General features: G+C 33.4%; 4 protein-coding genes across 5 annotated transcripts; 1 reads left to right on the top strand and 3 right to left on the bottom strand.

Moving 5' to 3' along the window:
* Positions 1-4229: 4229 nt before the first annotated feature.
* Positions 4230-8431, top strand: LOC115697888 (aspartate aminotransferase, cytoplasmic). The gene is made up of 12 exons (XM_030625060.2): positions 4230-4711; positions 5350-5421; positions 5673-5734; positions 5816-5899; positions 6027-6126; positions 6220-6340; positions 6643-6806; positions 6919-7056; positions 7174-7295; positions 7486-7580; positions 7913-8033; positions 8128-8431. The coding sequence occupies exons 1-12, from the start codon at positions 4496-4498 to the stop codon at positions 8210-8212; spliced, it is 1380 nt and encodes a 459-aa protein (XP_030480920.1). The 5' UTR covers positions 4230-4495; the 3' UTR covers positions 8213-8431.
* A 22706-nt stretch (positions 8432-31137) lies between these two features.
* LOC115697908 (transcription factor MYB3R-1) lies at positions 31138-37852 on the bottom strand. Of its 2 annotated transcripts, none has more exons than XM_061106588.1 (11): positions 37582-37852; positions 36694-36952; positions 36185-36239; positions 35687-35744; positions 35136-35230; positions 34874-34977; positions 34400-34528; positions 32105-34219; positions 31899-32013; positions 31583-31798; positions 31138-31424 (listed from the first exon to the last, which is right to left on the bottom strand). In XM_061106588.1, the coding sequence occupies exons 2-11, from the start codon at positions 36756-36758 to the stop codon at positions 31296-31298; spliced, it is 3081 nt and encodes a 1026-aa protein (XP_060962571.1). In that variant the 5' UTR covers positions 36759-36952; positions 37582-37852; the 3' UTR covers positions 31138-31295. The 2 variants fall into 2 exon arrangements, with proteins under 2 accessions (XP_060962571.1, XP_030480939.1); XM_030625079.2 differs by having other exon boundaries at positions 36694-36777; positions 37582-37850.
* Positions 37853-39161: 1309 nt separating this feature from the next.
* LOC115695301 (uncharacterized) lies at positions 39162-40156 on the bottom strand. The gene is made up of 2 exons (XM_030622378.2): positions 39885-40156; positions 39162-39723 (listed from the first exon to the last, which is right to left on the bottom strand). Exons 1-2 carry the CDS (start codon positions 40154-40156, stop codon positions 39162-39164), a joined length of 834 nt encoding a protein of 277 aa, XP_030478238.1.
* Positions 40157-51880: 11724 nt separating this feature from the next.
* On the bottom strand, positions 51881-55903 carry LOC115695309 (la protein 1). The gene is made up of 10 exons (XM_030622386.2): positions 55721-55903; positions 55531-55609; positions 55182-55331; positions 54825-54967; positions 54000-54148; positions 53568-53663; positions 53096-53468; positions 52549-52696; positions 52351-52429; positions 51881-52225 (listed from the first exon to the last, which is right to left on the bottom strand). The coding sequence occupies exons 1-10, from the start codon at positions 55763-55765 to the stop codon at positions 52132-52134; spliced, it is 1356 nt and encodes a 451-aa protein (XP_030478246.2). The 5' UTR covers positions 55766-55903; the 3' UTR covers positions 51881-52131.
* Between the last annotated feature and the right edge of the window lie 16186 nt (positions 55904-72089).

The following is a 72089-nucleotide window of genomic DNA, read 5'->3' as shown; positions in this document are numbered from 1 at the left end:
TTTTTTAACAAAATTAATATAAATATACCATAATCTTTATGTAATTTGCTTTAATTTAAAATATATCTATATATATATATGAAAAAAATTATTAATTTTTTTATGTGACAAAAGACAATATAAATAAATAATAGTATAAAATAGTCATTTTTCTATAAATTTTAAAATAAAGACATTTACTTACATATGCTATGATTTGCGATCATTTGTTATAATTTACTTAAATGGATAATTATATAAGACACTATTTTTAATAAAAAAAAAATTATATTTTTACGTTTAAAGAATTTTTTGTTTTTACAATTTTACTGTTTTTCATAGAAATAACACAAAAATAATAAAAAAACTACATAAAAGTAACATGAAAATAACATCTAAATAACATCAAAATATCAACAAAAAATAACAAAAAATCAACAGCAAATTAACAAGAATACAACATAAAAAGAACCGTATTTTCTGTAAATGAAATAAAAAAAATCGTAAAAATATTTAAAATTCCATAAAACCATATTTTTATAATTTTTCTGTTGCTTTTATGTATTTGTGAAATAATCCCTTTCTTAAATTAAAATATAATTAAAATCATGTAGATATTACACAATATAAGAGAAAATTATAAGACTTTACTTTTTTATGGCATAAATAAATAAGGAATTATTACATAGAAAATATAAATTGACATTTTATTTACAAAAATACCTCCCTAAGGCAAAGACAACATTTATACCTTTTATGTGATTTTAATTACTAAAATACCACTTACACTATCATCACTTACACAATCAGACGATGGTTGCAGGGTGGCTGCTACGTGGTTGCACGGTGGTTGCATCAGACGACTCAGACGATGGTTGCAGGGTGGTTGCTAGGTGGTTGGCCGAAGGTTGCATCAGACGAAGGTTTCAATCAGATGAAAGTTTCTAGGTGGTTGTTGGGTGGTTGGCTGAAGGTTGCATCAGACGAAGGTTTCAATTAGACGAAATAATTGTTAACAAAATATTTAGGCAACTCTAATGCAACTGTTGTGAAACATTAAAAATCAAAACAGTGTTTCCACGTACGTAACTCTATCTACATGTCTCTTAATGATTTAATATGAATAAATTCACCATTAGAAATTTGGAAAACAGCAAAAATACACCAGGATAAATATTTTAATATAGTATTGATGTAATTTTTTTTTTGGATTATACTTGAGTTGGATTGTTTGGGAACTCCAACTCAACTTTTTGAGATCTTCCTTTCATGGATCTAAACATTGAAGTCAGGACATTAGTTTTATGCAAATTAAATTGGATTTTCAGTTGAATTTTAGTTTCGTAGTAGTTTTTCTACACTTTTCTTATGAATTCGAAGCAGCCCCTGTTTTGATTGATTCTGGTCGTCTTCTCAGGTGAAGTCGCCGGAATTAATGGTGGTTCTCTTTCTCATTGAATTTTCGTTTCGGTTGTTTTGGGTTGCTGCGTAGTTGCACGATAGTTGCCCAGGAAGCATGGATCCTGAGTTGAAGGTGTGTGTAAGTGGTATTTGTGTAATTTTTTTTATTGGAGCTGCATATTTGTTTATTTGGCTAGCTGAAAGTATTTTTGTAATATTGTTACTTTTTTTTTTTTGGTTAAAACTGAAAAGCCCAACAAATAATACTATAGGGTTATTGGTTTTTTTTTTTTTTTTTGTTTTTTTTAATTTTTCATATTTATATGGGCTTTTTTATGTCATATTTTTGTAAAAAAAGATGAAAATTCCATATTTGTAAAATAATAATAAGTTTGGTCGAAAAAGTCGTCGAAAAAGTTATCAGTGTCGGAAAAGTCACTGAAAAAGTTATTGCCGCCAGAAAATTTGCCAGAAAAGTCATAGTCGCTGGAAAAGTCACAGTCAGGGAAAAGTTATTGGAAAAGTCACCAGAAGTAGATGTCTCAGATATAAATAAAAATATAACTTGTTCTATAACATAATGAATAATAATAAATAACATAAAATAACTCAAAGTCGTTATAATTAAAATATAACTGGTTCTATAACATAATGAATAAAAACAAATAACTTAAACCAATTATAATTAAAATAGAACCGGTTCTATAATAGTGTTACAATACATAAAAATAAATAACATGAAATAACTCAAACCGGTTATAACTAAAATAGAACTGATTATATAACATAGTGAATGAGTATTTTTGGAGTAGGTATAATATGTGTGTAATTCTTTTGGTAGGTTAGAGCATGTTGAATGGATGTTTTCATTTGAGTTATTTTATTGAACTGATTTTTGTGTATGAAATTTTATCTTAGTTGATTGTCAGGTGGGGAGTTTGGTTGGGGCGACACATCTATTAAAAGATAATGCAAGTGTCGTAAGATGAGCTCAACGAGAACAGAAATCCCGTGTGGAACAAAAGAGTAAAAGCTAGTTTGATTCTGATTTTCAGTACGAATACGAACCGTGGCCTATCGATCCTTTAGACCTTCGAAATTTGAAGCTAGATGTGTCAGAAAAGTTAACACGGGGATAACTGGCTTGTGGCAGCCAAGCGTTCATAGCGACGTTGCTTTTTGATCCTTCGATGTCGGCTCTTCCTATCATTGTGAAGCAGAATTCACCAAGTGTTGGATTATTCACCCACCAATAAGGAACGTGAGCTGGGTTTAGACCGTCGTGAGACAGGTTAGTTTTACCCTACTGATGATAGTGTCGCAATAGTAATTCAACCTAGTACGAGAAGAACCGTTGATTCGCATAATTTTATCTCAAATTTTTAACTAGTTGATAAATATAATCGATTTCTTTATATTGTATTTGAGTTATTGTGTGTTATTATTTGTGCTTATTTATTTTGCTATGGAACTAGTTCTTTTCATATTTATGCCTCAATATTTTTTGGAATTGATCTCAACTTTTTTTATAATAAAAAATTATAACCGGTTTTATGAGGTATTTTGTTGTAGAACTAGTTTTGTTTTTAATTTATGTTTCATTGTTTTAGGAACTGATTTCCTCTTGTTTTTTTAATTGTAATTGGTTTGAGTTATTGCGTGCTATTTGTTTGTATTCATTATGTTATTTAACCGGTTCTATTTTAGTTATAACCGGTTTGAGTTATTTCGTGTTATTTGTTTTTATTCATTATAACACTGTCATGAAACCGATTCTATTTTAATTATAACTGGTTTACGTTATGTTGTGGTTTTTATTTTTATTCATTATGTTACAGAACCGGTTATATTTCAATTATAACCAATTTGAGTTATTTGTTTTTTTTTTTCATTATGTTATAAAATCGGTTCTATTTTTATTTATATCTGAGATATCTTCTTCTGGTGACTTTTCCAGTGACTTTTTCAGTGACTATAACTTTTCTGATAACTTTTACGATGACGTGACTTTTCCGGCGACTTTTTCGGCGACTTTTTCAACAATTTTTTCGGCGACAATAACTTTCTGGAAACTTTTTCAACACAAGCGACTTTTCTAGTGAAACTTATTATTACAAATTTTATTAAATTTATTTATTATTTTTGTTTCCATATTTTAAACTTTAATTATTCTTTAATCTCATAATTTTTTTAATTATTTATTTATGACATCTAAAAGTAAATTATACCCCTTTTTGCATATTTATGAAAAAACCCCTAAAATCATTGGGTTAAGTGCCGTTAGGTAGCCCATGAAGCCAAAATGGTGAACCCATAAAGTGTCTCAATCTGAAACAGACGGCGGCTCATCACAAAAACAGCTTGCGTAACTCCACCACCTTAATCCTCGTGCCTATCCTTCCACCTCTACACTAACCACCTTATTTGGCTACGTATTACGTAACGTAACTACACCAATATTATCCATTTCCCTCTTCTTCTTTTTTTCTTTTTTTTTTTTAATTAATTGACTTTTCTTTTCTTTTAACAAAAAAGAAAATACTTTTCTTTTCTTATATATAAGAAAAAGGAAAATTCAAAGGCATTGTTTAGATAGTCAAATAAAACACGTCTTTTCATTATTATTATTATTAATGACACCATTGAATTTTGTTTTCAATATCAATTTAATACATCAATTAATACTAGTATCATTTAAAAGATTTCAAAATTATTTACATATTCAAATCAAGTGTTACAAAATGAGTAAATACTATTAACAATAATAATATACATAAAAAATAAAATACTTGATATTATTTATTTATTTACATTTTATTTATCTAAACAGAAAAATAAAATTAGAAAGAAAGAAAAGAAAGGAAAAGGATAAGGACGTATTGAGTTGAGCAAAAAAAAAGCGGCACGCCATGGCATCTCCAGCTTGGAGACCAAACAAACCGTCCTATGTTATAAACATAACAGGCATGGTTCATTCATGTTCCAAAAGTGGAATATCTCACCTCCTTTATACTTATTTACCATTTTTTTTTATTTTCTTCAAAATAAAAAAAAAATTAAAAATTAAGGAAAAAATAAACGTTGGGAAAAGGAAGGGAGAAAGAAACGGAATAAAATGCGCCCAAGGTTTTCATCATTTGTCGCCCACAGTTCTTCTTCTTCTTCACCCACTGATCGGAGACTAAACGCTTTAGCTCGACACTTGATTGCTGAGAACTCCGATCCTTCTTCTGCCATGGCTCCTGTCTCTGCTTCTCCTACTTCTGCTTCCAATGGCCTCGATTCAGTCTTCGCTCACATTGTTCAAGCACCTGAAGATCCTATTCTCGGGGTATTCTATTCTATTCTATTCTTTTTCGCCTTTATGCATTGCGTACGTTGATATACACTTATGTTATGTAATTATTATTTTGTTGTAGAAGATTAAGTTACTGAGTTGTTTAGAATGGTTATGATTGTGATCGTTTTCATTTTCGTTTTATTTGTAAAACTATGAATTCAAGATCTGATTCCATGCGATTCCTCTCTAAAATTTAGGATCTGATTCCCTGGAAAATTTCGTACTTTTCTTTCATGACAAAATATACAAGTTGCTGTGGATAGCGATCGTTGATACTAGTACTGAATATTAACACAATAATTTGTTTATGGAGTTTTTTTTTTGTCGCTGCTTTGTTTTGGTATATTCTTTCAAAGTAAAAACAAAAAAAATGAATGATGGTGATTTTGAATTTTGGATCCCTAAAATGAAGAAAGTAACTCTTTGATTTCAGATTTAAAGACTGAATTTTATATTAGTCATTCTAGGGGCGTTTGAAATTATCATATAGTGGACTAAACAAAGCTATGCGTATTTGAATCTCATGACTACTAATTGTTACATATGTTTCTTTGTATTTTTGGATTGATCCTCTTCTTGCCTCGGTATCTATCTATTTTAACACCTTTCGTTTTGCAATATTTGAACAGGTGACTGTTGCCTACAACAAAGACCCAAGCCCGATTAAAATGAATTTGGGAGTTGGAGCTTATAGAACCGAGGTTAGTGTTTCGTACCAAAATCTTGTACAGATAATCTCCATTGCGTCCTCTTAAATCTCATTTTAAACCGTTTAGCTTGGTTACAAATTCCTTGTCGTTTTGTTAATATTAAAATTTATTTATTTAATCATTATCATTTCTTTTCAATTAGATAACTTTAGAAAGTAGTTGAACTGTGATCATTTTTTTTCTTTACTTGTTATATCTTTTGCCGTGTTACAATTATTAATGTTCTGCTTGTGGCATGTTAGGAAGGGAAACCTGTTGTACTGAATGCCGTGAGGAAAGCAGAACAGCTGCTTGTTAACGACGTGTAAGTTTTCTTTTTTCTTTTTTCCTTCTTTTCCCAGAATCATTTTTGAAGCAGTTGATTAACTTTCATTCTTGACATCAGTTCACGTGTGAAGGAGTATCTTCCTATTGTTGGACTTGCGGAATTCAATAAATTAAGTGCTAAGCTCATTCTTGGTGCTGATAGGTACAAAAGGCCTTGCTGTTGATTTCCAGTAACACATTGTTGCTGAATCTTTAGTTTATTTCTACTTGCCTTTTTGTGTTTTTGTAAAAAATAAATTTAAGATACCTTCCTACTTTCTTGGATGTAGCCCTGCAATTCAGCAGAACAGGGTGACTACTGTTCAGTGTTTATCCGGAACTGGCTCGCTGAGAGTTGGTGGTGAATTTTTGGCTAAGCACTACCATGAAGTATGTGCTTGTCGAATTTCTGTGTTTTTAGGATTTGAAAGTATTGGCGATTGCTGAATAAAATAACTTAATCGTATCTACCTTTTCCTGCAGCGGACTATTCTCATACCCCAGCCAACATGGGGAAACCACATAAAAGTTTTCAATTTGTCAGGATTAAATGTGAAATTCTACCGATATTATGATCCAGAAACACGTGGACTCAATTTCCAAGGTTCAGAGATATATGATTGTTACTTTTTTTCATAAATATTGCAACCCCATCTACTATTGCCCACATATTTTTCGTCAATGTTTTTTTACAATTTGAACATTTGTCCTTGATTTCTCTAGCTGTTAGTGTAATTTAATCCATACTCCTTCCTTGTCTTCGAGTTGCCTTGTTTGTCTTTTATTTGTATCGCAACCATATATTACATTACAAATTATTAATACTAATTCTTGTTGGTAAGTGACACATAATTTCATTAAAATCTTCTGGTTTTCTGTTCTGTTTTAATATTATGTTACTAACAGGTCTGTTAGAGGACTTTGAATCTGCGCCTTCTGGATCTATTGTACTGCTTCATGCATGTGCTCATAACCCTACTGGTGTTGATCCAACCCCTGATCAGTGGGATCAGATCAAGCAACTGATTAGGTCAAAATCATTATTGCCTTTCTTTGACAGTGCTTATCAGGTACATCACATGCATGCAACTCAGGAGCTTCCAGTTTCATTTTACCAAATAATGCTCTTACGTTGTAAATATACAATTAGTTTGAGAGGTACTCTTTTTCTTGGTTCTGTAGGGTTTCGCTAGTGGGAGTCTGGATGCAGATGCACAGCCAATTCGTATGTTTGCCGCTGATGGTGGTGAATTACTTGTAGCTCAGAGTTATGCCAAGAACATGGGTCTCTATGGGGAACGTGTTGGCGCGCTTACTATTGTATGAGTCATAGATTACCATGCCCATAATGAACTATATCCTTTTTTTTAGTTGTATATTATATTTATATCTTTGTCTCTTGTCTTGACTATACTGTATGGTTACCATTTTTGATAGGTCTGTAAGGCAGCAGATGTAGCAAGCAGGGTTGAAAGCCAGCTGAAACTTGTGATTAGACCCATGTATTCCAACCCACCCATTCATGGTGCATCTATTGTGGCTACCATCCTCAGAGATAGGTAATGTTATTCACTATCTTTTAGGCTGGAAATTATTTTTCTTGGTCTAGAAATTGTATGCTGAGACATATACATATATTAAGCAGACTCTTATTCGCAAAAGTAATTCAAGTGTGATAACTTCTCTTACAAATTTGGTTGAAAGTAGTAGTCATCTCATCTCAACCTTGAATTTGTGTCATATCCACAGGAACTTATACGATGAATGGACTGTTGAGCTGAAGGCTATGGCTGACAGGATCATTAGCATGCGCCAGCAGCTTTTTGATGCCATACAATCTAGAGGTAACAGTCTTAGTGCATGAATTCTGTACATGCTTTAGTGTTAGTCATGAACATTTCGCAGTGTTGGGTATGGATCTTGTTCGCAGCACTTCTACTTTGCAATTTGGATGCTTATGCTACCTTTTTCTTTCTTGATTTTCGCTATGTGCGAGCGTGTTTGGTTTGGGGATCCATTGCTCATGAGCTATGGCTGTCCTGTCAGTCTAAGCATGCGTTTTATTCGTGAAAATAAAAACACCCTATGCTTACCTCTTAACCGGAGATTTTGGACTTCTCTGATGTGTTGAAATTATGAATCACAATCAGCTGCTGATTTCCTTTCTGTTTTTCAGGCACACCTGGTGACTGGAGTCACATCATCAAACAGATTGGAATGTTTACTTTCACTGGATTGAATTCTCAACAAGTTGCCTTCATGACTAAAGAATATCACATATACATGACATCCGATGGGTCAGTAGCCCAATTTCTTATACGTAAACATAACATATTATAATAATAATAATAATAATAATTAGACAGCACTGAATTTGTGTTAATTTTTCAGGCGAATTAGCATGGCTGGTCTGAGCTCCAGAACAGTTCCTCATCTTGCAGATGCCATACATGCTGCCGTCACTGGTGGCGTTTAGACCTGTGTGGAACGGCACCATATGGACTCATCTATGTTTTAATATTTCTGTTAAAATAAACATATCCTTACATTTTGAGGGTCAAATGGATGTGGTGTATAATTTAGAGTGGGGAAAACTTGAAGCTTTTCTGTCTGAAATTTTTTGGAGGACTGTTTAAGTTGATTGTATGATCTATTATTATATCATAGTATGAATTTCATATTATTGTTCTTACTAGTTCTCAGACTCGTACAGTTTGCTTTGAATCCCGAGTGAAATATCTCAAGAAGTCACCCTACTCATTTTTCACTTCTTGATGAATAAAGTTTCTTACAATTCTGATTGAAATAATGTTTAAAACGATCTTGTTTTTTTTTTTTTTTGAGAAAAAAAAGGGTTAAATAACGAAGATTTTTTTATGTGAAACTCTTAGTAATAAGTTGAAGATTGATTCTGTTTGTAGAAGTTTGCAATTTGAGGGGTCTTTTACTGTTGAGGCCCATGGACATAGTTAGGGGAGTTGCTTTGATGTGGAAAAATAAAAATGATGTGGTTATTGATTCTTTTTCTAAGAATCATATTGATGGCTTCGTTACTTTTGAAGGACAACAATCGTTTCGGTTCACGGGATTATATGGTGAGCCTAATCGAAGCTTACGTCAACAAACTTGGGCGCTCATTCTAACTCTTCATGCTCGGTTGACTGCTCCTTGGTGTATAATGGGAGACTTTAACAATGTTCTGCACCAAAATGAAAAAATCGGTGGCAATCCTTATCCAACATGGTTAATAGATGGCTTCCAAGGGGTCGTTCAACAATGCGGATTATGTGATTAAGATATGTTTGGACATCCTTTTACGTGGGAAAAAGGCAGGGATACTCTGAATTGGATTGAGGCTAGACTTGACCGTGCGATGTGTACTCAAAGTTGGCTGGAAAATTTTCCTTTGCAAGATTATTTAATTTAGAAATCTCTCCATCTGACCACTGTCTGCTTCTCCTTGAAGTCCATTACCATGATGCTAGGGAGCAGCTAGAATGCAGCAAGTGAAACTCGAATTGATCAAAAAATTTCTCAATGCGGTCAGGCCCTTCATGCTTGGGGGAAAGGAGTTTCGAGTAATTTCTCTTCTCAGATTAAGGAGTGTAATAAGACATTAAAGCAATTCAAAAAAAGAAGGGACGTGGAAGGGAAAGAATTGTTTAAACAAGCAAAGCAACAACTCTTTCAAGTGCTTAATCAAAGAGAATTTTTTGGCAGCAACGATCAAAGCAACTATGGTTGAAAGAGGGTGATCAAAACAACAAGTTTTTTCATGCTAAAGCATCGGCTCGAAAACGTAATAATCAAATCACTCAGTTGAAAGATGCTTCGGGTACGTTGAGAAATTGGGAAGACGGGTTGGGGGATGTTATGGTGGAGTATTTTAATGGTATTTTTAAGGCTGAAAATGCCATTTGGGGTGAGGTTATTGACTGCGTGAGACCTATGGTAAGGGAGGAGCACAACAACAGCTTACTTCGGCCAATTGTTGATCAAGAAGTTAAGGATGTGGTGTTCCAAATGCATCCCGATAAATCTTCGGGACCAGATGGTATGAATCCTAATTTTTTTTTTCAAAAATACTGGAGTATTGTTGGCAATGATGTGATAAAGTCTATTAATGATTTTTTTTCAAACTGAGGAAATGCCAGTAGGAATGCAAAATACTAATATTGTGTTGATCCCAAAGAAGAAAAAACCTGATCAGATGAGCGAATTGCGTCCCATATCTCTGTGTAATGTTATTGCTAAAGTTATCACCAAAGTCCTCGCAAATAGGATGAAAGGTTTGCTTTTAGAGGTCATTTACATTAATCAAAGTGCATTCATCCCTGGTAGGTTAATTACGGATAATATAATGATTTCTTTTGAAATATTGCATTATCTCAAAAGGAAACAAGTGGGGAAAGAAGGATATATGGCTTTGAAGTTGGACATGAGTAAAGCGTATGATAGAGTGGATTAGAAATTTCTTTGTGCAATGCTTACTCGGTTGGGGTTCGCAGAAAAATGGGTTCGGCTTATCTATGGTTGCTTATCTACGATGTAATATAATATTGTCAGTAGTGGTTACACCCTCGGTCCTATCATTCCTAGTAGGGGGCTTCGGCAAGGAGATCCTATTTCACCTTATTTATTCTTGATTTGCGCTGAAGGTTTCTCAGCCCTTATTAGAAGATATAAAGAGAGGAGATGATTCATGGGTGTTGTAATACCCTAGAATTAAGGAATGGATTAGCAAAACCTTAATTAGATAATTATAAATATTGAGGAATTACATTATTATATAGTTCGATATATGTGAGTTAATATGATTTATTACATGTTAAGACCCCGTTGGTGAGCCAGGGGCATTTTAATAATTATGACCCGAGAAGGGTAAAATGAAAAAATTAATTTAATAACGTGCTTAATAGAACTATATTATTATATTGTACGCCTGTGTTGTCTTTTCAGGTGTGTTCTGACAGGTTAGCGCGGTATAGTCACAACCGGGAATTTCGGGGCGAACCGGGTTCGGGCCCGAAATACAAATTGGATTGATTTACTTGGCATTTTATTTGATAAGTGATAATCTGAATTGAGGGTTTATTATTGGATTTTAATGCATGTTTAGGTTTTTAAACTCCCCAATGTTTGCTAGCAATTGAATATTATAAATTAGAAGTTTTGTTGATGATTTGGGGATGAAAAGATTGGATTTTCAAGCTGAAATTCGTGATGAGGCTTGCTGGTTTCTGGGTTCTGCACCCAAATGCCGCGGCATGCTCTGGAGCATGCCGCGGCCCGCCCCTGTTGGTGGAACCTGGGTTTTGTCCCAGATGTCGCGGCATGGTTTGGGGATGCCGTGGCCCGCCCTCGTGATTTTTGGGCAGTTTTGTGTCGAACTTTGAAAATGCATAACTTTTGATTCCGAACTCCGATTTGGGAGTTCTTTATATCGTTGGAAATCTCGTTCCGAGCTCTGTATGATTATTTGAATTTGTAATGCCATGATTGAATTATATGAGTATGGAATCAGGGGTTAACCCTAAGTGTAAAAAATCCCGGATTTGTGTGACTAGGATTACCGGCACCTGATCAGGGGCACCAAGGGATTCGAAATCTCTGACTTTGCTGGATAATAGGTAAGACAGTGATTAGCACGTAGAGTATGTGCAGTGGCGCTTATATTGAGAATGTTATGTATGAATGTTTAGTAACCGAGATTAGGGTTATTACCCTAATATGAACGGTTTAATAGCCTAGGGTTATTACCCTAGTGATATATGTGTATAATGCCATGCCATGTTAATTGAAATAAGATTTAAGGGTTATGCGCTCAAGGCATAATCAGGTTAGACTCGGTAACCATAACCGAGATGAACCAATTCTAAGGCCTTAATGTATTTAGACGTGTGAGAGCAACATGTGGGTCTACGTCACGTAGATTTAAATAGATGTGTGAGCGCAACACATAGGTCTACACCACGTAGACATAAATGGGCATGTCAGTGTGATATGCATGTCTGTGTCATACAGACATATGTGAATGGCATATTTGTTTAAATAGTATGATGAGCATATTATATTTGTTATGATTTATACTGTCTTGCTGGGCTTGGCTCACGGGTGCTCTACTGTGCAGGAAAGGGTAAAGCAGTAGTTGATCAGCCATGAGTTTCAGGAGCTGAGCGAGGAATGTACAACCATATCAGACCAAGCGGGTTAAGGGTCTACCAGTGTTGAACTTTTGAAATTCTATTTTGCCGCTTAGGTCGGCTAGAAAGAAAGGACTTGTAATAACGTTTGTAAATATTTTTGGGATCCCAACTGTTTTAAAGTTTAAATGTATTGCAAGTTTATTTTCATTCTGTTTTATATAAAAGTTTAAATTCTGCGGTATTTTGATTAGTAATCCCGATTAGGGGATTAGGGTTTCATAAGTATTTTGGGTAACGTCCCTAATTATTTAGGGTGTTACAATTTGGTATCATAGCGCCAAGGTTTTTAAACTTCCTGTAAACCGGCCGAACATGTACATTCGTCGTCAGAGATAAGCTCGACTCGTGGTGCAGTAAGTATTGAGAATAAATACTTTACAGTTTGTGTAATCATCTGTTTACTGCTTTCCATTTTAGGCAGTATGTAAGCATCTAGAGTATGTATGTGTTATGTGATGCCATGCTTTAAATGCTATCTATTTATGTGAATATTTTATGAGGTAAATAGATGAGTTAGGGTTTAACGCATTAAGTGCGTAAGTGTGGTATTGGTGCTTAACTCGCTGGGGTTGTTGATTACAGGGGTACTAGTAATGGACCCTCCGCAATCATCTAGACCACAGGGCGAGCAAGTAGAGCCCGGGGCTACCCAAACCGATCCACCAGCACCACCTCCACCTCCGCAGAATCCGGGGGATAATGCAGGCGCTGTTAATGCTAATCCTCCTACTGACTGGCAGCAAATGTTCCATGAAATGCGAAGTGTCATACTTCGTCAAGAGGAAGAGTTGCAACGTTTAAGGCAACAGGCTGCCCAGTTGATCAAGGGTTACCACCAGCTCCTGTGCCAGTGGTGGGTAACCAAGGGTATATGATGTCGCACCGGGACTCTGTGTTCGAGCGGTTTGTGAAGCTGCAACCTCTGACTTTTCTGGGAGGTATTGATATTATTAAGGCCGATCAGCGGATGAGCACGGTTACCCGTATCCTCGATAATATGGGGGTGATGGGAACTGAGAGGGTGAATTGTGCGACCTTCATGTTTCAAGACCATGCCCGCGTCTGGTGGGATATAGTGAGTCAGACCCGTGATGTCAGTGTAATGACATGGGAAGAATTCAAGAAACTTTTTGAAGAAAAGTTTTATAATGTTGCTGTGAGAACTTCACACCAGGAAGATTTTGTGAAGTTGACTTAGGGAATCTGTGGCCGAGTATACTCTGGAGTTTGATCGGTTGTCAAAATTTGCTGGTGATCTGGTGCCTACAGATTTCACCAGAAAACAGAAGTATGTTCGAGGACTGAATGCTACAATCAGTCGGGACTTGAAAATTACCACATCACATGACACTCTGTATAAGAGAGTGGTATACTTGGCCATAATTGCTGAGGAGGCCGAGCAACAAGTAATGAAAGAGCAGGCTACAAAGGATGTCGTCATGGCATCAAATCCTCCTGCTAGTGGTAGTATCAGTAAGGGGACCAACAGTGGCAACCCTGAGCACAAACGGAAGGCTGAGGCTTCTAGAGCATCAGGGGGAAATAGAAAGTTTCGGGGAAACAGAGGTGGCCGTCAGGGTCGCGGATCCTCATTCCAATCATATCCCGAGTGTCCTAAATGCAAGAAGCATCATCCTGGGGAGTGTCGAGCCAAGGCATGTTTCCAGTGTGGCATAGTGGGCCACTTTATCAGAGATTGTCCCCAGGCCAAGAAAGAGGAGCCTAAGAAGAATACTGCTCAGAATCCAGGGCGACTTTTCACTATAACTCAGGCTGACACTGATGCTAGTCCGTCAGTTGTGACAGGTCAGTTGTCTATTAATGGTTGTTCTTATACTATGTTGATTGATTCGGGAGCTACTCATTCTTATGTGTCGAGTAGAGTGATAGAAAGTTTTCATAAGCCATGTGATAATTATGCTTTGGGGTTTGGAACCCTGTTACCCTCGGGAGACCTGATAGTATCCACAAGGTGGATTCGGTCCTTGTCTTTTTGGATTGACGGTTGTGAGTTGACCGCCAATCTAATTGAGTTACAATTATCTGATTTTGACATAATACTGGGAATGGATTTTCTGTCTAAGTATGGAGCGACGATTGACTGTAAACGGAAGATGGTAGTGTTTGAGCCCGATAGTGCTAACCCAACAGTGTTCGTGGGTAAAGTTCAGGGGGCACGCATATTGAGAATATCACTGTTCAAAGCTAAGGACCTGATGGGGTTCATAGTCACTGCAGTGGATATTATAAATTAGAAGTTTTGTTGATGATTTGGGGATGAAAAGATTGGATTTTCAAGCTGAAATTCGTGATGAGGCTTGCTGGTTTCTGGGTTCTGCACCCAGATGTCGCGGCATGCTCTGGAGCATGACGCGGCCCGTCCCTATTGGTGGAACCTGGGTTTTGTCACAGGTGTCGCGGCATGGTTTGGGCATGCCGCGGCCCGCCCTCATGATTTTTGGGCAATTTTGTGTCGAACTTTGAAAATGCATAACTTTTGATTCCGAACTCCGATTTGGGAGTTCTTTATATCGTTGGAAAGCTCATTCCGAGCTCTGTATGATTATCTGAATTTTTAATACCATGATGGAATTATATGAGTATGGAATCAGGGGTTAACCCTAAGTGTAAAAAAAATCTCGGATTTGTGGGACTAAGATTACTAGCACCTGATCAGGAGCACCCGGGGATTCGGAATCTCTGACTTTGCTGGAAAACAGGTAAGACAGTGATTAGCACATAGAGTATGCGCAGTGGCGCTTATATTGAGAATATTATGTATGAATGTTTAGTAACCGAGATTAGGGTGATTACGCTAATATGAACGGTTTAATAGCCTAGGGTTATTACCCTAGTGATATATGTGTATAAATGCCATGCCATGTTAATTGAAATGAGATTTAAGGGTTATGCGCTCAAGGCATAATCAGGTTGGACTCGGTAACCATAACCGAGATGAACCAATTCTAAGGCCTTAATGTATTTAGACGTGTGAGAGCAACACGTGGGTCTACGTCACGTAGATTTAAATAGATGTGTGAGCGCAACACATAGGTCTACACCACGTAGACATAAATGGGCATGTCAGTGTGATATGCAGGTCTGTGTCATACAGACATATGTGAATGGCATATTTGTTTAAATAGTATAATGAGCATATTATATTTGTTATGATTTATACTGTCTTGCTGGGCTTGGCTCACGGGTGCTCTACTGTGCAGGAAAGGGTAAAGCATTAGCTGATCAACCATGAGTTTAAGGAGCTGAGCGAGGAATGTACATGTTTGAGCCATATCAGACCAAGCGGGTTAAGGGTCTACCAGTGTTGAACATTTGAAATTCTATTTTGCTGCTTAGGTCGGCTAGAAAGAAAAGACTTGTAATAACGTTTGTAAATATTTTTGGGGTCCCAACTGTTTAAAAGTTTAAATGTATTGCAAGTTTATTTTCATTCTGTTTTATATAAAAGTTTAAATTCTGCGCTATTTTGATTAGTAATCCCGATTAGGGGATTAGGGTTTCATAAGTATTTTGGGTAACGTGCCTAATTATTTAGGGCGTTACAGGTGTAAAGTGGCGAATGGAGCTCCTACGGTCTCTCATATGCTGTTTGCGGATGATAGCTTTTTGTATTGCAAAGCTACGAATGATGAAGTGTCCCACATTGTGCGTCTTTTGAATTGCTTTGCTAATGCTTTGGGGCAGCGTGTTAATTTTGAGAAGTCTACTGTTTTTTATAGTAGTAATACTACTCATACTATGAGACATGATATTTGTCAAAGATTGGGAATTCTTGAGGTTGATGAGCGTAGTAAGTATTTGGGTCTACCAAGTACCATTGGAAGAAATAAAAAGGCAATTTTTAGCTATTTGACTGATAAAGTTCATAAGAGAATTCAGAGTTGGGACAACAAATTTCTTTCAAAAGCAGGTAAAGAAGTCCTCATCAAATCGGTAGTTCAAGCGTTACTTGCTTACTCTATGAATGTCTTTCTCATACCAGTTGGTATCTGTCAGGAGATTGAGCGATCAATTAGCAAGTTTTAGTGGCGATCAAATAACAACAAAGGTATTCATTGGTTGAGTTGGGATAAGCTCTCGAAACACAAGACTACGGGTGGGATGGGTTTTCGTGATTTTCGTGACTTTAACCTTGCTTTATTAGCTAAGCAAGGGTGGAGATTACTTACTTGTGAGACTAGTTTGGTGGGGAAAATTTTCAAAGCAAGATATTTTGCAAATGGTAATTTCCTTTCTGCATCTCTAGGAAATAACCCAAGTTACATTTGGAGGAGCGTCTTGGAATCCCAAGCTTTGGTTCGGGCAAGAGCTAGAAGATTGGTGGGTAGTGGATCACAAGTTAATATCCTAACTGACCCTTGGCTATTTGATGATGTTAATCCTTTTGTTGAATCTCAGCAAGAATGTCTTGTGGGAAGAATGGTGAATGCTCTCATGAAAGTGGATGTGCGTGAATGGGATGAAGAGGTGCTAAAGGATGTTCATACTGTGAGGGATCAAGAGAAGGTGTGGAAAATTCCTTTGCTTGATGAAGCTGAGAGTGATGAATGGTATTGGAGGAAGGAGTCTTCTGGTTTGTTTACCGTCCGAAGTGCCTATGCTATATTGCAACAGGAAAAAACCAGCAACTTGCAACCCAATAATTCTGGTGTTTGGATGAAGTTATGGCAACTTAAACTCCCTCCGAAAGTCAAGGATTTCCTATGGCGTGTGTGTACTAATAGTCTTCCTACTCGGTTTCAGCTAACAAATAAACATGTTCCCATTAATTCTAGCTGCTTGATGTGTATGGCTGCTCCTGAAACGGCACTTCATGTTCTTGTTCGCTGCGATTTTGCTCAAGGATGTTGGAGGCAGGTTCGGGTTCCCAATGTTGGCACTGCTGCTATGACATTTTGCAGCTGGTGGGAAGAAGGTTTTGGTGTGTAGAACATGGTTGAATGTTTAGAGGTTGGGATGATCTTATGGTCAATTTAAAGGGTTAGAAATGAGGTGGTTTGGAATGCTAAACAGCCTATGTATGATGAAGTGTTACTATTGGCAAAACTAAACTTTGTTGATTGGTATAATGCTCAAAACCAAGAATTAAGAACTCCTAATGAATCCAATCAGATTTGAATTGAGCATTGGACCCCTCCTAATTTTCCTTTAATCAAAGTTAATGTTGATGGTGCACTTTTTGCGGATGTTGGAAGTTTTGGTATTGGTTTGGTGGCTCGAAGCGCGGCTGGTGCGGTCATACAAGCAAAATCTTTCAAGAAGGCTGGTGCTTTACAACCTCATGAAGTGGAGGCCATTGGAATAAAAGAGGCTCTAAGTTGGATTAAAAATAATGATTGGTCAGGTGTGATTGTAGAGTCTGATAGTCGGAGAGTTGTTTTGGATCTTCAAAGTAATAAAAATATGACCTCTCCTTATGGTCATATAATTTTAGATTGTAAGGCTTTGTTGGCCACTCTTGATAATGTTTCTTTTAATTTTGTTAAGCGGTATGCTAATAAGGTTGTGCATGCTTTGGCGCGATCTTCTCTTATGGAGGCTGACCGTACTTTTAGTAGTGTTAAGTTATCTACTATAATTGCTTTCTTGATTTTGGGAGATTTGAGTTAATGAAGTTTCTATCATTATTCAAAAAAATAATGAAGGTTAGTTTTTATCATAAGTTTTGTCGGGCTTGTCTTGGCTTTATCGATGATTTTGGATTAGCCCAGTTAATTAATGAGAGGGGTGTTCACTAAGTATCCGATTCAATTTAATTTGCACGATCCAATCCAATCCGTAAAATGTAGATATTCGCACTTGCGCGGACTGGGTTGGATTGAAAATTTAAAATCCGCACTTGTGCGGATTGGATGTTGTTTGACCTCAAAACTTAACCGATCAAATCCAATCCGCACTTAATTATATATATTTTTAAAAAATTATAATATATAATATATATTAATTTTCTAGTAATATTAAAAAAAATACAAACTTCTAATTTTTTAATTTTTTTTAATAATATATTGAGTTGGTGTATTTTATTTATTTTATAATAAAAAATACCAGAAAAATTATTCTTATTCACAGAGACACATACACATAAATTTAAATATATATATATATTAAATTATTTATTTTAATAACGAATACATATATATTTTAGTGCAAATCTAAAGATGAATACATATATATATTGACATATATGTATATGAAGGAGGTTTCAATGGTTACATTTTTTTAGCTATTAGATTATCATTGAATGGTTGTAATTAATTTAGAATTAAATTAGAAATAAATAATAATTAACTTATAACCTAATAGTCACCTAATAATTTATTTACTTATAAAACTTTAATGAAGATTAATGATATTTTAAAATTAAATTAATTATAATTATTAATTAATTTTTCATAATTTCTTATTAAATAAGGATCTTTTAGCAATTTTTTTGCTCTTAAATCATTAAAAAATTTATAGTGAAATTCTTTATAATTTAAAATTATACACATATAATTTCATAATTAATATTTTATTATACTTATAATTTTAATTTAAAATTATTACACTTAATTATTTAGTTTTTTTTATTTTAATATTTAAAAAGTAAAAAAGTAAAATAGGTCGAATGTATTTTTCAAAAAAAAAAATGGCTAAACTCCATTTGTTTTGATAAAGAGTCATTTACTCAAAAAACCAAACCAGATATAAAAAACAAAATCAAGCTCTCCCAAAAAACGAAGCAACCTCAAACTCGAATAGAAAAACTCATACTTAGTTCTTCTAGTTATAAAAAATAATTTAATATCATTTAAAAATAATTAATTATTTAAAAATTTATTATACAAGAAGAGAATTCTAATTTGTCTAAAAAGAAGTCTAATTTTTGTAAGAAAAAAATAAAGTTTCATAGTAAATATTATAATTAAATGGCTTAACTGTTAAAATAATTATAGTAGGGATTTATGTAAAAAAATTATTTATAATTATTAATTGCTAAAAGATGTCTTATTAAATATTTAATTAATTATTTAAAAAATAATTAATTATAATTAATTGATTCTAAAAGATGAAGTTTTACCTATTGGTAACCTGCTATTATAGGTAAAAGAAAAATACAACCATGATAGTTACAATAAAAATGTAACTATTGAGTAGTCACCCATATGTATATTGGTTTGATTTATATATAAACGGAGATGGAAATAGATTATTATTGGAGATTAAGAAACAATAGTCTTTTTTTTAAAAAAAAAATTATGAAATATTAAATAATTTATCATTAAAAAAACAACCGATCTAAAATAACTGATCAAATCCGTGTTGGGTTTTATGCCCTAAATAAAACTTCATTTCAATGTAATCCATATTATTCAATATCAATAAAGAAACAGAAGTATTTTTCATTCATTTGTGTATGTTTTGGTTCACCTTATCAATTATTTGTCTATTTGATTTATAAATTCATCCAAACCCTTTTCACATACTTGATCCTGTTTATTGTGTTGTCAGCACAGTGGAAAGTAAACATGACTATGTGATTAAAGATTCCTAGATTTATCAGAACACTGGGGTTTTACTGATATGACAATCTACAACAGAGTTTACTTGCATTTGGAGAAATGCTATGTTCTTTCCAGAACATTGGTTAAAGTAAAGCTTGGGTTAGATGTATGGAGTATGCATCGGAAGGGACCGATATTGAACTTTGACATAGATTTATTAAACTTGCTGTAATATCTATTCAATTCAATATCACCTAGTTGATCCTAGATCAAATGATCTTAATCCTGATATGATTAGGTTCAATCTCAAGAGTGTTACTCGTGTTCTTTGATTTGTTAGTTAAGCCTACTTTTGGGTCAGGGTGATACGTACATTTTGAGAACACGGTAGTGCAATTGAGTGGGAGCGCTAACATAAATATGGAATCTATAGCTTCTATCTGGCGAATAGAAAGTAAAAGATGATTTCCTTCGAGCTTAACCAAACGAAAATAAATGGTGGAGTACTCATTTCACTTAGCTGAATTATCATTTATACGGGGTTAAGTGTTTTAAGGATAAAATACATTATAAGGTGTTACGGTAATTTGATTCCTTTTACAGTGTAGATCATCTATATAGAGGATCATTGATCAAATTAGGATTATAACAATGGATAATTAATAGCGTGTCTACATGTTGGAACATATAGAGCATTCTATATAGCTGAGAGTGCAATTCTAAGTTCTATGCGTAGATTCAATGAAGAATTAATAAGTCAGTGAATTTAAGAGGTAAATTCTTGATCTGCTTATTGGAAGCTCGGATGTATAGGCCCATGGTCACCACACTAGTTGAGACAATACTACTTGTAAGACTCATTTAATTGGTTTTGATTAATCAATTATAATTCTCAAATTAGACTATGTCTATTTGTGAATTTATCACTAAGCAAGGGCGAAAACTGTAAAGAAAGAGTTTCTAGGGTATATTTGTTAATTAAGATACTTTGATTGGTCTAATTAATAAATATAATAAATGATAATATTATTTAATAATTAATTATAGTTATTAAATTGTTGAAATTGACATTTAAATGGTTGAATTTGAAAATTGGTATTTTTGAGAAAATGGGATGCAGAAATGATAAAACAGCAAATTGCAAAAGTGGGGCCCATATCCACAAGCCATGGCCGGCCACTTATGTAGGGATTATCATTTAATATTTTCATTATTTTAATGCCAAATAATTCAAACCTAACCCTATGTGGCATACTATAAATAGATAGTGATGGCTTCAGGAAAAGAAACAATGCATCTTATTCCTTTTAGAGAAAAACCTGAGCCATCTCACTAAACCTAGCCGCCACTCTCTTTCCTTCTTCTTCTTTGATTGTTTCGAAACCTCTTAGTGATAGAGTAGTGCCCACACACAGCAAGTAGTACCTTAATCATAGTGTGGAAGATCGTGAAGAATCCAATTCAACAAGAAGGACATTCGGGCTCAGATCTTGATAATACTCTGCGACGGAAAGGATACAAGGGTTAGAGATCTGAGTGGAAGAAGACATATTATTCCGCTGCACCCAATGTAAGGTTTCTTATACTTTATATGTGTTTACTTATAATCGTTTTAGAAGTTCATATTTAGGATGTTAATCAACATACTTGTGAGTAGATCTAAGATCCTGGTAAAATATTTCTAACAGTCCGCACTATTACAGATTGGATTGGATTAGATTTAAACTGTTATGCGGATCGGATTGGATCAAAAATATGAAATCCGCACTTAGTGCGGATTAAATGTTGTTTGACCAAAAAAGTGCAGATTGGATTGGATGAACACCCTTGAATGAGACAATTATCACGTTAATTCTTAAGGTAAAATCGTTCACTTTAAGTAGTGATTTCATGTCTATCAATTTATGTAATGTGTTGTACAAGATTATTGCTAAGATGATTATGAATAGGTTTTGGGAAAAGGTCTTAAATGTTGTTATTTCTGAGGAGCAAAGTGCCTTTATATCTGGGAGACTTATCTCTGATAGTGTCATGATTGGTCTTGAGTGGCTGTAAAGGATTTCTTGCTTATAAGGAATATATGGCTAAGGTCTATGATCAAGTTGATTGGACTTTTCTTTGAGTTATGATGGAAAAGTTGGGTTTTCACCTTTGGTGGATTGATTTGATTATGAGATATGTTTCAATTGTGACATATGATTAATGTTAGTGGGGATGTTATTGGTAGCATTGCGCCGTCTAGGGGGCTTAGGCAAGTAGATCCCTTATCTCATTTCATGTTTCTTATCTTTGCTAAGGGGATGTCGTCAATCATCAAATGGGAAATTAATTTACAACATATTTCAAATTTGACTTGTGGAGATTTGTTGATGATAGCTTATTTTTCTTAAAAGCTAATGTGGAGAGTTGTTACTGTTTCAAGCTCATTCTCTAATATTTCTGTTGCCACCAATTTTTACCAATACATGTGGCTTCCCAGCATAGAGCCACATGTCATGTGGGACCCAATCTAACAAAAATTACAATTGACTCTAAATCTTAATTATGCATGGCTTCGGGAAGAGTAAAGGTATTTGGTAGGGTGATGTGCTACTCAATAACCTCAAAGAATTAATATTATGAAATATCAACCTCTGGGGGGTCAAGACCTCTCAGACCTCCCAGTGCATACCTATTTTTAACACTTGTTACATTTCTCAAGGAAAAATACTATTGTTAACTCTTTCCATATGAGCAAAAAAATGAGTTAGTATCAAAAAAGGAGATATCTTTGGGGATTTCTACTATGTTTTTTTTACATGCATTCTCCTATGACACCTAGTAATAACTTATTTCTCTGAGGTCCCATTAGTCGGAGATATGTCCCGTTTTGTATCACCAACAAGCTCACTACATGCATAATTATCCTATTTAGAAATGTAGTCGCCTAGGCTACACTTGGCAAGGGGAATGCACTGAGACCCTCTTTGTGCTCCTCCATTGCACCTATAAATAGAGTGAAAAATAACTGTAAAAAGGACGAGGAAAATGGAGGATTTTGATACTTAGATAATCCCTATAAACACCATTGTAACAACTCAATTCTCAACATCAATACAAGTGACTCGTGGACAAAAGGTTCATTAATGCCCCAACCACGTTAAAATCATTCTCTAAAATTAAGTAGTTGTAAAAAATTTCGGTCAACATTTTAGTGCTTTCACTGAGAATTGTATAGAGCTTTCACTAGTTAATTTCCTCATCACCATGGTGATGACCCAGAACAACCAAAGACATCCTCAACCACCAAACCTTTAGGGACGCCCTAAAGAAGACATAGACTCCTGAGTCGAAGGGGAAGAAGATGACACTACGATCCAGATTATGGGAAAGAGAGCTATCCAGAGGATTGTGAGGAGGATGAGTATGTAAAACTCGTTTCTTTACGATGATGGGTCGCAAAAGACGATGATGAGTTGGCAAAACAACGAGAGGCCAACAAAAGAATGCAAGAGGCCCTGGTCACTATTAGACAAGCCATGGCCATTGCTGGCCTGAATGTAGACTTTGCTGCTATACCACACCCACCTAATGACGCGGGGGAAGGCTTTTCCAGGCTGCAAGAGAACCAAAAGCAAAAAGAGCGGGTGCCAAGTCCTATAAAGTATCTCACAGAGGAACCTACTCACTAGAAGGCTAACCCTATTGTAGTATCTAGGGGAGACATAATGAACATTGATCCTAGAAAGGTACGTTTTGACCTCCAACAAGGGAATAGGCTCCCTTGGAGAAAGCCTAGAACCCAGGATGGCAGGGAACGTCAAAGTGTGTCTGTACATTAGGGAGTGTACAAAATGGTGAATGAATTGTATATTTTATTCAATAGAATAATATGTATCTATATACAAAATTAGAGAGAATAAATAGGAAACTAACTAAATTAAAGTGAGTAAATATGAAACTAATGAAATATACTTGATATATATATGTATATACTAACACTCCTTCTCAAGTTGGAGCATAAATGTTAATCATGCCCAACTTGTTACAAATATAATCAACTTGCATCCCATTCAAAGCCTTTGTAGAAATATCTTCTAATTGTTCTCCAGTCTTTACATATCATGTGGAGATCAGGCCTTGTTGAATTTATTCATGAACAAAATGACAATCAATCTCAATGTGCCTAGTTTGTTCGTAGAACACATGATTTGAGACAATAAGAAAAGCAGCTTAATTATCACACCATAATTTTGTTAGAACTAAAGTTTTATACCCAAATTCAGTCAAAAGTTGATTAATCCATAATATCTCACACACAAATTGTAGCATTTGTAACTAAAGCACTCATCTCTTCTATCATTACAGGAAGCCAATAAGGATGAGACATGGCTTCACAAATAGTTTTAAGAATAGTAATAGAAGTAAGAGAAGCAATAAAAGAGCAAGAAGAAGAGGACAAATGATTATAAAAACAAAAGAAGAAATAGAATAGGTACATTTGTGTTTACCTTTACAAAGTGCAATGGAAAGATCATCGTCGGGATCTAGATACAATGACGAAGAAGAATGTGCAAGACATGAAATAGGAGGCAAAGGAGGCAGAGGGGCGGATTCTTAGAGCACACTACAATAGGAGGTGAAGGAGGTGGAGGTGGAGGAGGCAGAGGTGTAGGCATGTTAGGAGTTGTGACCAAGTCATGTGGAGGAATAAGAGACTCGTCCGAACATGTGTCAGGCCCAGAAGATGTGATAAAAATATACCAACAAATCATCAACATTCCCCTGACGAGTAGGAGTAGGTGAAGACGAAAAAATAAGGTTTATTTTCTACAAAAATAACATCTATAGAAATAATATTTTTGTTAAGATCGAAACAATAAGACCTATAACCTTTTTTAAGACGAGAATAACCAAAGAATACACACTTCGATGACTTGTGATCTAATTTAGTTACATGTGGACAAACATCACAAACAAAGCAAGTGATACCGAAAATTCTTGGCTCAATAAGAAATAGTGGCTTATTAGGAAAAAGAATTTCGTAAGGAATTTCACCATGAAGAACAGAAGATGGCATGAGATTAATTAAAAAATATGAGTAGAAATAGCATCGGCCCAAATTGGTTTAGGAACATGTGTTTGAAATAAGAGAGCTCTAGCTATTTCAAGGAGATGTCTATTTTCTTGTTCTGCTACACCATTTTCAGATGGAGTATTTTTGTCTCATAAAATCATTAAAATATTATAGATATGAACATTTTCGAGTAATTGAAAATAATACACTTTTAATGCAAAATTAGAAACGATAGCACAAGCTGGAGCATTTCATATGTTTTCCAATCTCCTTTATGATATTTTGACTTTATCACATGAAGAAGATTTGCCGAGTGGGAGCCATGTGTGCGTGAAATGGAGTATTAATGTCTTTGATTCAATCCAATTTATAAGGAAACAAAGTAAGCACATGTTGGTCTAAGCCAAATGAATTGAGCTTCATTTTTGGGCTTCCTTCTCTTTTGCCATTTCATTTATTTCTTCTACAATTTTGGCACTTTTTCTACAAAAATGACATAAATTAAATTCAAATCAAATATTTCCAATATATAAATATAACACAATAATTTTATGAAAATATTAATTTTAACTCAATTCCTTTTGCACTTTAAGATCAATAAAATGACATTTTTGAACACGAATCACAACCCCCAACTAGCTTATTGCTAGTCTCTAGCAATTCAAGCGGAGAAGAAAATTATCAAGCTAAATAATCAAGTCAAACCAATCAAAACTAGCCAAGCATAAAAAAAATATCATCAAGAAATCCAAAATTGTTATGCAAACTACTCAGTTGTAACCCCAGAGTTGTGGGTGTGTGCACCAAACCATATCCATTTCTTACCACAAGCCATAACACAAATAGTATCGAAAAACTTCAAAAGCTTAAAGGTCTCAACTCCAATTTCCTCACAGGCATTGAAAGTATTTTTTTTATTGGGAGAGGTGACACTCTTGGAGTTGGAATTGTAACAATTAACGCTCAAATGAAAGTTTTTTTTTTATTTTTTTTGAACAAAATGCCTCTTTATATAGAGTTTGGTGACCCCTTTTGTCTCATAAAATCATTAAAAGATTATAGATATGAACATTTTCGAGTAATTAAAAATAATACACTTTTAATGCAAAATTAGAAACGATAGCACAAGCTGGAGCATTTCATATGTTTTCCAATCTCCTTTATGATATTTTGACTTTATCACATGAAGAAGATTTGCCGAGTGGGAGCCATGTGTGCTTGAAATGGAGCATTAATGTCTTTGATTCAATCCAATTTACAAGGAAACAAAGTAAGCACATGTTGGTCTAAGCCAAATGAATTGAGCTTCATTTTTGGGATTCCTTCTCTTTTGCCATTTCATTTATTTCTTCTACAATTTTGGCACTTTTTCTACAAGAATGACATAAATTAAATTCAAATCAAATATTTTTAAATATAACACGATAATTTTATGAAAATATTAATTTAAACTCAATTCATTTAGCACTTTAAGATCAATAAAATGACATTTTTGAACACGAGTCAAGTATCAACACAAGAAATTTATGAAGCATGCTATTTTGAACCATATAAGATTGAAATAAACCAAGTTTGTACTGTAATATCCCGAAAATTTAATTATGAATAATTAAGATTTATTATGTATTATGAATTAATTAGGTGATGATATGTAGAATTATAATCTTATTAACCTAATTTAGCATAAATTATAAATTTTTCTATAAGTGGATAAATAAGCGTAATTTATTAATTACAGAAATTTATTTGGAATATGTGGATATAATGTAAGTTATTTGTGAAATAAAAATATTTTCATGTTTGACGACCCTAGAGACCCGATTAGAGGCCAAAAATATCACAACGATTTTAGTTAGTAATATTGGTGGACTTAATAAGATAAGTTGATTTTAAAAATACTAGAGTATTTTAGAGTACTCGGAGTTGACCAAATACTCTAGAATTAAAGATTTCTTAGTGGCTAAAAAATGGTAAGACAACTGTTAATAATAAGATTATTATTATTATTATTATCAGTTTAATATATATTATATTTGGAAAATAAAAACATAAACAGAAACATTCTCCCCCTTTAATTTATTTTCTTTAATTTTCAACCTGAAACCTAATAATTCAAGCTCCGATGGTAGTGGGACAGTAAATCATCGAAGAGGGAAAGCTTAAGATAAGGATTGGATTTGTTTTAAGTTAAAAATGATTGGGTTTATATAGTGGCTTTGTGATTTAGAGTGGTTATGAAAATTCTAACTTCATAGAATTGTTCTTGGGTAGCTATGGAACTAGTTTTGATGTTAACTTGTTGAATTTGAGGTAATTTTGAGTTAAAAATTGAGTTTGGAACTTTTTAAAGCTTAAGTCTGAGCTTTAATGGCATTTTTCGTTTATGGGCTCGATTTTAATTTCTGTTACGTAAGAATTGTTGTATATATGGTATATATGTGTCATGTGAAGTTTGGAGTGATTTGGATAGGTTTCGAAGTATTTCAGTGAGTATGAAATTTGAGATTTTCGTGCTAAAAAACGGTCAGCCGTTTTTACCAAAACGGTCTACCGTTTTTGGAAATTTATCATAACTTTTTACTCGGGTGTCTATTTTGGACGTTCTATATACCATTTAGAAGCTTGCGATGAGCTCTACAATATGGTGTATGTTTCTTGTCTCTATAATTATTTTGATTTTTTAGCAGGGCGAGTTATCAAAGGGTTCTATTTTTCTACTAGTTTTATTATTGATGTAGTGGAGACTAAACGTACTTCATTTCTTTGGAAGAGCATCCTATGGAGGCGTGACCTCTAGAAGGAAGGGTTTCTTGGTTGGTGGAGAGTGGTGATACAATTCATATACAAGAGGAATCTTGGATCCTTAAAGACCACGTGGGTCGATTTTATTCGTTTGGGGGTTGATGTGGATAGGATATGTGATCTTATACTTGATATAGGTGGGTGGAATGCTCCTCTTACTCATGATCTTTTGAATGATACAGAGGCTTCTTCAAATTTGTTTATTCTGTCTTCCAACTTCGATAAAAATGATATATTAATTTGGAATTTTTTCGACAATGACTGGTTTACAATAAAGAGTTGTTATTGGAGCTCAGTAGCTCGAACTGGGTGGGGTCAAACCTCCCCCTCTTCTAGGCCTTCTAAGTGGTGGAAGATTCTTTGGAAGCTCTCTCTTCCTCCGAAGATAAAATTTTTTGTATGGAAAGCTAGCTTAAATCTTATCCCAACTTATGCTAATCTAACTACACATAGAATGAACGCTTCTAATGCATTAATGCATGCCTTATTTGTTTACTGAACAATGAAACAACTTTCCATGCCTTGTGGTTATGTCCTTCCCTTAAATCTATTCAGTATGGGTGGAGTTTGAGGGGCTTGGATAGTTTAAAGATGGTGTCCAGTTTCTATGAACTTTTGGTTGGAGTTATGGCTCTCTTATCTAATTAAGAAATTGAGAAACTTCTTGTTCTTTTGTTAAGAATTTGGTATCGTCGCAACACATTTGTGCATGATAATAAGTTGATTTCTGATGATATGGTTAGTAGTTGGGCTCTTAGCTATCTCGGGCAGTTCAAGATGCCCAAAACCATTTTGAAATGCTGGTCCCTGTGAGTTCACAACGGTCTTCTTCTTCTCATATAGCAAGGGTGGGTCCTAAGTTGATTTTGGGAGAGTATAATTTATTTATGGATGCTAGTATTTGCTCTGAAAAGAGGTGGTTTGGCTGTTGGAAATTATTTTACCAGGATCTTAGATCTACTCACAAGTATGTTGATTAACACCCCAAATATGAACTTTCTAAAACAATGAAATAAACACATATAAAGTTTAGGAAACCTTACATTGGGTGCAGCGGAATTAAATGACTCCTTCCGTTCAGATCTCTAACCCTTGTATCCTTTCTGTAGCAGAGTATTATCAAGATCTGAACCTGGATCTCTTTCTCTGAATCTTTGATGCTGAAACTCCTTTGCTGATGATCTTTCTTCACGATCTTCCTCACTATGATTGAGGTATTGCTTGCTGTGTGTGGGCACTACTCTAATCACTAAGGGGTTTCGAAATTATCAAGGAAGAAGAGAGAGAGAGGGTGGCGGCCAAGGTAGAGAGAGAGGCTCAGGTTTTCTGAATCAGAAGTGTAATTTTCCTGAAGCCTTCACTACCTATTTATAGCATTCCACTAGGGTTAGGTTTGAATTATTTGACATTAAAATAATGAAAATATCAGTTTAAATTGCCTACAAAAGTGGCCGGCCATGGCTTATTGGGTTTGGGCCTTGCTTTTTGTAATTTTGCAGTTTTAACACTTTTGTATCTGATTTTCTCAAAAACGCCAATTTTCTAATTCAACCATTTAAATGTCAATTCTAACTATTTAATAACTATAAATAATTATTAAATAATATTGTCATTTATCATATTTATTAATTGAACCATACAAAGTATCATAATTAACAAATATGCCCCTAACAACTCTTTCTTTACAATTTCGCCCTTACTTAGTGAAAATTTCACAAATAGACATAGTCTAATTTGAGAATTATAATTGATTAATCAAAACCAATTACATGAGTCTTACAAACAATATTATCTCAACTAGTGTGGGGACCATGGGTCTATATAACCGAGCTTCCAATAAGTAGATCAAGAATTTAGCACTAAAATTCACTAACTTATTAATTCTTCGTTGAATCCACGCATAGAACTTAGAATTGCACTCTCAGTATATAGAATGCTCTATATGTTCCACCATATAGACGCATCATTAGTTATCCATTGTTATAATCCTAATGTGATTAATGATCCTCTATATGAATGATCTACACTGTAAAGGGATTAGATTACCGTAACACCCTACTATGTATTTTATCCTTAAAACACTTGACCCCGTATAAATGATATTTCAGCTTATGTGAAATGAGTACTCCACCATTTATGTTCGTTTGGTCAAGCTCGAAGGAGATCATCCTTTGCTTACTATTCGCCAGATAGAAGCTATAGATTCCATGTTTATGTTAGCGCTCCCACTCAATTGCACTACCGTGTTCCCAAAATGTACGTATCACCCTGACCTAAAAGTAGGCTTAACTAACAAATCAAAGAACACGAATAGCCTTTCAAGATTGAGCTTAATCATAATAGGATTAAGAACATTTGATCTAGGATCAACTTGGCGATATTGACTTCAATAGATTTTACGGTAAGTTTAATTAAATCTAAGTCAAAGTTCAATATCGGTCGCTTCCGATGCATACTCCATGCATCCAACCTGAGCTTTACTTTAACCAATGTTCTGGAAAGAACATAGCATTTCTCCAAATGCAAGTAAACTCTTGTTGTAGATTATCATATCAGTAAAACCATGTGTCTGATAAATCTAGGAAACTTTATTCACATAGTCATGTTTACTTTCCAATGTGAGGACAACACAATTAACAGGATCAAGTATGTGAAAGGGGTTTAAGATGAATTTATAAATCAAATAGACAAGCAATTGATAAAGTGAACCAAAACATACACAAATGAATAAAAATACTTCTGTTTCTTTATTGATGTTGAATAAAATAGATTACATTGAAATGGAGTTTTATTTAAGGCATAAAACCCAACATTGGCATGGGGCGATTGTATCTTGTCCCAATAGTGATGTGCTTTGTGTTGCTACTACTCCAGTCGATGGCACACTTGAACTGCATGTGGCGGAGGGTGCCATTGGCTTCGGCCCTGTTACAAGGTTTTCTTCTTTGTAGGTGGTTGGAGTGTACTTGCATTAGTGTGTTTTTTGATTGTTTGTGTCTGGTTAATTCAATCTCTAATAAGATACAAGTTTGCAATAAGTATGGTATTGTTATTAATGATATTTTTTTATGTTTGGAAGTCTTTCTCTCTTATTTTTACCTCTCATTGTAAGTGAACTAATAATGCTCTTGCACATTCTTTAGTTAAATTGGTTCTAACTTTAGATGATTCTCGAATATGGCAGTCAGGTCTTCTGCCTAACTTATTTTAATTTCTCATGCTTGTAATGATTGCCAGATCCCTTTAGCTTTATGCCTTTTTTAATGGAATTATTCATCTTTCTCAACAAAAAAAAATGATAGTATTATCTTCACTTGCACATATTTGAGTTGATTTAGCACATATCTTTAATTTCATAAACTCTTGGATTTTATTTATTTTTCAATAATATATTTTTTTATTACTTTAGAAATGGTAAGTTAAATTAATGTGGGGATTTGGGTGTTTACCGGTTGGAATCTAATAATTTTAGTCATAATTAGAGAAGCAAATAACTCAATTAGTAATTAAATTATCCAATAATTTGTCATAATTAAAGAAGAAAAAAAATGATCCATTGAGTAATTAAAATGTTACTTGAAAAAACACAATTTAAACCAATCCAAATCAAATACATTCTTTAACCTGTGTACAATACAAGTCATATTTACATTATTTTGCACAGCCCCAACTAAGAGTTTTGGAAACTTGAAGATACCATTGAAAAGCGCCCTGTAAAGAAAAAAAAAATGTTTTATAAATTTTAACGTAGTTTGTCAAGAATATCTAACAAAAGACGAAAAGGAAGTTTAATAGACGCGTGAGTCCTTCTATTGACTTAATAAAAATTACATTCATAAAAAATCGGCGTAAAATTATGAAATATATATAAATATAGGTTACAATGTAGTTTTTACAAGAAAAAAAATGAGCTCACTTCTACAGTTTTTATATATGTATGGGTATGAAGGGGGGGATATTATATAGCATGTTGAGGCTTCGAGGAAATTGTCATCTGCAATTTTTCAGCAGATAAGAAGAGGGGCTCGAGAAGTTGGCAATACCAGTCGAGGACTTCCCAGGATCTGCTTTCTTCCCAGGAGTTCCACATTCACTAAAGTCGAGAACACGACACTCGGCCTACAAAAACACAAAAGAAAGAAAGAAAATAAAAATTAGTTTGAATATAAAAGCTAGCAGCACCTTCAATGATTATTATGTTCTAACCAGAAAGAATAGCTACAAACTCTGAACTTTTCAAGTACAATGTATGTGTATGTTTGACTAATCAATCTTACCAAAATATTTTGTGGCAATGTGGAACGAATTCCTAGTTGACTGCTCTTTCCCCAAGTGTCACGGTTGAGTTTTCCTTTCATTAATGATTCAGGAGTGTCATTTCCTAAAACCTCCTGAGCATTGGCGTAAGCAGTTGCGGTATGCTCACTTACTTGTTTCATCAATCCAATCGCATCATAGCTCCTCTCTACAGGGCTCACGTAATACCCCATATCCTGTAGAAGAAGTTTCCACAGAATTAGCGAAAAAATTATTTCCCATCAAAGCCAGAAAGTTTAGGTGATTAATTACCAAGAAATTTTCTGATAATAATACCTCGATAGAGATGTCAGTATCAACTCTGGGCCCAGCTATAAAAGAATTTATAAACCAGGGCGACTTCCATGCCGAAGGGGATTCGATACTTCTTTTAAATGGGGTATCACCAAATCTGAAAAAAAAAATAAAAGATAAATCATATGAACCCATTCAACAACCAAAGAAATCTCATCTTAATCACAAAATTAGGGCCTGAATCTTACATGCTGAAAGTTTCAACTGTGACATTGCTCCCAGCAGTAGAAACATTCATCTCAGGGAGGGTTGACGAAGAATCATGTTGCCCACATGTCCCTGCTATAGCCTGAATTTTGAGTTTCTTCCCACTTAATGAAGGAGAGCAAAACGGTGCAGAAACAATTCCAGAAGATATCGAACTAAGACCTCGATTTGGTGAAGGATCAAAGCTTTTGAGATGCTGATTTCTAGGTGTTCGAGCTTTGAAATCAACTTGTTTAGGAGAAAATAACAACAGATCATTCATATTATGTTCAGTAAGGACCCCAGAGGGCAATTGGGAAGAGGAATCAGCATCAATCTTGGTCTTATCTTCAATTTCCGATGCTTCTTGGTCTGTATTTTTATGTAGTTCACTATCACAGAAAACGTTTCCTGTGTTTCTGTCGTGTGAAAACGCCATATTGTTACCCACTTTCTCAGAATCCTGTCCTGAGGTACGAGCCAGCCTTTCAGTATATTCACTTGGCTCTTTGACGTTCTCATTCTGGTTAGGCGACGGGGATTGCAAAGATGCTTTATTACCCCTATTATCATGGACAGCAATATCTAAACGGGAATAATTTTTGGTCAAACTAGAGGTCATATCATTCTCCAGCTTTTTGTCCTTTTTCCTATCGGACAATGGTGACATAAACTCCCGGTGTCGTTTCTTAAAAATAGATGGTGTACCCGTGAATGTTTTAGCAGCACTCTTAAGCACCGCATCAGGACTACCATCACGTGTTGGTGAATCCCATAATCTAAATGGAGTAAGGCAGTTGGAAGGCATCATCAGCTGGCGAATACCAAGAGGACTATATTCTTGCTGCATCTCACTGCCGGACTGTATAAGATCACAACTAAAAAATGGACCATCAAAATTTGGAAAGCGAGGAGGTTCGTAACATAGTACTCCTGCATCCTGTTCACCCTTGTCCACTTTTGGTCTTGAAACCGTGGGACAAGTTTGAGTATCCGATTTTGAGCCAAAACTATTGACAGGAACCAATTTTGAAGGATCCTTCGATGTATTCAGTTGCTCTTGCATTCTCGACATATCCATATTATCATTGCAAGGAGAATTGGCAGAATCATTGGTATAGATAAATCCATCACGTGAACAGGTGGCATACTCTTGTTCTGGAACTATAAGCAAACTATTTGAATCACTGCCAAATACAAGTCGACCATCATCAACAGACACTGGATCAGAAAAGAAGTTTTGAGAGCATGAAATTCCTGTTACATCAGCGCTTGAATGACCTGGTACTTGTGAAGGCACACTTCCACCAGCATCAGACATCTGAATTTTAGATGATTGGTGTAGTGCTGAACCAGAGCCTCCACCTTCAAGATTTCTTGAGGAAAAGCATTCATCATTCATTGCTTCTGAAAATAGAACCCTACAACACTCATCATCAGATATCAGCATGTGCTCTGGTTTTTCAGAACCTGTGTGCATGTTCCCCATGGAAGCAGAAACGATTAACCCACCAGAAATTTCTAATGAAACATTAGCTACTTCATTGCTCTCACTGGCACCTAAACAATAAGTTTGCATCTCTGATGATTCCCGTTCCAAATGTCTTGAAGAAATATTAGACATGTCATGCAAATCGAAATGGTAATCCCCACCCATTGAAACTTCAGCATCATTTGAAAAATTTTGCCGGAGATATTTTGCACCACAATCTATGTCATGAGATATCTCTGCTCTGGAAAAAGCAGAATCCTCCAGAGATGGATAATAGGGTTCTGAACAAGATGCTGGGCTGGAGATGGGCAAGTTGCCTGAACCAGTTACTTCAGTAGTCTGAAGTTCCTCTCTTGTATTTAATACCACATTGGCCATTTCTCCAGCAGTCTGAAAGCGACCGGCGACAGTTGAATCTTGACTGCATTCCGAAACCTCCTCTGCTTCTGTCCCTCTACAACTACTATCATCTCCGCTAATCTTCAAAGAAGATGAACCTATGGGTTGGCTTTGTTGTCCAACTTGAGGTAAGCCCTGGAATTGTGTAAGCAAGCCTGATTTTAAGTAAGAATCCAGTTTCTTTTTTACAGAACTGTTCCAATGATTTTTTATAGAATTGTCTGTCCTGTAAACATATAAAAACAGATATATATATTCAGACTCGCAATAGTAAATAGTGGATTTAAAACAACGGTTAATGAAATTAAGAACTGAAGTTTAAAGTAAAGCAAAATAAGTAAAAAAGTAAAGCTTTGGCATAAATAAGAAAAATATCTTCTGTGTATCGAGTAACCAATGGACATACCTCCCTGGAAGGAACTTCGTTAGCTCTGCCCATTTGTTTCCATATACCTGATGAGCACGAATTAAAGCCAACTCCTCTTCTTGTGTCCATGCCTCTTTATTTATAGCAGGATTAAGATGATTGTGCCACCTAAAATTAGTTTCACCAATGTATGAGTGGAAGGGGCACTCTAGAACACACTTTTTTTATTATTTTAAAGGTAATATAGACCAGAGGTAAGGCCTTAGTCACCGAGGTAAATTGAGCTACAAATATATACAGAAATCTTGCAGATACTACATAATAACTTGGACACATACATTGTAGGTAGGTAATACAATATAGTTAAATGAAAATATAAATGCACTTCCTTACATGCAGTAATGCTCAAGAAACATAACACATAACAAATAATTATGAAAAAAATTAAACATTCAGTCTTCACCAAAAAGAAACTATAAATATACAACAATATTAAAAAAGAGAAGATCATACCTTTCCCGACATTGCTTACCAATACGTCCAGGTAAATGATTAGCAATGGTAGACCACTTCTTTGGCCCATATTGTTTCACCAATTCAACTATAACATCATCCTCCTGTTACATTTTAAAAAGAGCAATAAATAATGTATGTATAATTTTTCATTTAAAATATATATCATATGTATACATATTCACATTAAGTCTTCTGATGTTGGTGACAATCCTACTACGCAGATATAAAAGGCAATAAACAAGAAAGGGAAACACTGCACCTCTTTAGACCATGGACCTTTGACGAGTTCTGGATTCAAAACCTTCTGCCACCTATGAAGGCATTGTACATCAGTCCGATCCTTGAAACATTCAGCTACAAACGGCCAAAATATACAATTACATTGCAATAGATATAAGGTCACAAAAGTACAAAAGTAACCCCACTTAAGGGGATGAAAATTCTGAATAATGATGATAAACCCATAAAATAGGATGGGGTTCTGAGCTTCTCAACCACAAAAAGATACACAACTTCAAACAACTTAAAGATCTCGCAAGATACTTTTTTTAACAGTGAAATGATTCTGAAAAGATATATCTTAGTTTTATCGGCTATGTCATCTATTTGACACCCAACATTTGAGTTTTTCCAACCATTTCTTTCGTCTAAGCACATCAACATTTCTCTTGAATTAGCATCATGTATACACATACATACCTATGACCAATTTTATAGAGACACCAATGAAACAAAAGTAAGGGTCACGATGAAGTATTTAAGGATAACATATTTTCTTCCAAATCATAAGACAGAATATAGATTCCTTACCAATTTTCTTCCAGTTCTTTCCTTTGAAACGCTGAACTGCTCTCCGCAAAGTCTCATCCTGGACGCATGTAAAATTCATCAGATTCACTTTACAATTTAAACTTGACAATGCTAATTCAAAGTTTAAAACATGCATCTATGAAGTGTAGAACTTAAACCACCAAATCGTGATAAATGGTGACAGGAGAACATTTCAGATTCACATGCAGATGACTAAATTGAGACATCACCTAAGTATTTGTTTGACCATCAAAGGCACAAATGACGTATTTATAATTACACTTCAAATTTAAATGAAATGATAGGTATGCCGACAAGCCATGGCATCAATAAAATTCATTATTTTCTCTCATTTTAAGTGAGAACAAAGCATCATATAACATAATAGTATGGCTTGAAAAAAACCCTAAAACTATAACTTGAAGAATAAAGAAGAAAGGGCGCAACTTCTGGATTCTTATTAGATTTGCAAGTTTGCAAGCACAAGTACACAATTACCTCTTCAGGGGTCCATTGCCCTTTAGTTGATCGCCTTGTAGGCCCACTAGTCCTCCTACATAAAGAGTTGCTAATTGTTAAATGACCTCCAAACTTTTAAAGTTGACAATGAATTATCAAGGAGATATAAACACGGTGCAATTTAGAAGAGAAAAACAGATAGGAAACTGAAGGGAAAGGTAGAGATCCTAATAATCGAAAATCCTAATACAGATATAAAAGAAATGTAACTTAAACAATTAAGCTTGTAACTAAAAACACATGAACCTTGATAACGTTATTTTTCCTTAATTAATTTTGTTTTTAAAATGTTTTAAATTCTAAGCGCCAAATAATGTTATGTAAACATTGGGCAGCAAGAATCAACCACAAATAAAATTAGACAGCATATCCATCTCATATTATTTATTAATTGAAAACATTCCAGTAAAACGACAACAAGCTAGGACAAGGAAATAACCAAAATAGATACTTTAAATTAACATTACTAAAAGATCTAAAATTATTACCCGTTAAGTGCTCGGTTTTTCTGAATATTATCGCCAAGCCCACTAATTCTTCTGTCATTGTCCATAGATAAGGTCTGCTAGTAACTATACCACATTATGGGTTCCAGCAAAAAAAAAAAAGAAAATTAAACACTATACCCAAAAAACTTACAAGAGACTTCATATCATCCTCATTAATAATAGTTCCCAAGCCACTCAATTCTGACTTATTTATAGTCCCAGTGGATTGTTGTTCTCAAACAATTAAACATTTCTCGATCTAGTGAATGGTTTAGAAATGATTAAATATAAGAAGGAATTAAAATATGAAGCACAATGACATCAAAAATTAAAGAAATCTTAACCAGAAACGCACAGTGATATATTATTCCCTGATAACCCCATTCACTAAAATTAAAATGCACTTGAAATTATTTTTAAAAAGAAAATGATAAATATTAATCATCCTCCATAGGACCATATCTTAACTTGAAATTTTAATATTCAATATCATAAATAAGTACCCCAGAAGATATAAATGAACTTTAAACAAGTCAAAGACACGAAAAGAAAAATATAAACTGTCCAGATAAAAACCAAACAAAAAATTCAAATTAAAAGATTTGACCTTTCAAAATTCGAAACAAACAGTTACAATGTAATGGAAATCACTTGGAGGGGAAAAATGGAAGATCAGAACACGAAAACAAAGATTTTCCCGCACTGAACCCAGACAATGATAGTCAACACTTCCTAAATTCAAAAGTACTACGATCAAATCCAAAACTCATAAAAACGGGAATAAAACAAGTTAAAAACTGGATCGAGCTGAATTTGAAGTGAAGGTTAAGATTAGAAGATAGTATTAAACAAAACTTAGTGCAATAAAACCCTAAAAAAGACACTCACCGAACTGAGCTTCCGATAATAGTATGTAGAGAAACCGAGTAAGGCGAAAGTCAACGATGCGACCGAGATGGTGTGCATTTGAACATCCAGAAAACGAAGATTTGATGGATGGAGAGAGAGAGAGAGATAGAGATCTGTAAACGCAGAACAAGAAATGCAGAGAGAGAGAGAGAGAGAGAGAGAGTGTGTATCTGTGAACTCTATTCAAACATAAAGGGCGGAGAATGAGTTTTCAAACCCTATAAGGCTATAGCGTTAAGGATCGATCATCTTTGTTTTTGGACGGCTTAGATTTTTCCGTGCTGGAATATCTACCGTCGATTTAGATGACTTTTCCTTTCTCGGTCTTCATTCACTATTTTTTTAATGAAGAATTTAACGGGCAAATTGTTTTAATTCATCATTTTCTTCTCCTTTTTACTTTTATTTTTCTTTTTTTTGCTTTAACAAGATTTCACCTTTTTTCGAAAGAAAATTTGTCCTAATACCATACATTTATTATTCTTTAAAAATTATTACAAAATATATATATATATATAAAAATATATAAGTATACGTGTTTACTGGTATAACTTCTTATCAATTAAGACAAATTAATAACTTACTGTATTAACATTGATTGAAGCACCCACACTATCACCACCATGAATCATTGTTAAGGTTATGTTTGGTAGGAAAGATGAAAAGTAGGATGAAAGAAAAGAATAGGAAGAATAGAGAATATGAAGGATTGAGAGGAAAGTAGCTCTATTTTATATTGTTTGTTATTAAAAATGGAATTGAAAAAATAGAATGTAAATTAATTACTAAAATTAATTACTATCCTTTTTAATATAATTAATTATTTTTTTAAAGACAAATATAATACTGTATATTTTTTTTTGTCTTTTTATTAAATCCCTCCATTTTAAGAAGATTAAAAATTTTGAGTTTTGATATGTTTTCCTTTTTTTCTCTCTTTTCTTTTTTTCCAAATAAATGATTTCACTTATCCCTCCATCTATTTTCTTCCACCCATCTCCTTCCAATCTTCTTTCCACCTTACCAAACATAGTGTAAGTTCTATTTGGTTTACCAATTCAGTCCATATGGAATTATTTTTAATTCCCATATGAAATTATTTTTGGCAATCAACTCTTTAAATTTTAAAATCAGTAGTAATTAAGTCGTTCCAATTGATTTATTTCACAAATTTGAATGAACTTTTTAAATTATTAATATAATATAGATTAATAACATTTTAGATCATGTATTTTGTAAAAGTTATCGATCAAATTCTCTGTTTTATTAGATGACAAATTGAACCCTACATTTCTAAAATAGTACAAAATAATACCATGAGTTTAATTTTGGATAATTTTTTTTTTTGAATAATAATAAGAACTTCATTAAATTAAATCATCCTGTACTAAGGACGTAATTACAGTAGGCAAAGAGAGTGACTACTAAAAATACGATCAGCCTCAACAAGAGAGGATCGTGTCAGACAATTTTACCCTATTAGTAGATCGCTTAACAAAACATACCAAAACATTGTCAATACCGGCAATCAACGTCTTACAATCAGAAATAATATGGCATTAAGGAGAAGCCATAATTTTATCATTTTGTAAATCTAAAATTACTTGAAGACAATCTGACTCCACGATCACATCATGCCAATCATTGGCTTTAATCAAACTCAAGGCTTCTTTCATTCCCATTGCCTCAACTTCATGTGACTGAAGTGCACCAATTTTGCACACAGTTTTGGCCTGGACAATCACACCAGATGCAGACCAAGCCACCAATCCCACTCCAAACTGATTCTCAAATGAAAAAATTGCTCCATCCACATTTACTTTGATAATTGGAAACTCAGGGGGCTTCCATTTATCAGACTGAGCCTCATGATGGTCCCTGTGTGAGTCCTTATCGGCTTGTTGAGCATTAAACCAGTCCACATAATTGATTTTTGCATTCTGAATTACCTCATCCACCATAGAAAGTTTATCATTCCATACCACATCATTTCTAGTATTCCAAATGGACCACAGAATCATGGCGGCTTCAACACTCTCGACTTCACTCCAAATATTCAAACCTTCCTCAAACCAGCTTGTGAATAACATAGCAGGTGCTACAACAGTCCCTTTTGTTTTCCTCCAGCAAGCACCAGCAAAGGTGCATTAACAAGCACACGAAGTGTTGTTTCTGGTGCAGCAAAGCAGATCAGGCAGCATGTCGCAACAGGAACATGTTTAGTGGCTAATTGGAACCTTGTTGGAAGCCTATTGACACACACACACCATAAAAAATTCTACACCTTCGGGGGAAGTTTAAGCTTCCACAGCTTCCTCCAAAAATCAGATGATGAAGCAAAACCAGGCCTAGAAAAGAGCTGTTGCTGCAAACCGTAGGCACTTTTAACAGTGAAAAAACCATTGTTCTCTTTCCACCAATACCAGCTATCAACTTCACTCCCAGTAGACAAAGGAATCTGCCAAATTAAGCTTTGGTCTCTATCATTGAAAACATCTGAAAGTATCTCATTATCCCACTCAAGCTTATCCACTTCTATCAAAGAATTTACCATTTTGTTAACAAGGTTCGAGTGAGATGATTTAATAAAAGGATTGACATCATCCTTAAGCCATAGATCCTTAAGAATACTAACCCGCGTGCCTAGGGGTGTGCATAAATCGATCCAATCCAATGACAACCGACCGATCCAATTACAACCGACCGCCAAACATTGGATATCCAATTGTGATTGGATCGGATTGGATGTTATTTTTGAATATCCAATTGGATCGGATCGGATGTTGGATGAAGTTGTTAGACTATATATATAGTGTATGTAATATAGCATATATAATGATATGAAATGCGGAAAATAAACTGTAATCATATCTATAATATATGCAATGAAAGGATCGATGTACCTCCAGCCATTGATCTTTGAGCTTCAATCCCTGCGATAGCTTCAGTATTGGAGTTCGGGCTTCCTCGCTCTCTCAACTCTCTTTAGATGGAATTTGCTGAATGGATTCAGAATGAGTGAGGAGCTCGGGGACCGAGACCCTATATTTATAGGTGAGATACTCCATCGATATACGTGCCACATTAATTGTCAGAATATTTTGACAATTAATTCAGGAAATCAAATCAGGTAATGAATATAGAAATCTGACCATATATAGAATATTACATAATTGATTTTGTTCAGATTTAATGAATATAAAATATTCATTTATCAGAAAATCAATTATTTATTTATTTCCTTAAATAGAAAATCATTTCCTTAATATTAGAAAATAATTTCCTTATATAAAATATTCTAATATTCTCCCACTTGGTCAGCATTTAAACTAAAATATTCAAACCCAACGTTCCTCATTATATAATAAACATACGAATCATAGCGACATGTCCTCATTATGAATCGAGTATTATCTTCCATGTATTACAATACATTTATTATATAACAATGTACTTTATGTGGCAATGTACTTAAGTGAATAAACCCTAAACCTTATGTTTATTCAGGTCCTCTGAAATTTTTCTCAAATGTAAAATTAAGATGCGCATAAATATGAGAAAAATCAAAATAAGAGTTTCATTAATAATAACTTTATTTGTACAAATTACATAAGGGAACCAAGTCCCATGTTCTCTACATGATCCTTGAATTTATGAGGTGGCAAGCCTTTTGTCATAGGATCGGCAATCATCAATTCAGTGCTAATGTGTTGAATGACCACTTTATTTTCCTTAACACGTTCTCTAATAGCTAAGTACTTAATGTCGATGTGCTTGCTTCGACTTCCACTTTTGTTGTTCTTAGCCATGAAAGCACGGTTGAATTGTCACGGAACATCTTTAGCGGCCTTGCAATGGAATCAACCACTCTAAGGCTGAAATGAAACTCTTTAGCCATACACCATGTGATGTAGCCTCGAAAGCGAAGAAACGAACTCGGCCTCCATAGTAGTAGGCGAGTCAAGGTTTGTTTGTTACTCCTCGGGACACGGCTCCACCGAAACATAAACACGTAACCGGATGTAGATTTACGTGAATCGGTGCAACTGACAAATCCGAGTCCGAGTAGCCAACTACTTCTAGATTGTCGGTTCCCGTTTGAACATCGGTTTGTAATCCTTAGTACCCCGAAGATACCTCATAACTTTCTTTGCGGCTTTCCGGTGGTCTATCCCAGGGTTACTGCGAAATCTTCCTAACATTCGAAGCGGAATAAGCAATGTCGGGTCTTGTGCATTTTGAGCATACATTAGGCTTAGGCGAAGCATAAGGAATGTTCTTCATTTGTTCTCTTTCAAAATCATTCTTTGGGCACTGGCTCAAATTTAATTTATCACCCTTCATAATTGGAGCAACGCTCGGTGAACAATCTTTCATATGAAATCTTTCTAAAACTCTGTTGATGTAGGCTTCTTGAGATAAACCTAAGATACCTCGGTATCTATCTCTATGAATCTTAATGCCTATGACATAGGATGCTTCACCCATGTCTTTCATCTCAAAAGTTCTTTGAAAGAAATTGTTTCACTTCACGTAGCAACCCTTTATCATTGGATGCAAGAAGAATATCGTCCACATATAAAACAAGAAAACGAGATCTTACTCCCACTTTCCTTCGGGTATATGCATTGATCCATGACATTCTCTTCAAATCCAAAGGAAGAGATGACATCATGAAATTTTAAATACCATTGGCGGGATGCTTGTTTTAATCCATAGATGGACTTCTTGAGCTTGCATACCAAATCACGACCTTCTTCAGAGGAGAATCCTTCGGGTTGTTTCATGTATACCTCCTCCTCACAGATCACCATTCGGAAAAGCGAGTTTTTACATCCATCTGCTCCAAACTCTAAATCAAAATGAGCAACTAATGCCAAGATGACTCTCGGGGAATCTTTCTTTGATACGGGAGAAAAGTCTACTGTATAGTCAATTCCTTCCTCTTGAGTGAATCCTTTAGCAACGAGTCTCGCTTTGTACCTCTGGTGTTGCCTAATGAGTCTTTCTTAGTTTTATAGACCCATTTACAGCCAATGGCTCTCGCCCCATTAGGCAACTTTACAAGTTCCCGGACTACAAATTTGCACCTCATAGAATTCATTTCATCATCCATAGCATTGTACCACAATTTTGATTCTCTCTTGTTCATAGCTTGTAAAAACGTTTGGATCATTTCCCGATTCCAATATCGATTCTAATAAATACACAACATAGTCTTTATAAATCCTTGGTTTGATAGGTCTAGTAGATCTTCTTAAGACTTCACCAACGAGCTCTTGTGGAGCGACGGCGGAGTTCGAGCGGGTTGTTCAACGCCATTGCGGGCAACTCTTGAACATTTTGATCCTCTTGGATTATCATTACCAACTTGTGGATCTTCGGTGATTGGTAATGGTTGTTCAACATTCGTTTGAACTATAGGAGTGTTAACCATTATCAATCTTGCTTTTGAAGTGGAAGGTTCGAAGGATCTTTCTCGGGACCTAAGTCCTTTGATTGATCACTCCCATGATCAAGGCATTCTCGAAAATTTTGCATTCCTTGATTCCACAATTCTTGTGCTATGAGATGGACAATAAAACTTGTAACCTTTAGACTTTTCGGCGTACCCTATAAAGAATCCGCTTATGGTCCTTGGGTCCAATTTCTTCTCTTGTGGATTATATATTCGACTTGAGATGGACATCCCCAAATGCGTACATGATTCAAACTTGGTTTCCAACCTTTCCATAATTCAAAAGGAGTTTTTGAGGCTTGCCTTTGTTGGAACTCGGTTTAATATGTACACGGATGTCTTTAATGCTTCGGTCCACAAGGATTTAGGAAGGTTAGAGTTGCTACTAAGCATACTCAGCACCATGTCCATTAATGTTCGGTTTCTTCTTTACGCAACACCATTTTGCTCGGGTGTACGGGCAAGGTGTAATGGGCAACAATCCCATTTTCTTCAAGAAACTTCGCAAATGCACCGGGTGCTTGTCCATCTTACGTGTATCACCATAATACTCACCTCCTCTGTATCGATCTCACTATCTTAATTTGCTTGTTGCATTGTTTCTCTACTTGACTTTAAATATCTTAAATACATCTAATGCTTCACTTTTATTATGAAGTAAGTAGATATACATGTAGCGTGAGTAATCATCTATGAATGAGATGAAGTATTTCGACCATGTGACTCCATATCGGACTACATATATCGGTATGTATGATTTCTAATATTTCGGAACTCCTATGGACACCGGTTTGACGGACTTGGAGGTTTGCTTTCACTTAATGCAATCCACACAAGTATCGAAAGTCGATAAAATCTAAGGTATTGAGTACCCCATCTTTTACCAATCTTTTAATTCTATCAATGGAGATATGTCCCAATCTCCGGTGCCACAATGTACGAGAATCCTCTTTCATAACACATCTCTTAGTGCCGGCGTGAACATGCATAACATTATTAGTGGTATTATTTTGTAAATTAAGGCGGTAAAGACCATCGGACAAAATACCATTTCCAACACATTCGGATTTATAATATAAATTGAAATATTTGTCTGAAAATGTAAAGGAAAAACCAAAGGGTATAAGTCTTGAAACTGAAATCAAGTTTCTAGAGAAACTTGGTACATAAAAGGTCTTTTCTAACTTTAAAATAAAACCATTACTTAAAACTAAATTGCATGTTCCAATAGCTTCCACATGTGAGCCCATCTTGTTTCAGGATAAGATGCTTTGCTCACTTGCCACGCAGCTTCCTTAGATTTTGAATATCCTGCAAGGAATTTGTTATGTGAATTGTTGAACCGGAATCAATCCACCATGTGTTAAGATTAACATTAGCCATATTAGATTCATAACATACTAAGGAAATTGGATTACCTTTGTCATCCATCCATTTCTTGAACCTGTCGCACTCCCACTTTTAGCATGTCCCTTTTGTTTACAAAAGAAACATTTGATGGAATCTTTCTTTATGGCAGCCTTGGGAGCCATGGGCTTTTTCCCTTTGTTCTTCTTGAGCTGGCTTGCGTTTCTTAGGTTGAGTGGTCGGGTGAACACTTTCTCCTTGCTCTGTAGGAACTGGCTTCCTCTTGAACACACATGGTCATCAATTCATTGATAGTCCATTTTTCTTTATGTGTGTTGTAGGAAATTTTGAAAGGCCCATACTGTGGAGGAAGATTGTGAAGGATGTAATGAACCAGGAAGGTATCAGGAATGATAACGTCGAGTTTCTTCAAATGAGCAGTGATGTCCCTCATTTTAGAAATATGTTCTCGAACTCCTTTAACACCGGTGAGTTTTGTGGACGAGAACTCTTGGATGAGGTTGATGAATAAAGATTTATCTGAAGTGTCAAAGTTTGCTCATCCATAACTTTGATAAAGTCTTTCACCTTCTCAGGTGGCTCCACCGATCCACGCATTCCCATAGGAATTCTGGACATAATGAACATGATGCAGAGACGATTAGATTGCTCCCACTTTTCACGCAGTGCAATCTCAGCAGCAGTGCTAGTATCAGTGATAGCAGCTGGTTCATCTTTCTCAAGGTTTGTTTGTTACTCCTCCAGGACACAGCTCCATTCAGCAAATTCCATCTAAAGAGAGTTGAGAGAGGTGGAGAAGAACTCGTTCCTTCCAGATTTTGAAGTTGTCACTCCTAAGCTCAGGGATTTCACTAGTGATTTCAGCATATTTAGAGGTGGATGAAATAGCTGCAAGAATAGGATTACAAAAATTTAGATGTTAAAAGAATTGAGGCTTTAATGAATTCATGTTTTACCAATGTAGAAACATGATGAAGATGAAAATTTTATTAAATCTAAAATTGCACAATGGGCTAAATTTTAAATCTAATAAAATTGGATGAACTTTATGATAGATTTAATGAAGTATTTAATTTAGAAATAATGGAGGAATGAAATCTATCTTTAATTAAAATTTGTGATAACACTATTAATTCAAATCCTCATAACTCCCTGTGGGGTAAATTAAGAGAATTTAACTTAATATATTATCCTAATTAATTATAAAAATATAATAAAATCCCTGTGGGGTAAAATTATTATATCCAAATAATTAATTACAAGTTTTGTCCATTAAGGTGAATTTTAATTAATATATAATTTTATATAATTAAAGATGCTGTGGCTACTCCCTAATTATAAAAAATTATATTTTCACTTTAGACATTAGGTATTGGGCTCTACCTAAAAGTAATTTCGTTATTAACATAATAGACAATCACTGAGATTAGTGCTCTTTAGTGTGGTCGTCAGAAGATCATTAAAAACCGTTCAGATATGAGCATTTGTCCCGTGTTCATGTTTTCTTATGTCAAACCACAAAACTACTTACGTTTTATTCATATTTTATTCATTTTATTAAGTTTTATGAATATTTTATGAATAATTTTATGAAGTTTTATGAAACTTAATTGCTAAATAAAATATTCAACCTATCTTAATGTTTGAATATTTCTAAATATATCTAGCAATTTATGTATAGCATTTAAATCATACAAATCTAAATTAATTGCATTAAACATAAATTTGTCAATTAAATACAAAATAATACAATTAATGTATGATCATTAATTAAATGCAAATTCCTTAATATGAAATTAATGGCAGATTTTTCAAAATTAATTTAGACAATAAATTGCATAAATTTGGTAATATTTAATTAAATGCACAAATTAGCACAATTTTTACATGCCTAAATAAATCATGTAATAAATTACCAAATTTAAACAAATTTCCATTTTCAATTTATACTAAATATATGTATTAAACAAAAATGATAAATTAACTAAATGCAATTTATTGACTAAATTAACAACTGAAATGGGAAAATAATTAATATTCCAAAAAATAAAAATTTATAAAAAAATTCGGAATTTTTCCCTTTTTTTTTTTTTTTTGAAAAATCCATCTTGCCAAACGACATGTCGTTTTGCAAAAACAAACGACACGTCGTTTTTCCAAAATTTGAAGGGTTTGAAAATGAAGAAGAAAACGACACGTCGTTTTCCCTAATGAAAAACGACACGTCGTTTTTTCAATGCAGGGCTGATTCACAAGAGTATGAACGACATGTCGTTTTCCACAATGTGAAAAACGACATGTCGTTTTTCAACAACGACAATTGCAATGTGCCATTCAAACGACACGTCGTTTTACGCCAAACGACACGTCGTTTTCTCCAAACGACATGTCGTTTTGCGTCGTCTTCTTCAGCGAACCGGGTCGATTTTTACCCGTTTTTCTGCACGCGGTCGGGATCGAACCCGAGGCCAAACCCCCGATCGGAAATTGCGTTTCCGACGACCAAATTGCGTGTTTTCAAATCTAAAATGTTCTAAATCAAATAATAAAGAGATCCACATAGATTTTATGCACGAAAACACGAAAAAATATATACTTTAATATCACGAAACTAATCGGGTCCGAAAAAGTTTTAACTGAAAATTTTTTCCATCTTTAAGTTTTTCAATGAATTTTCAATGCTTAGATCGATCTATAATACTATACGAATATAGTAATGTATATAGAATTCGAAATAAACACCGAAAAATGAAAAAAGGAAAAAACAAAAACATGGACCGATATATATACGCATGTATATATATATATGCATGTATATATCACATAATAAAAAGAATATTATGATTATTATTATGTGATAAAACATATATATATAATATACAATATATATATAAACATATATATATACACGTAAATATACCAAAAAAAAAAAATGAAAAAAATGTATGTTTACTGTATATACGTGTATGTATTATATATATAAATGAAGGGTAGGAATAAAACTGTATATATATATGCGTATGAAAATATATATATATAAACGGGATTGTATGAATATGAGTATATATATACACCAACTAACCAAAATAAATATATATAAATATGAACAGTGTATATAAGTGTATATATATATGAAACTCAACCAAAATCAAGGCAGAGATAAATCCGCTCTGATACCAACTGTTAGACTATATATATAGTGTATGTAATATAGCATATATAATGATATGAAATGCGGAAAATAAACTGTAATCATATCTATAATATATGCAATGAAAGGATCGATGTACCTCCAGCCATTGATCTTTGAGCTTGATCCTGCGATAGCTTCAGTATTGGAGTTCGGGCTTCCTCGCTCTCTCAACTCTCTTTAGATGGAATTTGCTGAATGGATTCAGAATGAGTGAGGAGCTCGGGGACCGAGACCCTATATTTATAGGTGAGATACTCCATCAGTATCTGTGCCACATTAATTGTCAGAATATTTTGACAATTAATTCAGGAAATCAAATCAGGTAATGAATATAGAAATCTGACCATATATAGAATATTACATAATTGATTTTGTTCAGATTTAATGAATATAAAATATTCATTTATCAGAAAATCAATTATTTATTTATTTCCTTAAATAGAAAATCATTTCCTTAATATTAGAAAATAATTTCCTTATATAAAATATTCTAATAGAAGTGTCTAAATATCCAATATATCCAACATCCAATTAAACTAATTAGTATTTTCATTTAGTTTGGATGAGTAATTAGATTTTATAATATTGTACGTAAAATATATATGTATACATAAAAATTAACATTAAAATTTTACTCTTTTTTTCTTGGATTGGATGGATCCAGTCTAATCCAGTACATATTGGACCTAAAATATTGGATGGATCCGATCCGATCCAAAAATACTAGTCTAAAATATTGAATAAATTCAAATTGAACCAATAAATATATATAAAATACATCCAATGGATAGAACCGATCCAATCCAACATCCAATGGATGTTGGATCGATTGGATGACTGAAATCAATTGGATCGGATCGGATGGTAAAATCTAACATCCAATATATAATTGGATCGGATCTGGATGGGCCTAAAAACATTGGATGTGATCCAATGAACACCCCTACGCGTGCCATCCCCAACCAGCCTTCTCGCAACAGCAATCACCAACCCTTGAGACTCCAATATACTCCTCCAAATATAACTAGGATTGCTTCCTAAAGATGTAGTAAGAAAGTTACCATGAGCAAAGTATCTTGCTTTGAATATCTTTGTAACCAAACTATCCTCACAAGTGAGAAGTCTCCAACATTGCTTTGCCAATAATGATAAATTTTTGATAATTTTTTTAATATATAACCAATTTAAAGATAATTTCTAACACAAATAGATACAGAACATGTAATCAGTCTTTGTCATAACACCTCTGATCAGATTATTATTAAATTTTATTTTTAAAAAATAAGCTTAAGGTACTGTGTACCATTTCGAAAAATATAAGGTTAAATTTGTTATTAATAAAATAGAGAGTTTAATAAAAAAATTATAAAATATAGGATTTAAATTAATATTTATTTATATAATATTATTTGTAAAAGTATTTAGAGATATAATAATTATAAATTTTCAAAGAAATGATTGGCAAAATAGCCTTTCTTTTTAAGTCAATTTGCACTTTACTTAGCTTGTTAATTCTTCGCAAAATGACCTCATTTTAAAATTTTGACTAGTCATCTAAATATTTCGACCACTTATGGAAATTTTTCGACTAAGCATGTCTAGAGTGTTAGATGTGATCTAGAAAAAAAAATATATATTAAAACTAGGCCTAAGTAAAACAAAAAATCGGACATATTTACAAAGTTCAAGCTTTTAGTTTTTGATATATGAGTGACCAAATAAGAAGAATGGTTGAACTTGAACTTAGTAGTATCAAAGTGGAAGAAGAAGAAGAGTGGGTGGCAACTGGAAGTGAGAGACACACACATAAGAGGTGTTTGTTTTTTAAAGGGTTAGGGTAGAGACATGGTCGGTCTTGAGGTGAGGCGAGCCAGGCGTGCGCCTTAGGCTCCCACATTCTCAGGGCTCCAAAATTGTAAAAAAGAAAATTACCAATATACAAATAAAACATTAAATAATAACAAGGGATATTAACAGTAAAACTACTTGAATTTTATGTTTTTTATCATTTAACCACAAAATTGATTTTTTGACAGTGAAACCTATCAAATTCAAATTCTATTTGCTCTTTACACTTCCGTCCAAAACTCTCAGTTAAGTGTTACGGTGGACTGCCTACGTGTACACAAGAGTACACGTAGTAAAATTTTAGTAGTCCATTTAATTTTAATTTTAAATATAATAAAAATTATTTTAAAATTTCAAAAAAAATTATTTAGAAAAATAAAATAATTTTTTTTTTCTTTTTTCCTTTTCTTTTTCTTCTTTTCTTTTCTTTATATTTCGTTTGAAATACACTAATTCTTTCTCACCCCGCAACCACCACCATCACACCACCTTCGTGAACACCACCACCATCACATCACCTCCATTAACACCACCACCATCACAATTATTATCACAGTCACCACTACCATGAGAACATCTCCAATGGTAGCATCCTTAAAAGATGCTAGAAATCTCCACATCATTCAAAAATATAATATTTTATTTTATCTCTCTTTCACATTATTTTTGGCACTCTTACTTCTAAAATCACTCCAATGGTATAACACTCTTCAAAAATACTATAATTATGATCTCACACATTATTTTTTAATTATTTAGTAACAATATTTTTTTAATTTTAATTTTTTATTAAAAAAATAATGATAAACATCAATGCTATTGTATAGCATTCACACATATTCCTAGAATAACATTATTTTTCCTCTAATGGTATAACATTTCAATATTTTGCCACTTCATCTATCCACCTAAGCAAGCATCCTTTAATTTTTTACCATTGGAGATGCTCTTACACCACAACTACTATTAATTATAGGGTGTTTATTATATTATATGATTTTTACTGCAGTTTACTGGTGGTATTTTATCGATTAAAATTATATAATATGATAACATTTTTAGGAGTATTGTTAAGTTAGTTAAAAAACATATTTTTCAAGTGAGCTTTATCATACACATTTTTTAACTATAATTAATGGTGTACAATTATAGTTGTCTTTAGAGAATTAATTTTATTAGAAAAACATAATTACATGTACGAAACTTGTGTCTTTCATATTTATTTTTTGATTACTTCTCATTTTAATTACATGTTTAATTTTTCAAAATTATTTTCTTCATATTTTCATCACAAACAAGTTTCTTGTTTTATTTTTCTAGAACTCACTAAGTGTCCTTTTGAGTGTTATTTTCTTCCTTGTAGATATTTACTAACGCAACCGCAGTATAATAAATTGGGCGATATCAATCTTACAAAAAGTTTCTTCACTCAAGTTTAAGGTTATACAAATTCTAATGTGTATATCTAAAAAATAGCAAGAAAAAATAAATAAATCATCTTAAAGAGACATCCATGTGAAAAAGTATACCTCTCCAAATTTTTTTATCAAATTTAATCGCAAACCATCGTGAAACTATCGTCTTGCATTGTGTTTCCCCTCACAAAACAATTTTTCATAGCAACATTGATAGACAATCATTAAACATCACTTATCAACATTTTTTTTTTCTAAAAATAGTCATGCACTATCATTAAGCTTATTTTTATATGGTTTAATTCTTTGCATCTTTTGCGTCTAAAATGTTTTCATGAAACTATTCTTGAATAATGTTCACTTCATTTCCAAAAAAAATTACTGGATTGTATAGCCTTAGTATCGTTTTTCAACATTTGTTTTTGCCTTCAAAATTATGTTATGACGAGAGCCTCGCACAGCCTTCATTTTAGCATCGTTTTTTTTCACGTCAAAATTTTATTTTCCATGAAACCTTCATTTTAGCATCTTTTTTCCTGTAATTTTTATATTTTCACGGGAACAGTGTTTTATTATCGTTTCGATGCTGATATTCATAGACCGTTTTGCCCTCACTAGTCTAATTTTATTACAACATACATGCTAACAATACTGTGTGAAGATAGAAGGCCTACAAGTGGTGAAAAAAGTTCAAAACTATCGTCGCATTATCGCAAACACTTTTTTTGACATAATTTTGAGCCACTAAAATGAAGTTTAGTTTTCATTTTTGCCTGAGTTTTCAATCATTACAGTATATATGCAAAACAATTTAAAATTAGTAAGAGAGATCGTGTTAGGATTATTTTCGTTTCAGGCCTAAAAAGTTAAGAACTAATGTTTTAGCATCGCTTCTTTAAAATCAAATTTTTTGATAAAAAAGCCATCGCAAACATATTATATCACAGTCTTGCACATATGTTTTAACTTGTATGATTTCAATCATTACAACATATATTTAATAAGTTAGGATCCGTAGATCCTCAAATTTCCCTTGGTAATTTCAAAAGTCACAAACTGAACGCTAATAAATAGTAAGTTACAAAAGCATGCTACTGCTGTGTTACAGTTCACAGCACGAAACTAGAGCATAACAGACCACCAAGCCATTATGAGCATAGAGCTCTCAATGGCCACATTTCTCTGTAAGCTTCAAACAAAATTGATCATGAAAAACTACATTTAAACGTTTCCCTATAGATATTTTCTCAATTTGCTTTCTGAGCTTTAGCTGAGCGACCACCCGATGCATCATTGTCTCTTGAGCGGCCATGTTTCCAGCCTCTGTTGTGTTTACCTCCCCTGTTTAAGCAAAAAACGATATTAACAACAAGACCACAATCAGAATTCGGGAATCCAAAAATGAAACACCAGACAACATCATATGATAAATCGATTGAATCATAAATTATGGGTTTTTTTCTAACCTTCCACGGTTGCCTTTAAAATCCCGTTTGTCTTGATTACCGCGGAGGAGTAAGCTCCAGTAATCCTTTTCAGCATCACCTGAGTACGTAGCATAGCAAATAGCAATTGGCGAAAAAAGTTATTTCAGGCATTTTTAAATAGGAAGGTAACCAATAATTGTGAATTGAACTTAATCACAGTTAAATGTTGCTGCCTACCAGTGACTGGATCTAGAGTAGCAACGAAGTTCTTCACAACCAGACCACCTTGTTCAGCCAGAACAGCTGCAGCACGAGCTTTCTGCACAGCTTCAGGTTCGTCGAATCGAATGTATCCTGATTCTTCTCCCATCTTAAAATCCACATACTTACCACAACAAAGAACCCAAGTGCAAGAATATCAGAAAAAAATGAAATCAAAAGAAAACCAAACCAAAAAGATTCAGAATGAAATACTGTTTATCAGCTTTTCCAAATAAAAATTTGAATAGTTTAAAAGGAAAAAAACGGTTACATGGCACTTGGCAGGATAAGAACTCTTAACAGTTAGTACTTAAGATGTGAGAACAAAAATGTTATGTGTGCCTGAGAGAATTCAGGAACCTGAGAGGCTAAAATAAAAATAGCTGAGTAGATTTCTGAGGGAAGACAGAGGGTTCTCAAGTAAAAGAATAGTGTTAAGAGGACCATAAACTAAACAAACGAACAAAAAATAAAATGGGCTCCAATTTAAATGACAGAGTTTAGTAATTATCATATAAGATACCTTGACAGTACCGAACTTTCCGAAAACAGCCTTCAGATCTTCTCGCAAAATTACTTCCATGTTATCTTTGAAGGTAGCAGCAGCATTAGTCTTTTCTTCTTTCTCTTCACTCTCTGCAACAGGAGCCTCAGAAGCCTTTTCTCCGTCTTTAATTTCATTCCCATCTTTCTCCAAATCTATTTTGCTATCAACACTCTCCCCTTCAACTTTTTCTTCTTTGTTGTTGTCTGTCTTAACATCTTCAGTAGCATTATCTCCATCAGTTCCAGCATTAATGCTACCATTGGCTGGCTCATGAGTGCCATTTGGTTCTGCAGAACCTTCAGCTGAGATCCTCTTTAATGCGAATGCAACAATTAAGCCTTTTGTATAACTGTGATCATCATCAAGTGAAGATAATGAGATTATAACCAGTAAAGCATGAGAATGTCAGTTGACCCTCATAAATCACGTCACAAGAATTACTACTTACCTTGCTTCGGGGGAATTCTTGCCTTTTGAACTTGCAAGGGAACGATTTTTCTCAAATTCCTCTGTTTCTTTCTCTCTTTCGGCATCAAAATCCTTCCTGAGTAGGAAATGCTATTTTAGAAGGCTTCTCTTTTATTTATTTCTTGGGGTAAAGTTCAGCTTTGTTATAGATAAAACTGCTATGCTTCACTTATCCATTCTAAACAAAGAAAAGATAATAATATTGCTTGCGAAGTTCTGGAACCTCAACTATCTAATTAATTAAATAAAACATCCTTAAAAGTAGAGATATAACCCACATCAGATTTTCACACATTGAAAATCTATTTGGAACAGGAATCATCGAAATAAAAAGCTAAACCACAAAGTAAAGATTAAAAATAAAATAAAGACCACACGACTGGCATGTGCAGTGGATACAAGCAAAACTTACTTTGGTTTTAGGTTTAACTTAGCACCTGCATAATCAAAACTTTGCTTCAAAATATTTTCAGCATCTTCCTCATTTGAGAACTCAACCAAGGCCGTGCCACAAAAAAACCTCTTGTCAGCAACATGACGAGGAAGCCTCACACTGTTAACCTGAAATAATACAAAAACAAACCCTTAACCATAATAGATTTTTTTTTTTTTTTTTTTTTTTTTTTTTTTTAACCATAATAGATTTAGCAAATATAGGTCACAAACAATACACCCCCAATATCCACTGTATCACTTTTAGTGATATCCTAAGAGTAGTTGAAATTCCATAAAACATTAACATGAAACAACCAACAAAGCTATCCAAAACTGATGTATTAAAGTGAAGCAACGCCCAAACAGATGAATAATTGCTCCCTTTTCAAAAAAAAAAAAACAGATGAATAATTGAATATCTCTATTCATTGCCAACAAATTTCTTTCAAAATCCCAACCCTACCAAATTTTGAGAATTATAATTGTTAAATTTAGTGCCAGGTGAGTACTAGCCTTAGAAAGGCTCAAACTCTTAATGATACAGTTTCAATTTCTTTTCAAAACCACAGTTGAGCTATAGGCAGAAATATTTGCCTCAACTTCAAGGAATAGATTATACAAGCTCCTAAGATACTCAACTTGAAATCTAACCAAATTGTCAAAAATTCCTCATAATAATAAGTAACATGGACAATTATTAGGATTGGCTTGACCTCAAGGAGTTGACAGAGGTGGCAAAACATGCATTAACAAGAGTATGTTTACTTTCTTTCTATCACAAACACACAAGGGATTGCAATACCTTGGCGAATTTCCCAAAGAAAGCCTCCACTCCTTCCTGCTTCGTATTGTGCTCGAAGGGTGATACAGCCACTGTCCTACTGTCCAATTGCTCTATTAACTCCTCTGGTTTCACCAGTTCATTAGTCCTACCAACTTTTTTGCCTGAAACACATAAAGCACCAGGAAAACTAAACAAACAAACCAAAAAAAAAGGATAGTTCCCCACAAATCAAAACAAAGGCACCACATACATAATGATTTGCAAATGCAACAAATTTGTAATACAACTTAAACTAAAATACAAGCAACTTAAAAGTTTCAAACTAAAGACAAAGTTAAATTAAACCAAGCTCATAATATATCAATAAAAACTCACCATCTTCAGAGATCTTTAGGAAAGTGGACATTCTAAGAGTTTCGGCCACAGCCTTCACTATATCTTCAGCCACATTGTCTGGCTTCACATCCCCCAAATCGAGATGTGTTCTCATTCGGGTAAACGAGCATATCAATGCCAGACTAACCACTATATCTCAGTCAAGAACAACCAGTAGTACACAAATAAAAATAATACCTTCAATCTTAACCAAAGTCCCAAATCTCAAAAACGAAATCCTTTACTTGACACAAATAAAAAGAAAAAAACTTAATGATAAAAATCAGAACTTTTAATGGATGTGTAAATAAAGCTCAAACAAACACACACACACACAGGAAAAGGATACTTCCATCTTCGCTTTCGCTAATGGTATTTTTGAGAAAATTATCTCTAGGAAGATTGCTATCACCAAAGTAGAACTCGACCTGTATGTAATAAAATTCGAGAAAACAAGTAATATTAAAATTGATTGAAGAACCATTGAAACAAAAAAGAGAATGAAACAGAGGCAGTGGAAAGGGAGAAGAGTAGTGAACCTGTCGAAGTACTTTCTTGGAGGTTTCTTCATCTAAGGAAGCCATCGCCAGATTGGTACGGTGGAACGAAAGAGAGAAAGAGAGAGGGAGAAGGCAAAGTACAAAGGTTGAGTTGAAAGTGGAGACTGGGAAAGAGTTACTAGGGTTTAGGAACCGGGCTTTAAACTGGAACTAGTTGAAGAGGTCACACGTGTTTAGCATAAACTTAGAAAATAAAATGATGGAAATTACCTATATACTATTTTTTTTAACTTTTTTTTCAAATTTACGGTTTGGGTAGTTGCAATAGGGGTTTCTGTACGATTTTTTTGTTGTAATTTAGGTTGTAGCACTAGTTGCAATAGGGGTTTTTATGTAGAATTCTGTAAAAATGCAAGAAAAAAAACTATTTTGAAATGTAAAAATGAAAAAGTCCCTAAAATAAATTATGGGTCAAGATGGAAAATGACTTTAAATCTAACAATTAAGTTAATAGATGTCCATTTTTTAAAAAAATTAACAAAATGTCTATTCAATTAAAAAATTGATAATAAAATTACAATTATAACCTTGAATAATTAAGTGTTGGTATAGTTATTTTGCACAATAGTATATCGTTTTTAAGTGCAATAATATATTAAAAAAAACTGGAAGGTAGTATATATCTATAAATATATTTTTTTTAAAATAACTGAAAGGTAGTATATTATTTTAATGTGCTATGATATATAATGAACGAAATACAGAAATTAAAAAATGTAGAATATTAGTTTAAGTTTGAAGTATAGTTATATTTCACTAGGAAATATTGTTTTTATGTTCATTAGTATATCATGAAGGAAAGAAAAATAAAAAAAAAATGTGGAATATTAAATTAAGTTTTTGGTATATATATATTTTTCACTATACTGGTGGTATATTAATTTTTCACTATAGTATTTATGCTTATGATTACAGAATATAGTTTTTATATGTTATTGTATATCGTGGAAAAAAAATCATTTAATAGTATATTAGTTTAAGTTTATGGTATATTTATATTGGTTTAAGGTATATCGTTTGTATGTGATATGTATATCGTGAAGGATAGAAAAAAAAAAACTATTAAATATTAATTTAAGTATGAGGTATAGTTATATTTGACTCAGATATATTGATTTTATGTTCATTGGTATTTCATGAAAGAAAGAACAAAAAAAAAAAACTTGTGGAATATTAAATTAAGTTTTTTGTATAATTTTTTTTCACTATGCCGGTAGTATATTAATTTTTGACTATGGTATATCTGCTTATGATTGTGGTATATAATTTTTGTATGCTACTGTATATTGTGGAAAACAGTTCATTTAATAGTATATTAGTTTAAATTTGTGATATATGTATATTGGTTTAAGGTATATTGTTTGTATATCATACGATATATTAATAAAAAACTAATTATATGCTTAAATAACATATTAGACAGCAACAACAGCAGCAAAATCTACAAGAATAAAACATTTAATACCTTTTATATAATGAAAAAATAGTTGACGAAAAATTCAGTAGAGAGGTTTTGATATACTATTTTTCATAATTTCTATTAAAGGAATAAAACATATAATACATTTTATGTAATGAAGGGTATTTTAGGTATTAAAAAGTAAAAAATGACATTTATTTTATTATTTTAAAAAGGGAAATTTTATTTACACCCCAAAATTTTCTAAAGGCACCCCCATTTTAATAATTTTAATTTAATATAAATTTATATCTTTAGTTATACTAAATTTTTTCAACTTTTTTCTTCCAATTCATAAACTTAAAAAATATACTTATCAAATAAAATTAAATTATATTTTAAATATTATTACAAAAAAATTAAAATAAATTTTTTTATGAAATTTTCTTAGTAAAAAATAATAAAAATATATACATGAGTTAGAAAAAAATTATGAAAATAAAATCAAAATAAGTATTAAAATTAACATAAAATAATGTGAGAAAAAAATTTAAAAAAAATATCAAGAGTAATTTTTAAAGAATTATTTAAGTTTATATTTTTTGTAATAATGGGGTGTATTTATAATTTGGTGGGGTGCAAATAAAAGTACCCTTTAAAAAATGGACATTAACTATCTATAAAGTTAGAAATAGGATCATTTACTTGCATTTCTCATAAATTATTATATAAAATTAAAAGTATTGTTAATTTTTTTTTGTTAAGAAAACGAAATTTTTTTATTAAAAGACACGAAGCTTGAAAAATTTTAACAAACATAAGAGCTCATAAAATTAAGAGCAATTTATTGCAAAATTTTTCTATGTTTTAATTTTTATACATTTAATCTCATTTTTTTTTGTGGTATTATTTTTTTAAGTTTATTTTTATTTACAAATTTGACACTTTAGTTGATAACTCTATAAAAATAGAGTTATTTGGCTTTTTTTATGCATTAAATTAGTTTTGTTCTCAAATATTTTTAATTTATTTTAGTGACTTTTATTTAGCTTTACTTAATTTTGAATAAATATTAGTTCTAGTATTTATAGATTAGTTTTAGTTAATTTTTGTAATATTTTATTAATTTTATTTAGTTTTTATTTTAAAAATATTATTCTCAATATTATAAGAGATCAAATGTAAAATTTGGACTTATTAAGTGTCAAAATAGAGAACAATTTGAATTATATGGTTGATGTAGTTGATTAATTTACTAAAATTCAATTGAAGTCTAAATATTTTTTGTTCATGTCCATTTTATTTATTAATGGGCTGATATATTTTTAGTGTGATAAGCGTTTAACAAACAAAATACAAATAAAAAAAAAAAAGACAAATGAAAAAAAATTGGCTGATCTTTGTTTTCTTTTTCAAGGGCTTGGCGTGTGATTGAAGGGTTGGCATTGCGTACATATATCTTTATATATTAAAAGTGTCTATCTAACGGCATTTCTTGGTTTAACAGAATATACTTAAAAATAAAAGAATATTCTGTTAAATTTAACGATTAGTTTGATCTCCCGTTAACAAATAAATCCAATAATTAAACCCAAAAAATTAAACAATCTTTTAAATATTAATAATCTCTTTTTAAATTAAAAAAAATATTTTAGCCACATATCTCTCTAACAAACCTATCTTGGAGAATATTAATAATTTTTATATGCAATTAATTTATAAAAACCACACATAACTTACATTACAATTACGATTACTTTATATCTTTATATATTAAAAGTGCCTATCTAACGGCATTTCTTGATTTAACAGAATATACTTTAAAAATAAAAGAATATTCTGTTAAATTTAACGATAGGTTTGATCTCCCGTTAACTTTCAAAAATATATAAATAATTAAACCCAAAAAATTAAACAATCTTTTTTTAAACGTTTAAACCAAATAATTAAATCCAAAAAATTAAACAATCTTTTTTTAAATTAAAAAAAAAAAAAAATCATCCTAGCCACATATCTCTCTAACATAACAAACCGTATTTCTCCAATGTTTGATATTTTTTTTATTAGTTAAACGTTAACAAATAAATAAAAAATTAACAAATATTAATATTGTTACACGATTAGCTTAACAGATTAGGCTTACACGATTTTTTTTTTAAACCCAAAAAATTAAACCATTTTTTTTAAATTAAAAAACTACACCAATACCCACCCTAAATAACAATCATCAATATAAAATTTAAACTCTATATATAAAAAAAAAAATCGTTTATAACATAAAGCATTTGAATAACAATGTGTATATTATAGGTTTATATACACAATTATGACATTCTTAACAATTAGTTTTATAAAACATATCGTTTATAACATAATTTACAATTAGTCATTAAATTCTTAAACAAAAACCCCTAGAACTTAAAATAAAACTAATATTTATGTGGCTCGCCATGTAATTCTCTTCTAGTATATATACACGTGCATAGATGTAAATCAAAAAGGATAAGCAAGAGGTGAATTGAATAAAAAAAGAAGGAGAGACGAGTGCTACTCCAAAAAAAAAAAAAAAAAGAAAACACTGAAGAAAAAGAAGAAGAAAAATGGAGAGAGTTTTATTTGAGTGTTATTTAGAGTTTTAGTTTAGCATTTTAATTTTAAGATTGGCAAAAATCAAGAGAAAGAAAAAGAGAAATTTGAAAAGAAAAGAGTCTTGTCACAACTCTAAAATGGGTTTTTATTTTTATCTCTATTTTCTTTTAAACTTTATAATTTTTGCACAATCTATTATGAGCTAATTTTTTTTTTGTTAGAATTATTTGTTGACTAAAAATTATGATTTGGTATTTTGTTGTTATGTTTAGTGAGTTGATTTTGTTCATTCAAAAGTATTTTGTGTAAATTGCTTATTTTTGTTTGATTACCATTAGTAAGTACTAGCAAATCTTGATTTTGAAAAAAATAGGGTTAGTGGAATTGTTGAATGATGTATGAATATCACTTTGAAAAAAATGTGATTTGTAAATGGCGTAGGAATATGTTATTTACCTTGTATGACTTGAAGGAATTGTACTTAAATTGGGATTCTTAAAATTAACCGCGCATAGAAATATGTTAATTAATTAGAGAAATCAAATCATAAACACTTTTGAAAAAGCATTATGACATTTTAAATTTCTAGTTGACATTATCAATTTACAACAATACTCATTTGCACCATTATATCAACTTTGCATTTTTAGGCCAATTTAATAATTCTAGCTTGTTTTCTTATAAGTTTGTGTTTGTTAATTTTTGTATATTCTCATCACTTTATTTTATTTTATTGAAACCAATTTGTGAGTACGTAATTAGTTTTGTAAATTAATCTTCAATTTTCAATCTTGTAGGGACGATACTCGATTTATCACTTTATTACTTGTTAACGATTGTGTGTACTTGTGTATACAATTTTTACAACAAGTTTTTGGCGCCGTTGCCGGAGATTGATTTAGTGAAATTTTAATTGTGGAACTTAATTACTATCAATTTGGTTTTTTCGTTTTCATTTGTTTAGTTTTATTTTCTTGTTCTATTTTACGCTTTGTTTATCTTGTTTTGGTTTCTCTTGTAAGGTACTTGAGATGTCTCATCGACAAGTCCTTATGAATTTTGTTCAACATGACTTGGAACCCTTGTATGAAGCATGGTGGAGATACAATGCATTTTAATGAGGTTTCCATATCATGGGCTATCCAATGAGTGTCAATTAGAGGTCTTCCTCAATGGGTTGAATTCCACAACAAGGGAATGGGTAGAAAGAGGAGATGGTACCACCAATTTCTATCAACTATCAATCGATGAAGCCTATTGGATGTTGGAAGACATGGCAGAGTACAATGAGTGGTGTTGTATGTTGGGTTTTGTGCCCTAAATAAAACCCATTACAATCTGATTAGTTATCAATCTAAGAAATTTGAAGTGATTTATGTTTGCATGAATTTTTCATGCTTATGGTTTAATATATTTAATATATGCACAAAATCAGTTAAGTCCAGAACATATATTTATTCACAATTACAATATTGTCAACACAGTGGAATGTGATTGTGATTATATGATTCAAAAGATTAAGTCCATGTTTCATCAGTGTTTTGGATTTACACTGATGTGATAATCAGCGATGATGTGTACTTACACTTGGAGTAAGTTTTATGTTCTTTCTAGGACATTGGTAAAGTATACTAGTTTCGAATGTATGGAGTATACATTGGACTGGACCGATATTGAACTTAGTCAAGATATTATAAACTTACCGTTGTATCTTTCCAAGTTAATATCACTAGTTGATCTTAGATTAAAAGAATCTAAATCCTGATATGCTTAGGCTTAACTCAGGAGTGCTATTCATGTTCTTTGATTTATTAGTTAAGCCTACTTTTGGGTCAGGGTGATACATATATTTTGGGAACATGATAGTATGATTGAGTGGGAGCGCTGAACATAAATATGGAATCTATAGCTTCTACTGGTGTATAGAAGTCAAGTGATGATTCCCTTCGAGCTTAGCTAAATAGAAGTAAATGGATGAGCTCTTGTTTCAGTGACTATTTCTTAGATCACTAAAACATCATTTACAGGTAGCTAAGTGTTTTAAGGGGCCAAATACAGTGAGGGGTGAAAACGGTAAATTTATCCCATCTCGATGTAAATCATCAATATAGAGGATCTTTGATCACATTAAGATTATAACAATGGTTAAATGAGATAGCATATCTATATCGTGGAACATATAGAATGCTCTATATAAGTCTGAGAGTGCAATTCCAAGTTCTAAGAGTGGATTCAACAAGGAATTAATAAGTTAGGAATTTACTTGCTAAATTCGGTTCGCTTATTGGAAGCTCAGCATTATAGACCCATGGTCCCCATTCTAGTTGAGACCATACTGCTTGTAAGACTCAATAATTGATTTATGATTAATCAATTATAATTCTAAAGTTAGACTATGTGTAATTTGTGAATTTTCACTAAGCAGGGGTGAAATTGTAAAGAAAAGAGATTCTAGGTTTATTTATTAATTGAGAGACTCTATATGTCTAATTAATAATTATATTAAATGACAATATTATTTAATAGTCTATTTTAGTTACTAAATAATTAGTTTTGGCATTTAAATGGTTAGAATTGGAAAATTGGCGTTTTTGAGAAAATAGAAATAAAAATTGTGAAAACTGCAAAATCCAAGTGAGGCCCACTAACACCTATGCCCGGCCACTTGATTGGGTTTTTCCAATTAATATTTTCATTATTTTAATGCCAAGTAATTACTAACCTAAACCTAGTAGTTGCCTATAAATAGAAAGTGATGGCTCAGTCAAAAACAACAATTTTTTTAAGAGTTTGTCAGTAATTCAAGAGATTGCCTTTCAGAAAACTGAGCCTTCCACTTTCTCTCTATAGCCGACCCTCTCTCTCTCTTTTCTTCTTCATAATTTCAAAACCTCTTAGTGATAGAGTAGTGCCCACACACAGCAAGTGGTATCTCAATCATAGATTCGAAGACTGTGAAGGATCACATTCAAAGAGAAGGACATTCGGGCTCAGATCTTGATAATACTCTGCGACAGAAAGGATACAAGGGTTAGAGATCTGAGTGGAAGGAGACATATTACTCCTTTGCAACCAATGTAAGGTTTTCTTAACTTTATATGTGTTTATTATTATCGTTTTAGAAAGTTCATATTTAGGATGTTAAACAACATACTTGTGAGTAGATCTAAGATCCTGGTAAAATAAATTCCAACATTGTAATTGTCCAAACAATGACCATGTTTGGGAGGCCAACTACAACAATTTAGAGCCAAAATTTGACACTTACACTCAAGGACCAAATGATGAGAAATTGAGAGATTTTCAAGAGTTCAACATAGATGAAGAGCCTCATCAAATGGCTCAACCAAGTTCACTTGAGGTGTTGATGATGGAGTTCATGGCAAAAAATGATGCCTTAATTCAAAGCCAAGCTTCATCCTTGAGGAAATTGGAGAACCAATTTGAGCTTTTGGTCAATGAGTTGTGTGATAAACCCTATGAAATTTTGGGTAGTGATATGGAAATTCAAGGGAGGAAGAAGAAAGTGAAAATGTCATTTTGAGGAGTGGTAATGAGTAGGAGATGCTGGGGAAAACTTTTGAGCAATTACAAGAGCCCACTTCAATCTAAAATAGTGAAGAAAATGATGAGGAAGCAAGCATTTTAAGTTTGTCAATATTTGTTGTGGCTCATAATGTTGCAACATTTTCACAGTAAAGTCACCCAGATTTTGACAAAATTCAACAACAAAATGTTTACATTCCTCAACCTAGTGAGTCATTAGTCATGGAAGCCTACGCCTATAAAGATCATTTTTGGCCACTACCTCCTCCTCCCCCATTGGTATGGTACCTTGGCATCCATCATGTGCATTCATCGAAATCAAGTCAAGTTGATAATTTGGCCTATTCAATTCCACATCTCGCCAAGCTTGAGGGCGTTGAAAATGAAGACCCATATGTGAGGGCATATGCCACTCTCTATGGGCAGAAGCCACTCTTTGATGAGTGCTTCTCAAAAGGTCACTTTAAATCAAGCGCTTCTTGGGAGGCAACCTAGGCTTTCTAAACTTTGTCTTTTTTTTTTTTTTAAATTCAGTATATGCTATGTTAAATGGTTTTGACAATTGCATCGTAGTTTTTTCTCTCTTTCTTTTCTTTTTCTCTCTTGTAGGTGCAATCATAAAGTCAAATGGAATTGAACGCACTTGTGGAGGTTGACACTAGCAAGTTTGCACATCATTGACTAAGGGAGTTCTTCTTTAACTCTTCTTTATTTATTTTTAAACTTGCTCACACATATTTGAGAATTTTGTGCTTAAACATGTTTTGGGAAACTAATTTTTTTTTAATTTTATTTTGCTTGCTTGAAAAAAAAAATTGAGGCATATGTGCTTTGGGTTGGTGATTGTCCACATTCTAATACATGATTGATAGTAAGCATAGCTTGTTGAAAAATGTAAATATTGTTTGAGGTTGTGGCTAGTTCTTGTTAGTTTTATTTTGATTGAGATATGTCCAATTTTGAGCACAAATGCCTTAATCATTAAATTGTGTGTGATTTGGTGAAAATTGTGTAAATATGTGATTTTGTGATCTCACTAGTCTTAAAATTTGTTTGATTCTCTCTTGAGGCGAAATCCTAGACGACACTAAACTAAAGACATGATTTAGGCCATTTTCGGACCGTTTGAGCCTTTTGAGCCAACCGTGATATTATTTTATCCCTAGTCACCATCTTTGAGCATAATTGATCTCTTTATTTCTTTACCACATGTAAGCCTAGCCAAATATAAATCTTTCCACCATACACCCTTTGAGCACCTTATTATTCTAGGATATTCGTTTGTTGTGTCATGATGGAGATGGGAAGAGTGTAATTTTGGTTGAGTGGTAATTGTGTGAGTGTTTTCATTGTGCCATTTTATTATTCTCACCATTGGGGATAGTGTTGAATTTTAAGTTTGGGGTATGATACTATTTTATGTGTATATTGCCCTTATTATATTTGTATTGTTAGTTATTAAAAAAAAGAGTGTTTAAAATTAAGTTTGGGGGTGTGTCACCCCTTGAAAAAAAAAAGAGTGTTTAAAATTAAGTTTGGGGTGTGCCACTCCTTGCAAAAAAAAAGCAGGATTTTTTTTAAAAGTTGGAAGTTCCAGGTGTTATAGCATTGCTTCAGCATTCTGGAGCAGGGATGCAGAAAAAAAAAATGTTATGCTAAAGCATTGCTATAATTCTTGGGAGCACGTTATTTTGGAAAAATTTTAGGGCGATAAATAATGGCAATATTAATACTCAAATTTTCTGTGGGATATTCTTTGAGGAAGTAAGTGTGAGGTCTCATTTTGGTCTTAGGAAAATTAAGGTATTTTTAGGGTGATTTGAGCCAAAAATGACTTCTCTTAACCACCTTCACCTAAGCCTTACATTACAAGCTTGAAAAAGTCATTTTGATCTTTGGTTTTGTGTTTGTCTACATTAGTGGAGAGAGAGAGTGAAAAATAAACATATGAGACTTTGTCATTTTAGAGATTTTGTGCTTAATTTATATTTGCATAAATTGATCTAAATGACATGCAATAATTTGAGAAAAAGCATTTCACACACACACACACTTGGAGTAATCAAAATTACAATGAAACTTGTTCTTGAAAATTTTACAATCATTGGATAATCTTTATTTGTTTTTTCTCTAAGCTATGTTCACTAATCAATCTTTAAGAAAAATTTGGAGATCACCAACTTTAGTGTCTGTTAACACAGATTTTCGTTAACTAAAAATAGGCCTTTTCGTAATAAATTTAACACAGAAATTATGAACATTAATAAAGTATAATAAATATAATAATAACACCAGGGATTTTACGTGGTTTTGCAGTTAATAATAATATATAATATACAATTAATAATAATTTCTCTCCAAGATTTTTTTCGTCCCCTTTTTCTGTAGAATCTGCCCCTATTTATAGGAACATAGGTTGGCAGTTATTTATATTCAAATTTTAATTACATGATCGTTTCATGAAACGTGAGATTTGATCACGTTTCATTTAAACACGTGTGGATAACAATTGATAACCGCATAACTGTTTATCATTCTTATCTTCAAGGCGGTTGACGTTGATTTGGACAGTGGTATCTCGCTTTGCCTATAGATGACCAATGATGACTTGGTTAGTCATATGCCTTCCGGCAATGGCATGAGCACCAGTGTACTGAGCAAACTTAAGAACTGCTCTTTGACCATAAGGCCTCGCAGACTGGACAATCATGTTCTACGTATTTCCAAGTTGATACACTTAGTTATTATAATGTGGAAAATACGCTAAGTATTTAACAGCTGATTCGTCTCGTCAGTATTCTCTTATGTATAGCGAGGTAGATGCCTCGCTATATATTGTATGTGGTTGTTTCAGATTACTTCACTTATTTTTTTTTTAAACTTGTCCTTGAATCTGCGTCTTCCGATGCTGGATGGTGTCTCGTCAATACAAGAATTAATAGTTTGGGTATCATTGTCTCGCCTAAGACTATACAGTCAGCGAGTTATGAATATACTCTATTAATTCTATATTTAATGAGTTATTCCTTCTTGCATTAAATGATATAATAGTATATTAAGTGGTTCATATTCCACTTAATTGACACGTGTTACCCTCTGAAGTGTAGCCGAATTTCAGGTATAATAATTTCCCCTTAAAAAGTTTTTTTTTTTTAATAAAAAGTACTTTTTAAATGATTACAAAAGGTATATTTGTCTTAACCCAATTTGTAGAAATGCATGCTTTTGAATTTTGGCGGTTCATAATTTCGAGGCACATCATTAGCATTAATTATCCATCTTTTCCAATTCTTCCTTGTTCTTTTCTGTTAGATCTCTATCCTCTTAATCTAACGGTGATCGATCTCAAGGTATAAAACTGAAAAGAAACCATTATTTCACCATTTTTGTTTTCAAAAAACCTTCGAGCTTTTCTGCGAAAAACTCTTTTTCTGATTCCTCAAAATCTTGCATGCCCTCTTTATCATTGACCTATTTCCTGCGAATCTCTTCAGACTTAATCTTCAATCTCAGAAAGTCTTAGAATACATCACACCATTCATTTCAACTCCTATCACAGAGCTCTTCGTCGTGTAAGAACTCATTTATAAACAGTAAGTGATTTATTCCTTTCTTTCTGGTCTTTTCTATTTCCTGAGTTATGATCCTTATTATGTAATTAATTGCATCTTTATTCATTTTTTTTGGTTTTAGTGATTTCAATTTATTTTTCTAGGTAATTTCTAGGGTTTTAATCAGAGGGAAAACTTAGGTTTATCGCAATCATAAGTTTCTGGTTTAAACAAATTTCTTCTAGGAATTAGGATTTATAGAAATGTCCCAATCAAGTTTTAAAATTTCAACTCCAGAATTCTTAGAAATAGAATGCCCTAAGGATTTAGCTCTTCCATTTAAACCTAGAATCCAAAAACCTCAATCCAAACTTGAGATCAATGGTGCAAAAATTAGGGACCATTTAATAAAAACCAATAAGGATGAAACTACTAGTCGCTATAGGCGTTTTCTACAAGAGATAACCGAAGGTAAACGTCATAATTTGCGCGATGCAACCTGACTTGAACCTCCAACTTTATCTTCTATTCCATTAGCAAGACCAATGTTTTTATCTAAAGTCACTATTGCTTTTTCACCAGGTGACCTTGATTTTGAAATCATGCCCAGCAAGCCTCGTAAGTCAAAGACTCCATAAGACCCCAGTGTTACCTTTGAGGCTGAACTCATTGAATCCAAAATCAGAATTATTGGAGAGTATGTGGGCGGTGTTTTAAAGTCCTGCAACATAGAGCAAAGGCGAGGCTGTCGTATCAGATCTGTTGCTCTAGGGGAGTTTAGCTGCTTCCCCCCAGAAAGAATCATTTGCGAGGAATGCAGTGGTGCTAGTACTAGTGGCTCGTCTCAGATTGGTGCTTGGAGCCTTGAGCACATTAAGACTGAAGCAGTTCTCCCCTTGAGAGATTACTTCAAAGAGTTCATTAATTATCTTGAAATTGCCCCTTTTCAGTTGGTTCCAATTTCTTACAGAATCCTTGCGAGTTTAAAGGTTTTGTATTATATTTTAGGATGGGAGTGCCCCACTCCTCTAGAAATAGTTTATTTCTATTCTGTTAAAGCAATCCCTGTGAGGAAGTGATGTGCAGGGGGCTTCTATTATCTTGGCACCCACACAAACAATCATAGAATCATTGTGAGCCTGCCAAATAAAACCGAGTTCAAGGAGAATTTTTTCTGGATGACTGGTTTTTCTCCTATAAACACCACTGCATTTCGTATGATGCGTAAGTAAACTTTGTCTCAAAAACTTGGTTTTGAGTTATTTTCATGTTCATGGCTTTGAGCTTGCTGATTTATTTTGCTTATTGTGTTGACAACGGTCTCTAAAATACCAATCCCTACACCTGAGATAGCCGAGCGCCACAAAATCTTGCTAAGTCTTCCATTTGGATTACGATCATCGGACTTTCTTCTGAATGAAGCTGATCTGAGGTTTGTTGGTCTTCTTGGCTCAGACGAGTACACTTGTCACTACAAGTTCCCAAAGTACTCTTCGTGGGAGAAGGTCCCAGTTCCTGTTGATGAAGAGAGTCAGGACTATGTGGCTCGTGCACACTATCGCCAGGGAATGATCCCTCGGGAAGCTAAAAAAAGGAGCCTCCCGAGGTAATCAGTGTGGATGGTCTCCTACTGTGCTTAGGGCAGAGTGTACTTCGCTAGTAACTTTCACAGATAGTCAATATAATTTTTATACCTGGAACCTTTTCCTTATAGACCGTATAACCCATAGATTTGACAGTTGGTATCCAAGGTTCTTCGTCCAACTTAGTTGTACTAGCTCATACTATGGGATCGCTGAACAATACGAAACCAACCTAGATAGGGCGAGCCATCTAGATTTAGGTTGGGATTTAGATCCAATAAACCCCTATGATATATTTATGATCACAAGATCTAGGGAATTTAGTAACTATTATAGTTTTCCCTCGCCATCTTCTGATTCTTATGGTAACTTTCTCTAAGTGGGAGTGTATTCCCCATTTTTCCATTAATTGTTTTATGGCAAGTGTTTGATGTATCTTTTTGTCTTGCAGATATGGATCTTGACTTAGAGAATATGATCAACAGTCCTCCTCTTGTTGACAAAAAATCCAAAAAATGAGCTTCTCAAGCAATTGAAGCCTCGAGTTCTACTAAACAACCCAAGAGGACAAAAACAACCGCAAACAAGAAAAAATCCTTGAGCCAGATTATTATTGAACCAACGAAATCTCCAACAAAAGCTGCACTTGCCGTGGTGAACACCAGTGAACAACCCACTGGATCTGTTCACCAGGTGAAGTTTTCTGGTTCTCGCCCAAAGATGGTCCTTCTCGAGCCCTCCTGCCCCTTTCCTCTTGAAGCCGGGACGAAAGGTTCACAACTCTGCTCGTACATGCTACAAACGGATGGAGACATTATCAAACTTTTGAGCCTAACGACTGGGACCTACTTTCAAAAGGTAGCTTTGAAGGCTTGGCACAAAGCAGTTATGAGTTTATGCATCGGGTTAGTCTTTTTTCTTTCCCTTATTTCTCTTCCTCTCCTTCGTCTTTATGCTTCTTTCTTATAGCTTCTTTTTCATTTCTCGTAGGCATTTCTTTTGTCTTTTGCTACTCAACATCGAGGGCTCTAACGAGTGGAGATGCTTGAGATTGAACTCCATCAGACTAGAGAACATCGAGATGTCATGGACAAGAAATGGAATGATTCAGAGTCTGAGCTCTCTCGCGCCAAGGAGGAGATTGAGAAGTAAAAGAAGAAAATTAAAGAGCTTGAGGATGCCTCCAAGACCCAGCAGGCTGAGGCTGATAGGAAACTTGAGGAGGCCAAAGTTGATACCAAGAATAGGGTCAACAATGTTGCTAGGAGATCTATCTTTCAGGTCTGGCTAGCTAATCCCGAGATGGACTTCAATTTTTTGGGTCAAGGAGCTGAAGCTATGCTTGCCTATTGCGAGGAGACCAGAAAGGAAGAGCTCGGCGAGGATGGAGGCAGACCAAGAAGATCCATCCAAGTCTCCTACTATGTAGACTTGGTTTTTAACTTGTTTTTTTTTCTATTTTTTTTAGAAAAATGTCCTTTGGCCGAGACAATAGCTTGCCCCTTGTGACTTTATTTATTGTAAAGAAAAATTTGCATTTGTTGGATGACTAACTTTTTTTTTTCCTTTATATATCTATCTTTACTTCATCACCTCGCATCTTTATGTTTGAACTTCATATGATTATTTATTTGCGTTTTTAATCACAACCTAAACAATTATATTTTGATCCAACTTAAGATACTTTAAGAGAGCATTTCCATTGATCTCGCATTTCTTTTAATTTTTCTTAAGTAGTTATTAATCTACTATGTATGTGTGCGAGCAGTTATGTTCTGCCTATGCTTTCTGGCTCGCGAGCAGTTATAGTCTGCCTTATTATATGCGAGTGGTTTATTTTTTATCCAATATTATGTAAGCAGTTTAAATCTGCCACATATAATTTAAAAAGCAAACTTCAACATACTTTGAATAATTCATTTTGTGAGCTATTTTGTACATTTTTTGATTGCTTATACGAATAGTTAAGCCTTCTATTCGTATTTTAGGTTAAGTATTATTTTTTAAGGCATCTCTGTGCCTCGTTTATAATACATGCTTGAATAATGCGAGCCGTTAAATATTCAGCCTCACATGTAGCTTTATGTTGTTTTATGAGTTAATCTCATTTACAATACAACTTTAATCAATTAAAATTTTTTAAAATGGGTGGGTTTGCAATATATCATGTATTTCTAGATAAATTCCAGTTGATATACACATATATATGCCCCTCAAGTAATTTTAAAAAATAAAACTTTGTAATTACTTGAACAAATTTTAATTTCATTAATAACTGGGATTTACATTACAAAGAAAAAGAAAATACAATATTTACATTATAAGTTTACTGGTAGTAGGGTCACAAATATTCAATATTCAGTGGTTTTTTATTAGCGAGCCGTTAAGCCGAGCCAATTTATAAACCCTGGTTCTAACTATTGCCTCGATAACATAAGGACCTTCGCAGTTTGGGTTAAACACTCCAGGAGATGCATCTCATGTGTTTGTAAATACTCGCCTCAACACCAAATCTCCGACATGGAAGAGCCTTTTCTTAACTCTTTTATTGAAGTATCTCATGATTCGATGTTGATAGGCTGCATTAGTTATTTGCGACTTAATACATCTTTCTTCAAGTAGATCCAAGGATAACTTAAGAAGTTCTTGATTTTCTTCTTGATTGTAGAATTCGCGTCTGTGGGTCACAATATTAACTTCTACTGGCAGCATTGCTTCTGAGCCAAATGCCAACGAGAATGGAGTATGCCCTGTTGCTGTTTTCTCTGTCGTTCTGTGAACCCAAAGTACTTGTGGTAGTTCATCTACCCATCTCCCTTTTCCAGCGTCCAACTTCTTCTTGATAGTATCCTTTAAAGTTTTATTAACAACTTCTACTTGTCTATTTGTTTAGGGTCTTGAAACCGATGAGAAACTCTTAATAATTTTATTCCTTTCACAGATTTCAGTGAATAACTCGCCATCAAATTGAGTTCCATTGTTAGACACTATTTTAATGGGTATTCCAAATCTGTAAATTATGTTCTTGACGACAAAATCAATAAATTTTTTGCAAGTTGTGGAAACTAGAGGTTCAGCCTCTGTCCACTTTGTAAAAAAGTCGACTGCTACTACTGCGTACTTTGCTCCTCCTCGCCCTGTGGGTAATGCCCCAATCAAGTCGATTTTCTATATTGCAAATGGGTATGGTAAGATCATCATTCTTAATTCTGTTTGTGGTACGTAAGGTATATATGAAAATCTCTGGTATTTATCACATCTTTTGACAAATTCATATATATCTTTGTAATGTGCACAACACCAACAAATATGTACCATCCAAAAACACCACCATGTCTAACTGTTTTTCTCATACAGTCATACCCACCTCCTACAAGGGTGTTCGGAATTGATACCATTCAAGTATGGAGCCATGAATATAATAAATAGATCATTTAAGAGATAAGAATAATTTATGTACCTTTATTCTATGATATGATGTAAACAATAAAATTATCCCACACCACAATTCATATTATTTTCAAAAATATTTTTATTTCAAATTTTTTAAACTATATAAAAATAAAATAAATTACTAGGCTTAGCTAAAACTATAGAATATTTATAAATAAAAAACGTTTATATATCATAAAAATCATATACAGTACAAATATAAATACCAAAGTTCTAGCTAAACATTT

This window comes from Cannabis sativa, chromosome X (genome assembly GCF_029168945.1).
Source record: "Cannabis sativa cultivar Pink pepper isolate KNU-18-1 chromosome X, ASM2916894v1, whole genome shotgun sequence".
Classification (NCBI taxonomy): Eukaryota; Viridiplantae; Streptophyta; class Magnoliopsida; order Rosales; family Cannabaceae; genus Cannabis; species Cannabis sativa.
This window is presented reverse-complemented; position numbering and strand designations above follow the sequence as displayed.

Excerpts from the sequence above, each read along its gene's own strand:
- LOC115697888 (XM_030625060.2), top strand. The coding sequence starts at position 4,496 with ATGCGCCCAAGGTTTTCATCATTTGTCGCCCACAGTTCTTCTTCTTCT. Across the intron at positions 4,712-5,349 it reads CTGAAGATCCTATTCTCGGG|GTGACTGTTGCCTACAACAA; the intron begins GTATTCTATTCT and ends ATATTTGAACAG. Across the intron at positions 5,900-6,026 it reads CTCATTCTTGGTGCTGATAG|CCCTGCAATTCAGCAGAACA; the intron begins GTACAAAAGGCC and ends TCTTGGATGTAG.
- LOC115697908 (XM_061106588.1), bottom strand. The coding sequence starts at position 36,758 with ATGGACAATGACAGAAGAATTAGTGGGCTTGGCGATAATATTCAGAAA. Across the intron at positions 34,529-34,873 it reads GGTAAGCAATGTCGGGAAAG|GTGGCACAATCATCTTAATC; the intron begins GTATGATCTTCT and ends AACTAATTTTAG. Across the intron at positions 34,220-34,399 it reads ACGAAGTTCCTTCCAGGGAG|GACAGACAATTCTATAAAAA; the intron begins GTATGTCCATTG and ends ATATGTTTACAG.
- LOC115695301 (XM_030622378.2), bottom strand. The coding sequence starts at position 40,156 with ATGGTAAATTCTTTGATAGAAGTGGATAAGCTTGAGTGGGATAATGAG. Across the intron at positions 39,724-39,884 it reads CTTAAACTTCCCCCGAAGGT|GAAAACAAAAGGGACTGTTG; the intron begins GTAGAATTTTTT and ends TGCTTGCTGGAG.
- LOC115695309 (XM_030622386.2), bottom strand. The coding sequence starts at position 55,765 with ATGGCTTCCTTAGATGAAGAAACCTCCAAGAAAGTACTTCGACAG. Across the intron at positions 54,149-54,824 it reads TCTTTGGGAAATTCGCCAAG|GTTAACAGTGTGAGGCTTCC; the intron begins GTATTGCAATCC and ends GTATTATTTCAG. Across the intron at positions 53,469-53,567 it reads AAGAATTCCCCCGAAGCAAG|TTATACAAAAGGCTTAATTG; the intron begins GTAAGTAGTAAT and ends TGATGATCACAG.